The following is a 72,089-nucleotide window of genomic DNA, read 5'->3' as shown; positions in this document are numbered from 1 at the left end:
GACGTTTGTATTGTGAGCAATGAAACGTAAACAGTACTATACTGTTATACGTCCCCGCTCCATTGACTCCATTGATGTACAGAAGATTTTTTTTTTCTAAGTGCCGTTCCGGCAGCCTTAGCGATCGTTCTCCCGTCCAAACTGCCAACTTTAGTTGGCGGGAGAAATCGGCCATAACATCTCAATTTCGTAGTGCCGATCAGCCCCGATAAGCTGTTTTTTTTTGTTGAATCCAGCCGATTTAAAAAAGTGGCGATCAGTGGCGAAAACAGGCTTATCGGCAGCCGACTGGCCATAACAAAATAATCGGCTCCGAAACCTGGCGAAATCAAGCACTTATCGGCGCTTACTGAATCTCAAACCCAATTTTGGCTATAAAATGGTGATAATTCCCTTATCAACGCTTACTGCATGAGGCCCATAGTGAGTTTTGTAGGATGATCTTTGACTCTAAAATGGTTTGCATACAATCTCCAGATAGTCAGTTTCCCAGGGCTATGAATCACAACGACTGTACACAGTACAATATAGACAGTGGATTCTAATTGCCCCTGGTTAGATACTCATATAAAGATTGATTCCTCTATAAATAGTTATAAATACAACTACTGTATCTTTGGTATAGTGTGTTAATAACATTGCAATCAGACTTTGCAATAGTAATCAGCATCGTGTGATAACTTGAGTGAGGGTATGAATCAAAAAGCGCATATACAGTACATAGTAGGTACATAGCGTATGATTCTGATTCCCCCACTTATAGAAATTAAAGCTTAGAAAAGCCACAAATCTTCAATGGTGCTAAAAGTGATGTAGAGTTTAGACACAAAGAATGCATTGGTGTAAAGATGATAGTGCTGTGTGATCATAGTTTAATAACGAGTCAGATTTAGTAAGGTGAAACATAGTCACAAACATTCGTCCAAATTTATTATAATGTTGACTTTTTGAGCAGTCAACGTCCGTATGTAGCAATTACATCTGCAAAATGTTTGTATTTAATTGCATTAGCACACAAAAATGTGAAATTTTAGGGACTGACCTTCAGTCTGCAACAACTGAGCCTAGCAAAACAAAGCTCTGCAGCCAGTAGTCATTCAAGGGATTGCTGTTCTGTATAAGCTCTAACATTTCCATGATGACGTGAGGTGTTAGATGGTACATCTGGAGTACCTTATCATCTGGGATGACAAATACATTATCTTTAGTCCTGTAAATTCTTTCCCTTCTTCTTCTGGTGTATTCTAAAGATTGGGAAGCATTGCCAGAGCGGCCCTGAAGCTGAAAATAATGTGCATTAGTTCCGGAGATCTCAAGAAAATCAGGGGTGAGTAAACTTTTTAAGTCGAGCCCCCCTTTTCATCCGTGATATTAATCGGACCCCCCTACCTGATGTAATCCAAATCACATGAAAAAAAAATGTTATTAAATCGGTATACAATATAAATGTTTACAGTATACAAATACGTAAAAATACTTGCATATTTAAACATCTTTAAAACAGCAAAACATGAAAAATGTTATATGGGTTTTTTAAATAAATCAGTGTAGTAGTATAAGATAATACTGACTGCAATTTTTGTATCTCTCACTCCCCCCTTCTCTCTCTCACCCCCTCCTCTCTCATCCCCATTTCTCCTCTCTCATCCCACTCATCCTCTCACCCTCCTCTCTCTCACACACCTTTCTCCTCTCTCATCCACCCCCTCATTATCTCTCAACCCCCACCTCCTAGTCATCTCTCATCCTTCCTCATCTCTCATCTCTTATTCCCCCTCTTCATCTCAATACTGACTGCAATTTTATTCTCTCTCACCCCTCCTACTCTCTCTCACCCACCCACCTCCTCCTCCTTTCTCTCTCACCCTACACCCTCTTACCAACTCTCCTCCTTTCTCTCACCCACCATCCACATCTCTCTCACCCACCATTTTCATCTCTCTCCCACTCACTACCATAATCACTCTCACCCACCCTCCTCATCTCTCTGACGCAACCTCCTCATTATCTCTCTCATTCCCACCCCCTCATCACCTCTCTTGCATCACCCCCTCATCATCTCTAATCCCCCTTATCCTCCTCATCATCTCTGATCCCCCCCACCCTCCTCCTCATCTCTCACCCCCCCTCCTCATCTCGCACTCCCTCTCCTTATCTCCTCCTCATCCTCTCTCCTCATTATAACAGGTGATCACCACAAAGGACAGGACCATGAGGCTGAGGTGGGGATGTTAGTAACCACCGACCTGCAACCGAGTACCCAAGTCCGGAGTGCAGAGTGAAGGTCGTGTAGCCGGGTCAGGGTAGGAGATATTAGAATGGTTGTAGTACTAGCCATGGTCTAGGGTTGGAGAAATCGGATAGTCGTAGTGCAGAGCCGGGGTTCAGGGGTAGAGATGGTAGGTCCAAATGCGAGTCGAAGTCAGGGATCAGGAAGGTGGAGGTCCAGGTACAAGCCGAAGTCAAACAGGAGCAAGGAAGGCAAGGGTTAAACAAGGCAACAGCAAGGCAGCAGGGTTCTTGGGGCAAGCACTTTTTCACATAAACAGGTTAATGCTCAGCCAATTTGCAGCATGGTTGACTGAGCATTTAAGGAACAGGTAGCCAATAGCTGGTTAGTACAAGGCTGCAGGGTAATGAATGAGACATATTCCCCCACTGACCTGCCCCCTCAGACATATTCATCCACTGAAAGGCAGGGGTGGAGAGAAGAGCAGGTGTGGAATAATTATTGAGAGCCAGACTTCTCAGTACCATGCGGTGCCCGCGCGTAGCTTGCGTGCGATGCGCATCCCCCGTGACGTCACGGGGGCAGAGCCTGAGTGTGGTGCGCGTTGTGTTCCCCAGCCTGGTAGTGCGATATGTGTCATGTGTCTTGTTGCGGAGCGTGCTACAGGAGTGGAGCATGGGCACGGTGTATGCGGTGTCCACCAAGCTGGCAGCGCGACCTGCGTCACCCGTCTCGTCACAAGACGCATCACGGGGGTGGGTTCAAAGCCCAATCCTCCCCTCATTGCCACCTCATCCCATCTCCTCATCAATCCCTAATTTCCTCCTCAGCTTCGCATTTCCTCCTCATCCCCCCTCCTCATCATCCCCTAATTTCGTCTTCATCCCCTCTCCTCATCATCCCCTCATTTCCTCCTCAACTCTCATCCCCTTTCCTCATCTCTCATCCCCACTCCTCACCCCATCCTGCTCTCGACTCGTCCTCCTCTAACCCCCTTAATACCTAGATTCGGTGGAGGACATCAGGAGAGGAGCAGGGCATTGGCAGAGGCAGGTGCTGGGAGAAGATGACAACGGCCCACAAGAGTGTAGCAGGGCGGCAGAGGACGACGGCCGGGAGGAGCACGCTGTAGCAGCCGCCAGGCAGACGCCAGGAGTTGTAAAGACTTTCGGGTCGGACTGCTGGAGCAAACTCCAACTCCTCTGCCACCCTGCTCCGCTCTGGCATGCCTCCATGATCTTCTCCTGCCACCCACTTCTTGTAAGGAATCCACACCTGAGTTTACTGGTTTCCTTGCCTTGCAGACCTGGGCAGTCCTGGAACACTCCTCCTGGTATCTACAGCAACTGTGCAAGCTATTTACTGCAGCTCCAGCCTGTGCTCTCTCATTGGAAGAATGCTATTACACTCCCCCTTCTGAGATTGGCCTGCTGGCCTTTAAATACTGCATTCCCCACAATGCTTCTCTGCCGAGCATAATCCTTCTTGGATGTTCACTGTGTTTGCCACAGCTACCTGTTTGGTCGCCTTATTCCTGTTTCCATGGTTCTATGTTCATGTTCCTAGTTCCTGGTTCCTGTCCTGGTTCCTGTGCTGTAGCGTTGGTGTTCCTAGAGGCCTGCTGCCTTTCCCATAGCAGAGGCTTGCCTTCTGAGTCCTGAGGTCTGCTGCTCTCTCTTCTCGCAGAGGCCCGTTCTGGACTCCTGCGCTGAAGCATTGGTTTACCAGTGCTGCCTGGCGGTGTGCCCACTCCGGTCAGCCTTCTCCTTCCTGAAACCGGCGCCATGGGCCGTGGATGCCACTCGCGCAAACCCCGTTCCCGACCTGCAGCAATTGCGCTGAAGCAGGAAGACCTGCTTGATTTCCTGTTGCTGATTCCGTGCTTGGACTACGTTTACCCTGGTGTCTCCAATCCTGACCCTGGCTCGTCCACTGACTACGCTGCTCTCTCCAGTCCCGACCCTGGCTCGTTTGACTATGCATTTTGCATTCCGGATCAGCCTGCGTGGTCTAAGGTCGGTGCTTGTATAACCCCACCTCAGCCACGCGGTCTGACCCTGGTTTGTGGCGAGCACAACCGTGACACTTCTGCTGCTGCTGCACTGCTCCCACAAATTGGTGCCCTCCTTAAAAAATCTTGCGCCCCCCAGTTTGCACACACCTAATATAAATGAAAAGGGGTGTTAGATAGGGGGCATTGCTGTTTTAAAGAAATTAGGAATTGACATACTTATGCTTCATCCATTGAGTAGTTAGTATTTTTTGCCTATTTTTGGCCAACTGTATGTCGGGGTTGTAACAGGGAACTATCCCTTTTTAAATAAAAACCTCTAGAGGTCTGAGAAATCCAGCAGAGCTGGTTAAAATCATCTAGCCAATTATCAAGCTAGTCAGAAATTTAGGGCATGTACTGTTTATTTAGTCTCCAAAGTGGAGTAGACTTTCTTTTTGCATGCTTTGCCTTGTTATAGGGAGAATCTGAATAAAGCAATGTTTTAATTTCCCCAAAACTGTCTCCTGGTGTGTCCTTCTGCGCATGCCTCTTACAGAGGTCTTATCTTTATGAGAAGGAATCCACCATTTAGCGCTTGCACAAAGAGCTTGCATTACTAGGCTACTGTCCTTAGCCGACACTATTCGGTTCAGAGGGTTAATCTCACATAGGACTAAACATAATCAATGGTTCTAATATATGCTTAATAGTTTAAAACAGGCAAGTGTAGGAATTTTTAAACCATCTCTGTGTTCAAAATTGAAAGAGTTATATGGCTCCTGGAGGAGTGTAGATGCATTGTAGGTTATATAACATAACATGGAGGAATAATTGGGTTACAACGTAGATAGTATATACAGTACTGTAGGAATATACCGTTTATAAAGGAATATTATGCAATTGTTCAATTCACAGAGGTCCGATCTGATCCTTTACTACAACAGGTTTTGATCCATTGGTTTGATCTATATAATAAGGCTTTCTGCTGAGCACATACCATGTACTTAGTGGAACCAATAAAGAATCTTTTAGGGTCTTATCTCCAGCAAGGGCCCTGGTTTAGAGAGTTACATTAGTAGATTTCTATTGTGAGCGAGGGAGGTTTCCGCTGAGAACTATGAATCCCATACCCTCTGGAGTTTATTGATATTATCATTGATGAATGCAGTCATCTTTTCGAATACCATAGTTTGATTAATTCTATTTTTAATTGCCATCATTACTGGAGCTGCAATATGGTGTCTGGTTGCTAAAAAAAAACTTGTGTCATAAAGTTTTGAGGACGCTTATTAAGTAAAGCTAATGCTGAGCTTGGAGGAATTGTAGTCTGTAGTAGGTTTTATAATGAAAAGAAGATGTCCCTCTCTTTGGTACCGGAGAGTCCTGCCACCTTCGTCGCCATGTCCCCCTCGGCACATTCTGATTGATCACATGATCTTAACATCTTTTCTGACATTTGCAAATCCCGGTTGATTGCAATTTATCCCTAGAAAACGAGCATAAAGGGAACATTATAAGGGTCACTGAAATGCTGGCCCTCACGACTTAAACTGCACATCCATAGGGCATTAACAGGGTTAACAGAAGGACATGTGGGAAACACTATGGAGACCAAAGCTTCATACCAGTAAGAGTAAAAGTAGCCAACTTCTTCTACCAAGCTGCAGATAAAGGTACAGTACAATAAAGGTTGTTGTTCTAGATGCCAAGGCTCTACATTTTGTTTAAAATGTAACTCCATATAAAGGAAACATCTATTGTTCAACAAAGAAGTGGTCAAAAATATAAATAAATAAATGAACAGCTATCAGTTTTTGTTTTTACAGCACTGTGGTGTGTTATGGAATGAAACAGCTGGGAATAATTTTATACTCTCTCTGCTAAATCTATGTATGTCTATTCATATTTGTATACCTCCCTAATGAAGGAGCCCTGAGAGGTTCTTAAACGTTGCATTTTTTTTCACTAACTCTACTTCAAATGTGCTGTATCTTTTCTCCAAACGAGTGGATGTGGGTGAAGTAGGGTTTTATTTTTCTCCTAGCATGTGTGCACTCTGTCGTATATTTTTTATTTAACAAGGTGTAATTTTTCCCTTTTCTGGATAAACAAGGACTGAAGATGATGATGATCATCATGATGATGTATACATACACACATGTGTGTATGTATGTGTATGTATGTATCATCAGAAATATATATATATATATATATATATATATATATATATATATATATTGTGACAAACGCCGCTCTTTTGTAGCGCTGACGTCTGTCTGGGATCTTCCCGACACAGTCTTCTAGGGTTAATTATATAAATAACAGGATCATACAAAGCATTACCTTGCTTAACTCAGGCTTCTGCCTGCTTTATTTTCATCCCAGAAAGGAACTGCAGCTTTAACATGTGTAGGCAGGAGGCACTCAGCTATTAACCTTCAGCGGTTTACTCATATCAGTGTTATAATATTTCACACACTGATACTTTAAGAAACAGAAATAAATCATATAAACAAAATCCTATCCCATTCAGGGATCTAACTACACAGCAGAATCAGCCTCTTTAACTTCTGCTGGGCCAACTAACCTGGTTCCCCAGCTTAAAACAATGCCCTCTCATTTAGGATCACTAGATATAGCATTCAGTCTTTAGACACAGTAATAAACATTTGTTTGTATTATTGAAGGGGGCATCTTCCCCGAACTGGATGCAGGGGAGCAGCAATATCCCCAGCCTCCATGCTCTAAGAAGAGAGACTGAAAAGCAACCCTCTCTGCTCTAAATACCTGTTCTAGTGATTAGGAGAGCAGGTGAGGGAGAACTAGACACATTGTAAACTGTGGTCTGGATTTTCCATCCACCAGCCTGAGTAAATGTGAAGCTGTGGAACGGATTATTTTGCACTATTCCTGCACTTTCTGACCTAAAACCAGGCAGAAAGCTGCCTAATATCTTTGGACTATGTCACAATATATATATATATATAAAATGTATAGTTTGACAGCGCCTGGATGTGTACCAGCCTCACAGCAGACTCTTGATGGCACACAGATCGTCAAAAATAGTTAATACAGATGACCTGTATGAATTACAATTATACAAAATATATAATAGGAACTTGGATTGTGGTTGATTGTAATTGGTGAGTGTGAAAGTATGAAAAAATAAAATAAAAAAATATATGAAAAACATAAAAAAAATTGAAAAAATACAAAAAAGTATAAAAATCAATAAAAACCCAAAAATAATAAAAAATATTATGTGTAAAAATGATAAAAATTGTGATCCTTAACATTAATGATGGGTATTCTTTGTAAGGAAATTTGGAACGTCCGGGCTGCCTCTTCTTTGAGGTCAGCAACCTCCCAGCGATTCAAGTAAAGAAAAAAGAGAAAAAGCGCCCGATCCATGTGTAAAATCCAAATACAAAGTTTTAATAAAAAATGACAAGACAAATGCACACTCACAATTTGTCAATGCAATAAAAGCATTGTATGGGTAAACCCATGCGCCAACATGTATCTGCTCGCCGACCGCTTGCTTCGTTACGTCAGACCTCAATGCTGCCGGTGTATCACGAAGTATCGTCCCTCCAGCAATTCAGATGAACAGCCTGTGGTTCCTAGCAGGTTGTGTTGGTTATTTCGTGTGGCTCAGGGAATGTCTTCCCCTTACTGGCAAAAGACGTATGAGTTAGTCCATACATCCATGACGTAACGAAGCAAGCAGTCGGCGAGCAGATACATGTTGGCGCATGGGTTTAACCATACTGTACAATGCTTTTATTGCATTGACAAATTGTGAGTGTACATTTGTCATTTTTTAATAAAACTTTGTATTTGGATTTTACACATGGATCGGGCGCTTTTTCTCTTTTTTCTCTAATATATATATATATATATATATATATATAAATATATATATATATATATATATACACATAGTAATGTCTCCATCACAAAGTAGGATCTTATATCTTATGTCCCAGATTAAGGAAGGAAACATAATATTTATATATATAAGGTTTATTTACAGGGTTAAATACTACACTTATTTACTAATAATACACTAACAGGCCCACCGTCAAAGTCAAAACAAATCATAAAATACAGTAAATGCCTACTCTTACGAGACTAACTACACATTCAGCTTCAACCCTGACTAACTGGATTGCCAGCTAAGCTGGTTCCCACCCCAAAACAGCTACTATTATAGCTAAACGTATACAGGGGCCTATGCAGAAACCGGCGAGAAGCCCTATCTCGTCAGTTTTTTGGCAAATATGCCTACAGAAATTCAGTAAATGACGAAAAACTGGCGAGATGAGGAAAATCCGCAGGTTTTTGTTTCCGGAAAAAAAAACTCGCTTCGTGGGTGGCGAGAAGCAATATCTCGCCAGTTTTAAAACCCGCTGTATTCTAGTAGCCCCGATCAGCATCTCGGCGCTGATCGGCGCTATAAAATGGAGAGATTTTCTCCAAATCGCTCCACCAACAGAAGTTGGCAAAAAGCTGGTGCTGAGCGGCGATAAGGGACATATAAAAAAAAAACAGGCCCTTTTCTTGCCTCGGATTGATGCAAGGGGGCTCCAGAGCTGATACCCAGTAATACCAGCACCGAAGCCCCCCCTCCCCCCATGTATCCGAAGTAGGAATAATGCATTAACAGCCCAATTCATTACCTTAGCGGCCAACTGCTAAGGCAATGACGGGGTTAACCATCCATTACCATGCTTTGGGTGGGGAGCGGCAGTGGATTAAGGGGGTATTTGGAATTTGGGGGTGTGTTTATGGCTTCCGGGGAGGTTGCGGGTCAACTAAACCCCTTCATTACCATAGCAGTTAATACCGCAACGTCATGAAGGAGTTAAGCCCTCCAGCGACCCATCCGCAACCCATAAACAACCACTGTTGGGGCGATTACACACTGCACCCATCCCTGCTAACCACAATATATATATATATATAAATAAATATATATAAATAAATAATACACCAGTAACCCCTTAAGTTCCCTAACATTTTTGGCATGCACAGCAATGACACTATAGGCTGGTGATGGCCCTCGGGTGTTCCCGCAGGGGTCCCCGCTTGGCTGCAATATCAAGTCTGTACACCCAAAATATAAGTAAAACACACATAAATACTTTGAAATAAATAAGCATAAAAAGAGCCAATGTTATGTCCCCTAACCCCTTAATTACCGTAGCAGTTATTAACCGCTACCGTCATTAAGGGGTTAACCCATCCTCACCCACCACTCTGAAGGCCTAAGCACAACCCCCACTACCCACCCCTGTGAGGCATAACCACCATCACCCCCAACACAATGGGAGGCCTACCCTCCGTCCCTTGAGGACAATACCCCCTACCCCAATAGCCACATTCAAAATTATACACACACCCGCAATAAACATATCAATTATTAATAAACTATACATAACCCACCCACACCATATAGCAAATATATTGTGGTGTTACTTAACCCCTTAATAACAATAACGGTTAATAAGCGCTAAAGTTATTAATGGGTTAAGCCACCCTGCACCCATTCATTTGTAGAGTGGCTTCATCATTCTCTTTATATATGTGAAAAACAACCCTTTAATAAACATGTATGTATATAGCTCCATAGGGATATATATACATACATGGGCATGAAATGGACATTCAAAAATTAAATCAGACTTGTGAGAAAAAAACTAAACAAAAAGTTACAACTTAAATAAAATACATGTCTTTACTTTACTTACCATTAGATGACCAATGACCGATTTCCGGGGGAACCGCTATGTCTGCAACTAATCCAAAGACAGGAACCAGGAACCCATAAAATAATAAACCTTTGTAATCCAATGTGGTGTCTTCTTTCTTGTCTTTATAATCCATACCGTCTGTGGTCTTCTTTTCTGTGTCTTCTTCACCGTCTGCGGGGTCTTCGGGGTCTTCTGGCTTCTTCTTCTGTGACGCACGTCCATCTTCTTCAGAGGGGAGGTCCTCTCCCCACAGCGTCAAGCTGGAAAATGAGACGACATAGGCTTTTATAGGCCTATGACGTCACATTTTGCATCAAATGGTTCTCACGGTCCTGATTGGTCCGTGAAAAGCATGTGATTTTGGATAAGGATAACACATACACTGGCGACACAGTTTATTACACTGCGGCCAGATCCGCAAGCCGGGAGATTTCCCGGCTTGCTAGTGGCCGCCCCTCGGCGTGCCGCGCGTCATAGACGCGCGGTCACGCGTCTTCGGGAGCGTGCGCCCCCTGCACGCGCGTCCAGGGGCTCCCCGAGGGAGCCCTGGTGTCCCGCGATCGCGGGACAGCGGCAGGGGGTTCCGGGGGACCCGGCGGACCCGGCAGCGGTAGGGAGAGCGCCCCGATCGGAGGGCGCTCTTCCGCTGCTTCGGCGCGCGCCCGTCACTCTCGGGCGCGCGCCAGGCTACTGCTGCGGCACAGAACGGGCAAATGCTCGAATAAACTGTGCCGCAGCAGTATGATGATGTCATTTAAAGGAAATGAAGCCAGCCAATCAGAATGGCTGTGCTTCATTTCCCTTTAACATGACGTCAACAAAGCCAACATGGTGCCGTTACATGGGACTACAGCCAATGAGATCGTTGATTTCGTTTCTGAAGGGGCAGTGCCTTAGCAAATGGTTGTTAAAATAGAATACAAGAAAATTGGTATTTCAAAGTTGTTTTTTTTAAAACAGAAAATGCTAAAAGTATTTTTTCTTACTACAGAACTGATTTATTAAAAAACACACATACAGGATATTGACTGAACTGCATATTTTATTGTGTGTTGGTAATTTATTATTGTCTACTTGCTTTGTTTATATTGAATGTTTACTTTCAATCGTGTATTTGTTTTTGACCATTGATTGCTATTGTGTACATGATGGAAATATTATTTGCATCATGTACAAATTGTTCAATTGTATGTATTATTGCAATTTACTTTTTACTGGTTTGGATAGGTGCTTGCTGTATTCTCTTATGAGATGTGTTTTAATTTTAATTTGGCTTTATTTGTAATTTGTCAGTGATATTGTCAATTACAGATCGGATGTGTTAAATTGCTACATGCATATCCTTTCCCATTTCTTTGTAGATTGCTTAATCATACTTATATTTTACATATATTTATAAAGATATATTTAAAATATTATATATATAAAGAGAGTGATGAAGCCACTCTACAAATGAATGGGGTTAAGTAACACCACAATATATTTGCTATATGGTGTGGGTGGGTTATGTATAGTTTATTAATAATTGTCATGTTTATTGCGGGTGTTTGTATTGTTTTGAATGTGGGTATTGGGAGTAGGGGGTATTGTCCTCAAGGGACGGAGGGTAGGCCTCCCGGTGTGTTGGGGTGATGGTGGTTATGCCTCACGGGGGTGGGTAGGGGGGTGTATTTATGTTAAAGTATTTATGTGTTTTTTAATTGTTTTTTTGGGGCACAGACTTGATACTGCAGGCAAGCGGGGACCCCTGCGGGAACACCCGAGGGCCACCGGCAGCCTATAGTACCATTCCTGTGCCTAAAAAAATAACTATGGGTTATGTATAGAAGGGGGGGTTTAGGGGTTGTTGGGGGCACAGAGGCTGATTGTGTTGTGTATTGCAATGTTTATTGGGGGCAATTGTCCCCACTAAACATGCAACTGTAACTTAACCCCTTCATTGCCTTAACGGATAGCCGCTAAGGTAATGAAGCAGCATTACAGTATTTGTATTCATAGTGTACATGTGCAGAGGGTCTCCGTACATGAACCGTGTTGGTTTTATGTCCGGGGACCCCCTGCTTCCCGAGATATAGGCACCTTTATGGGGTGCCAGTATCTCCTATGAATGGAAATGTCCTGCGTCACGTGATCGGGCTATCTCCATGCATAGCAGATACCGGCACCTCATAACGGGGCCTGTATCTCATGAGGCAAGGGGGCCCCGGACATAAAACCAACGCGGTTCATCTCCGGAGACCCATGCACATCTACAATATTAATCCAATTGTTATGTAAACATTTTTTAATTGCCGGCGAGATTTGTGCAAATAGAGGCGGATCTCGCTCTCTGCTGACAGATCTCGCCAGGGAGCCCTTCTCGCCAGGGCTCGCCATCTCTCTGCCAGATTCCTCTCACAGATATGCGCACCTTCCTGCATACTGCGAGGGGAATCTGCCAAAAACATGGCGAGTTCTAAGTCTGGCGAATTGCCATTCTCGCAGTTTACTGCATAGGCCCCACAGTCTCTGCACACAGCCATATAGTGTTTCTCATCTGTTATGCCAAGGTCATAGAGTAGATGTCCCCGCTTCAGCACGGTCTCACATTCTTCATTCCTAGGGGAGGTCAGCCCCACTAGAGCTCAGAGAATCTCTCTGTAAGTCCAATGTTAAGGACAGGACATCCCTGCTTCAGCACAGCCTTGTGTCCATCCTTTCTAGGGGAGCTCAGCCCACGATAGTTCAGAGAATCTCTCTTCTTTAAGTCCAATGTTAAGGACAGGACATCCCTGCTTCAGCATGGTCTCGCGTTCCTCCTTCTTCTTCCTTGGATTAACAATCCAGGCAGTCCCAGCAGGCTCTGCGGACACTGCCCAGCGAGCCTAGGGGACTGTGACAGCTTCCAAAGCTGGGAGAACTCTTCTCTGTCCCCCTTCTCTGTGAACAGCACTCTCTCTCTGTGTGTAATAACTTCCTGACTTTTAACACTCCAAGTGCAATCAGGAGTTCAGCCTGCTCAATTAGTTTGCAGCTGCGGTTGGCTTCTCTAGGCAGATTAACTCTCTGTATGCTGGAAAGTCTGATAGCAGCCCTATTCCAGCACCTAGAGAGAATTATTGTATCACGATATATATATATATATATATATATATATATATATATATATATATATATATATATATATATAAATATATATATTTATATATATATCACACTTTCCCCCACCCCCTGGAAGATGTGTGACTACGGTATATGTGTGTGATACCTGTGATAACCTTGAGGGCCCAGGCATGGACCTCATGTCTTGAGGGTACTAGCATGATGACGAATATGAGGGATCTTAATTTGGCTGCAAAGTAGGGCACCCCAGTTCTAAGATCTCAGCAACGCCTCCAAATGTAGCGCACTTTCCTCAACCCCCTGGAAGATGTGTGGCTACGGTATATGTGTGCGATGCTATACCTGTGGTGTACAGGAGATCTGAGTCTCCGCTATTGGGAACCTGGGGTATACCTGAGTGTTCGTACGGTAGCGCCTCCACCTGTAATGGGATTCTACTATATGGAATGACCCGATTACAGGACAATAAAGAATGCACACGTAAAGAATACCAGTGTATGATGTACAGCACTGATGTAGTACAGCCTACCCACCAGGCCTCGCACAGCCATACCTCCCAAAGTACCTAGGGGACCTTGGGCACCCAACCAACCCGATGTCCACAAGGTCAATTCCCCCAACCCAATGAATGGTACAGCACTGCCCACTAATGTGTAAGAGTGAGTTGTGCACTTTGTTGGGTACCTACCGGGTGTGTCCACACCCAGGCGCTCTGATGCTGTATTGATGATGGGATCCACGGATCCGTTGCCGTAACCCGCAAAGCCTCCGCCTCTACGTGGGTGGGACCCACAGAGATTGTACCACCATTGATAGTCTCTGCAATAGATGGGTGTCTGGTCCCAGAACACCTGAGGCCAGGATGCAGCCGCGTCCTGGCTGTGTCCCTCACTATTATACTACAGGGGCAGTGTCCCTATCTATGGGCCTATCCCTGCAGCAACCACAAGCTGAGGGGAGTCGGGGCCTAACAGGGGGTATCTGGCCTAGTGCAGAAGCCACAGACCCCTGCACACACAACCTACCCCTTCCTTGTCCCAGCTCCGACTAGTGTGGTCTGCAGCGCGCAAATAGTATCAATCTCAGAGCAGGGGAATCGGGCAGCCCTATTGGCTTAGCTGCAGCACCTGACCGGTAGCCCCTTTGCATTCTGGGAGCTTTAGTTTCTCTGCAAAGTATCTGCTAGCCCTATAGGCTGTTGCGCACCACGTGGTCCTGTCTCTAAGGCTCATGTGAACTGTAGTCCCGCTTAGAGCCTCCTCTATTGGCCGCCGTTTAGCGCGCTATACTGCGCATGCCCAAGCCTTGCGCATGCACGAATAGTAACAAAATGGTGGCACCTTGCAAAGGGAGCTGCCTGCGACGCGATCGTCATTTCGGCAGCCACCTAACTTCACTGACATAGGGCCTCCTGCAGTAAGCGCCGAAAAAAATTATCGGCAGGGCTTTGAACTCGCCATGTTTTTGCAGAGTTCCAGAAAGGCCCGAATACCAGTGAGAGCAACATTTGCAAACATGGCGAGTTGCTGGATCCGCCTCTCTCTGCGATAATCCCAAAACGGGGCCTGTATCTCATGAAGTAAGGGGTCTCCGGACCTCAAACCAACGCGGTTCTGCTCCGCAGACCCCCTGCACATCTTCACTAGTATCAAAACACACATATAATAAACAATTATTAATTACCGTAGCAGCTATCCGCTATGGTAATGAAGCTGCAATAATGTAATTTTTAGTAATACTGTGCGGGAGCAGGGGGTCTCCTGAGCTGAACCGCATTGATTTCAGCCTCGGGGATCCCCTGCTTACCAAGTTATAGGCCCAGATATGGGTGCCGGTATCTCCTCCATTGTTTACATGTCACAAGCAACGTGGACGCAATAAAAATGCCGGCGACACTGGCATCCGATGCCCCATACCAGGGCTTGTAACTCAGGAAGCAGGGGTCCCTGAGCCAGAAATCAAAGCGGTTCAGCTCATGAGACCCCCTGCTCCCGCACACTATTAAAAAATACATTAGAGCAGCTTCATTCCCTAAGCGGATATTCGCTAAGGCAATGAAGGGGTTAAGGCACAATAGCATATTTATTGGAGACAATTGCCCCCAATAAACATTGCAATATACAACACACCCACCCCCTGTGCCCCCAACAACCCCTATACCCCCCTAACATACGTAACATATCTTACATTTTTGTGGATGCACAAGAATTATACTATTGGCCAATGGTGGCCCTCGGGTGGTCCCTCGGGTGTCCGTGGGTCCCCGCTTGCCTGTAGTACCAATTCTGTGCCCCAAGAAATAAATAAAAAATACATAAATACTTTAAATAAATCCCCCCTCACTCATAACACATACAGTAGAATAATGGGCAAAATTACTATTATCCAGATATGGATAATAATGCATTTGCCCATTTAAAATACAATAAGCAGCATAAATAAAGTAAATACATCTTGCACTCACCCCTTCCAAGCTGCCACGATGAAGGCCTCCCTGATCCTAATCCCATCCATGCCCTCCAGTTATGCAAACAATACACAAGAATAAAAAGGGACAATCTAATGTCCCCTAACACCTTAATTAACCTTAACGGTTAGTAACCGCTATAGTAATTAAGTAGTTAACCCATCCTCCCCCACTACCCAACCGGGAGGCCTAACCACCCTCCCCCACTACCCACCAGGAAAGCCTAACCACCCTCCCCCACTACCCACCCGGGAGGCCTAACCACCCTCCCTTGGGGACAATACCCCCTTTCCCACCCCCACTACCCACAAAAAAAACACTACACAGAACAGCCCCACTACCCACCTCCTAGGCCCCACAATAAACATTACCATATTTATTAAACAATAAATTTGCCCACCCACCCTGCCCCCCCATAAAAACCTGACTTATTATTTTACATACAGGCTTAATACCCCAGGCCAACGGAAGTCCCCGGTTGTCCTGATGGGTGTCTGCAGGCCCCACATTGCACCCCGGGGGGTGCCCACGGGTGTCTGGGGGCCCCCAGGTGGACCCCGCAGGTCACTGCGGGCCCCAATGGGTTCCATGGGTGGTGCTGTTGGTGTCTAGGGGTCCTTGGATCATCTCACAGGTGTCTGGGGGCCCTAAGGTGGTTCCCATAGAGATCTGGGGGCCCTTGAGTGGTTCCCATGGGGGTCTGGGGCCCTTGGGTCGTTCCCACAGGGGTCTGGGGCCCTCGGGTGGTTCCAATGGATCCATGGGGCCCCCACAGCTGTGGGGCCCCTGGTTCTTCCCCACAGGTGTCCCCCATGGGTCCGAAGGTGGTACCCATGGGTGTCCGGGGGTCCTCGGGTGGTACCCATGGGCGTCCAGGGGTCCTCAGGTGGTCTCCATAGTTCCTCAATCCTGTATGGAAAAAAATAAAGCATGGCATACATTTAAATCAATATAGCCCCCCACACCACCACCACCAAAACACATGCAGTACAGTAATGTGCAAACTAACTATTATCCAGATATGGATAATAGATTATTTGCCCATTATTAAACACATTACCAGTCCTCTTCAGGATCCTGCAAGGTCCCGGTCCTCCGTTGCCAGAAAAATACATAGCAAAAAAAAACATTTTAATGTCCCCTAGCCCCTTAATCACCTTAGCGGTTAATAACCGCGAAAGTAATTAAGCAGTTAACCCACCCTCTGCCACTACCCTCCCAGGAGACCTAACCTTCCTCCCCAGGCAATAACACTCACCCTTCACCCCTTCATTTGTACAGTGGGTAGATCATGCCCATATATAATATATATAATATGGGCATGATTACCATTATACAAAGAAATGGGTAAGGATTACAAAAACATGCCCAAATAAAAACATCACATAGCAACATCAAACACAGCACATATCAAAATAAAAAAATCACAGCCAAATAAAACCCAGCACATCTCAAAATAAAACACAGCACATAGCCAATTAAATAAATATCAAATGCCACTCAAACAATTAAATGGTACAGTACAGTGGTTACATGATGCAAATAATGTGTGCATCATGTAACACTATGCCAGTCAATGCTCAAATTAAAAGAAACAATTACAAACAAGATCCAATGCCATCCAAACAATAATAAAATAAAAACAAAGCAAGAAGTAAACAGAAATAAATTACCAACAATCAATTAATCCAATCCAAAATAAATGCCACAATTCACTATTAAAACACCAAAACCAAACCATTATGAAATAAATGAAAGTTCAAAGTAATCACCATCAGCCAAAATCTAACTACCAAAAAGAAGCCACTATTAAAAAGCAAGCCCCCCCTGAAATAAGCTATTGAAAACACCACACAAAATTACATCTTACTAAAGAAAAAGAAAAATTACATTGCACAAACATTTAGAAACAAATAATATATATATATATATATATATATATATATATATATATATATATATATATATATATATATATAATACATTTAAAATACATCAGCCAAACAAGCATTTTCAAAAACAACCATCTATTGTCCTTGTATGTATGTATATCCATAGAGACATACATAAACACAGGGGCAATAAACGGGAATAAAAAAAATCAATCACATTAAAAAATATATTAAAAACCTGTAAAAGTAAAATAACAAACATTTAATCTTTTTACTTACCTTTAGATGACCTCACCCTCTGAATCCAGGGGACACCGCATGCTCTCGAACCAATCCACGGAACAGGAACCAGGTTTAAAAAAAAAAAACAAATCTTTATCTTCTTTCTTTTTCTTCTGAAAATTTGTAATCCAAATCGTCAGTCTTCTGGGGTCTTCGAGGTCATCATCTGTCTCTTCCTCTTCATCATTATCTTCTTACGGCACGCCCTTGTCCTCTTCTTGCTGCAGGAGCTCTTCCTCCTCAGCTTCTTGCTCTAAAATGAGGCATCATAGGCTTTTATAGGCCTATGACCTTACATTTCCATCAAATGGTTCCCATGGCCCTGATTGGGCAGTGAAAACCATGTGATTTTTTTTTATTACGTCATTTAAAGGGAATGATGCAAGCCAATCAGAATGGCTGTGCTTCATTTCCCTTTAAGATGACATCATCAAAAGCAAGATGGCCACCGTCACATGTTACTTGAGCCAATCAGTTTGTGGGAACTATATCCCCAATCTGACTGGCTGTAGTAGACCATGTGATAGAGGTTTGGGGAGAAAGGATGTGACGTCATCCAAAGGGAGTCACATGGTCTACTACAGCCAATCAGATTGGGGATGTAGTTCCCACGATCTGATTGGCTCAAGTACCATGTGGTACCATGTGAAGGCTGCCATCTTGCTTTTGATGACGTCGTCTTAAAGGGAAATTAATCACATCCATTCTTATTGGCTGGGATCATTCCCTTTAAATGACGTCATTAAAAAAATCACATGGTTTTCACTGCCCAATCAGGGCCGTGGGAACCATTTGATGGAAATGTAATGTCATAGACCTATAAAAGCCTATGACGCCTCATTTTTGAGCAAGAAGCCAAGGAGGAAGGACCTCCTGCAGCAAGAAGAGGTCAAGGGCATGCTGGAAGAAGATACAGATGAAGAAAAAGAGACAGATGAAGACCCCGAAGACCCCAGAAGACTGACGATTCGGATTACAAATTTACAGAAGAAGGAAAAGAAAGAAGATAAAGACATGTTTTTTTTTTTTTTTTTAAACCTGGTTCCTGTTGCGTGGATTGGTTCAAGAGCATGCGGTGTCCCCGGGATTCGGAGGGTGAGGTCATCTAAAGGTAAGTAAAAAAATTAAATGTATGTTATTTTACTTTTACAGGGTTTTTTTTTTATGTGATTGGTTTTCTTTTATGCCCATTGATTGCCCCTGTATTTATGTATGTCCCTATGGATATACATACATACAGGGACAATCAATGGTTGTTTTTTATTTTTATTTTTAATGTAATTGAATTATTTTGTATGTCCATTTTTTGACCCTGTATTTATGTATGTTCCTATGGATATAGCTGCTAAGGTAATGAAGAGGGCTGTAAATGCATTTTTTCCTGCATCTGATTCATGCCGGTGGTCTCCGGTGCTGATATTTATGGGTATAGGCTCCGGAGACTCCCGGCATAATCCGATGCAGGAAAAGGGCCTGATTTTTTCTGTCCCCTATCTCGCCGCTCATCGCCGCTTCTCCCCACCTTCTTGCCAACTTTTTGTGGTGGGACGATTTTGAGAGGAACTCTGAATTCTAGAGCGGCGAACAGCTGCAAAAAGCTGGTCGAGTCTACTGAATTGAACAAGTTGGAAAAGCTGGTGATGAGTGCTGAAAAGTGGCTTTTCGCCACGCGTCTGCTGGAAAAAAAAATTCAGCAAAAAAAAATGCAGAGTTTTGCTCTTATCGGCAGCTTCTCAGGGCTTAGTGAATCGCAGTAGGAATTTGTTGCGAGAAGCTGGCGAAAAATGGCTTTTCGGCGCTTACTGCATGAGGCCCATAGTCAGAACCTGCGTCCTGCCTCCGCTGCATAGCGCACCCGCGCCGGGAGGTAAGGGGCTTATGGGGGACCAGGGGGACCCAGGATATATATATATATATATATATATATATATTTCAACTGTAAATATTACTGTATGCTCATTTGCATGTCTTAGACAGGTCTGCAACCCTGTCTTTCCCCATTATCGCCCAGCACACAGCGTTTCCACAGCAGCAAGGGATTCTGGGAAATGACATGCAAATGAGCACACAGTGCCACCTTTTGCCTCAAGCTCGTATTACACAAGCTGTGTTTAAAACAGTATGCATTGGCTTGAAGATTTGCTTGTGTAATACGAGCTTGAGTCAAAAGGTGGCACTGTGTGCTCATTTGCATGTCATTTCCCAGAATCCCTTGCTGCAGTGGAAACGCTGTGTGCTGGGCGATAATGGGGAAAGACAGGATTGCAGACCTGCCTAAGACATGCAAATGAGCATATCGTAATATTTACAGTTGCAATATGCTTTACTGTGGAGGGTTTTTGTCACTTTTTTTTACCCACCATAACCTTAATAATTGTGGTACACATACACATACACATACACATACACATACACATACACATACACATACACATACACATACACATACACATACACATACACATACACATACACATACACATACACAGTGCAGAATAAATGAGTTCTTCAGTATTAGGTGATACCTTTTTTATTGGACTAACAATTTATGTCATAGGACAAGCTTTCGAGAGCTCTCCTCTCTTCTTCAGGTCAGCAATGCTGATATACAAAGGATTCGATGGCTAAAACAGTGTAGAGAAACAAAAACAAACAAAAAAAAACAACAGATATGTACTGTAGATAAGGTAGGGTGTTAAAAGTGTTTGAAGCCAGGGGACGTGCGTGACAAGGGAAATTGGGGAGTGGGAGGGATGGGGAGGGATGCTGGGGGGGGAGAGAAAGTGTTGATAAGAATGGAGGCAAGCAGGATAATTACAAACAGTTTTGATAGGGTGTGAGAAAACCCATGTACGCATTAAGTCCTTTGGTTTTTGTGTCAAAGAGTCTTATCATTCTGAGTTCAAATGTTTTCCGTTCTTGGCTGCGTTTAAACATTCCATTGAGGATTTTGATTTTTAAATCATTTATGGAATGATCTGGTTGGGAGAAGTGATGTCCCATAAAAAAGGTATCACCTAATACTGAAGAATTCATTTATTCTGCACTATCGCAACTAGACAAACACGGCTATTTTCTGCGATGATGATGATGATGATGATGATGATGATGATGATGATGATATATACATACATGCACACACACATACATATATATACATCATGATCTTCATCCCTTGTCAATCTTTGTATGTATATATATATATAAAATATATATATATGTATATGTATTTAATTGTTTTTTTGTTTGATTTTTGTCTTATAAGGGACTGCACCTTTAAATCAGCCATGTCTGAGTTAGTGACCAGCATGAGATGTAAAAAAATCAAATTACAGGTTTCAATAGCCCAAACTAATGCAAAATCTTGCATCAATTATCAAATGTATTCTGCTTCATACTGTACATTTCTCTCACAGTGGGTTATTCATTAAACTGCGACAGTGTCGTATGGGGAACTATGTATGACACAGAAACCCCCATTGATTTCAGTGGGGGTTTCCGTGCAATAGTGCCCCGACTGGCACTAATGCAGACTCCAATTTAATGAATAACCCCCAGTGTTAACTTACTGCTAAAATACACTTTCGGGTCCTGCTAAACAGACCTCATTATGTCATTGGTGTTCACGTTTGTTTAAATAACCCTGATTTATATATCTCATGTGCACTTGGAAACAGGCACTGCTGTTTGTCTAAGGCAAAGATGTTTTCATGTTAGACATACAGCATGCTTTTCAATATTGTGACTACCTATTTTCAGACTCTAATAAACGTATGTACTCAGCATTACAAATGGCATTTTGGCGCAAAAGTGATGCGTGGAAATCTAAAATGTCATTGTTTTCCCATTTGTAGTAATCTTATTTTTCTCAATGTGCGCATAAAGTGTCAAAATGGTTTGTCAAATATTTTCTGTAGTTGTTAATTATACTAAAACTAATTGCACCACCAAAAAAGAAGAAAGTGCGTCAAAAACCTCCACCAAGTTGAACTGGGTGTACACCAATAAAAAATCTGTTGATGCGCCAAATAATTTTTGCTACAGTAGATATCAACCAAAAGTTTATTTGACTCAACGCCGATGTTTCATTATAAAGGTGAACAAAATGTATTTTTTTCACAGGATGGCTATTATATATGATTGCAGTAATAATTTAGATTTACTAACATTAGTTCCAATAAAAAAAAAATACTGTTTCAATTGCTTTAATTTTAAATGTACCAATCAAGTATTCACCATGATATAATGCATCAAAAATAGTTTCAAACAAATGAATAATGCATTAAATGTATGATGTCACACAAGGACCTTCATTAATATGCAGCTTCGCCAACAGGGCAGTCCTGGGCCCAGTCAGCCAAGGGACCCGGACCCCCTGCTGGCGGGTTTATGTACTGATGCAGCGGCCGTTATTCGAACACTTCACGCATCATGTACATCGGAATCCCGATTTGAAACCGCGGGATGAATTCCAGCCTCCCCGCACAAAGTTGCGAGCGTGGCGAGTGCAGAAAAACGAATTGGAATATTCTGGCTTTGAAAAACATGAAATTGACACAGTAGCACAGTAGCACAGTACTGTACACATTACAATGCATCCATTTTATTGCAAACGAAGAAACAGAATCCATGAAATTCAAACAAATCATCCGCGATAAGCGCGGGTGCCTGGGGCGATTGGCCGCGTTCATGCTGCATGGGGAACAGCAGAGAACTCAAAATCGGCGCTGAGATGTGTTCGAATAACGGCCGCTGCATCAGTATGAATGTATGTATATCTTTATTTATATAGCGCCATTAATATACATAGCTATTTACAGCAGTAAAACACATGACATAATAATATAAATAACAAATAATACAAATAATGGGAAGAAGCACTTCAAATGTACCATGTTTGGTCCACCTCCGTTCTGGTGACCATTACCTCTGTAGGGCCCGGCCCCCCTTTCATGGGCCTATCCTTTGCCCCCGCCCCCCTTTTCTGGCCACCAGCTTCAGCCTTTCTTTCACGGTTCTGCTGGGCCCTCCCCTTTGCCGACGGCCACACCACGACCTTCATGCATAACAAACACAATTTATGAAGGTCTGTACTACTTTTAAGCACTAACATTTGGAAACAATAAAAATTCAAATATGGTCTTAGTACACAGGCTGCTCCCTAACTGTTCTGTAACAAATTAGAAATGCAGAGATGATAGGATTAAGAGCTCATGTTTAGACTGTAACATCTTGGAAAATGGACACAGATTGTAATTTTCTGTTACTTCTACAAGCTGTAAACATTGAACACTTAGTGATTTTAATTATTATTAATGAAGGGATCTATTTACTAAAGTCACCCAACTGAAAAACTGGGACACAACCAGTCCACACACAGTACCAGATATTCTGCCCGGGCTTTGCAGCTCTGGAGGCTTTAGTAAATAACCCTTATGTGTATTAACACAAAGACGAGTGTGTATTGATGCACTGCCCCATTTATAAATGCACAGTTCCGTCACTTGTAAGAGGCAGATTCTTACATCTAGTGAAATTGGTACACACACACACCCACACACACATATAGTATGTAGTGTGATTAAATATAGTATTATAATATAGTAGTGTTTTAGATCCTTTCTAAATTCATTATTAGTTGTTTTAAAGCAATGATGGTTTTAATATAGTGTTTTTAGATTTTTTTTAAATCCAAAGATTTTAATTCATATTATTAGACATAGTATCCCATTGAGTCATAAACCTGGTTGGTCCCTCCTATTAGAATGAGCCAATTTATTGCTCATTTATTGCTCAATTTATTGCTCATTTATTGCTCCGCTCCCCCGCTGACTGTAGCGGCGCCGGGGGGGGGGGGGGGAGGAAAAAGCGCGGGAGACGATGAGCGCCGCATACTGCGGCTGTGATGAGTTGAATTGCAGGGTGCTGTTCGGGGAGGAAGCGGCGGAGCCTCCGGGACCGGCGGGTAAGAGACCGGAAGATGTGCTGCTAACATTGTGAGCCCCACCCCCCGAGTTATACATGCTGATAATGTATGTAACACCCCCCCCCACCCCTAAGTAAGTGTGTGTGTGTGTGTGTGTTGGACCTTTGGCCCGTCACTCCGCCTCAGGCTAATGAGAGATGTGCGGGGGCGGGCGGGCCAAGGGAGCCATCTCATTGGCCTGAGGCGGAGTGACGGGCCAAAGCTCCAATGCGATTGCCGCTAGGGACAGAGGACACGCAGACAGGCATACAGTGCTTTCAGAAATATATAGTAGATATATATATATAGAGAGAGAGAGATGCAGCGGCTGTTATTTTACGGCATCACGTCGCCATTTTTGTGTGCGCTGCTGTACTCCATGTCGGCATAAACACGGTCAATCGTCCCAGGCACGTGCGTTTATCGCGGTTGCTTTGTTTGAATTTTATGGATTGTGTGCAATTATATGCAATGAAATGAATGAATTGTAATGTGTACAGTACTGTGCTACTGTGTCAATTTCAGGTGTTTATAAGCTAGAACAGTAAAATGCCATTTTATGCACTCACCTGCATTCACGTGTTAAGGCGGTACGGTTGGAAGTAATCCCGCGCCATCACATGGGTATTCCGAGGTATAAACAGCGTGATTTCGTAAAAGTATGGCCGCTGCATCTGTATATTTAGTTAGAAAAAAGGTTACAAATCCTGATGCACATTTTAACAATCCTCTTGCCTATAGGTGGGTATGTGACTTATGTGTTACAGTACTGTATGTTTGGTTCAATTGTTGGTAAAAAATATCACATTAAAAAAAGTAATTTGACCTGTTTAGTTCAAAACGTTCTAAAAAAATTATTTCTGTTTCTTGACTATTATTCCACATACCGGGGTTCAGTTTATCTGACAGTACATGGCCACATCTTCCACAATGGGTGGGAATAAAACAATTAGATTATATATTGTGCTTGCTTTAAGTGTTTACAAATAATGTCACATCCAACAAAAGTGATCTAAACTGTTATAGTCAAGACGATTAAAAAATATATATATGTATACAAGGTGTACAGTATATACAGCTAAACCCCGTTATAGAGCGATCCGTTACAATGCAAATCCCCTTATAACGCAATGGGAGTGTGGCTCCCAATAATATGCAGAACCATGATGCAGATCTCCTACCATGCCATTTTCTAGCCTCTCCTATGCCCTGCTGGGGTGACCAGGGCTTGTCATGTCCCACGTGACAGGGAACAAACTGCCTGCGCCCACCCCCAACCCCACCCCTCCTCCTCGGCTTTCATCAAATGATGTAAAATCTCCTCCCCCTCACACACACACTCTCTCCCCCCCCCCCCCCCACACACACACAGAGGCACGCACACACACACACACACACAGAGGCAAACACACACACAGAGGCAAACACACACACACTCACAGACATACTCTGTCTGTTTAAGGGAGCTGGCTCTTATTTCCCTCTCTCTCCCTGCCAGCCGGAAGCTGAAGGCAGAAGCAGAGAGAGAGAGCTGCCAGATGCTGCTGATGCCGGGTCAGTCCTGCATGGGGGTGCTGCTGCTCCGCCGGGTCTGGGACAGCTGGGGAGTTACACCAGCTCTCCCCCTGCGGCGGCCATGGAACCCCTGAGGGGTGCAATTTTCACAAAATTTAATTCTGTAACACGATCTACATGTAACGTAATGAGATTCTTTGGACCCCAAGCACCGTGCAATAACGGGGTTGATATATATATATATATATGAGGAAACGGGGGAAACAACGGCGCAAATGACTGTTAACTGTATAATAAATTTGAGCATAAGTAGAATGGTTTGCCAATGATTCTGAAATAAAATGAAGAGAAACAAAATATAGTGAAGTACGTTTAGTTAAAATATATGCGCAAAAGTAGATCGCTACTTACAAAGTAGCAGATGTAAACAAGCATGATATATATATATATAAATACATAGTACAAAGACTTCAATCTGATAATACCTCCATTATATATATATATATATATAAAATAAAAAGATCACTTGTGAGCACATTCACATGTCTTAGACAGGTCTGCAACCCTGCCTTTCACCATTATCACCTAGCATACAGTGCTTCCACTGCGGCAAGGGGTTCTGGGAAATTACATGTGTAGTCCTGTGTAATTTTGGGGTTACATGCTTCTCTCCTCCTGTGCAGTAAACCCTATTAAGAGGGCAGGTTTGCCAGGAGTAATCATGAGGTTTGCCCTCATCCCCTGTGAGGTGTAATATGTAGCAAAGGAAGTGACAGCATGCTCTGTGTCCACTTACTGTACAGTGACACAGGGGTGGTGCCTCCTGGAGCTATATAATACGCATCACTTCCTAAAGTTAGTGGTTGAGTCTGTGCAGTTCAAGTGTCAGTCTGTCAAGGGTTGCAGAGTGTGACAATCTGACCCCGCACTGTGCCAGGGCTCTGGCACAGATTGTGGCCCTCCCTTAGGGGAGAGGATACAGGTTATTCCCCTTTCCCTATTAGAGAGTCAGGAAAGAGCAAGGACAGCTTCTAGGGCCGTGACTAGGAGTGGTGTCCAGAAACTTCCTTGAGGTGGGCAACCTTAAAAAGTGCGGCTAGAGACCGGCCGCTATGATGGGAAGTCTGCCAACCAAGATGCTAATAAAGATTGCCTTGATTAAAAGAACCTTCTCGTCTGAGCCTGGAGTCATTCAGGGAGAAGCTGCACCCAGGGGTTCTCTTCCAGAGACTCTCCCCTGCTGTCGTGGGGACCTGGAAGAGATGGAGGCGCTGTACCAACTGTGAGTACGATCTCAGCACTATCTCACGAGCCAGTCCTGGTGAATTCCCTTATACCATCAAGCGGGAGACTCAGGAGTCCTGTAAGCCAGCAGGTGCACCACACTACATAACATGTAATATGGGACAGTATCCTCACATAGGGGCCAATATGAGATTGGGTGCGGGTACAACCGTTACATTTTTGGAGGCGCTGCTGAGATCATCAGGACAGGCTTTAGCTAGGCGAACTGAGAAAAAGGATATGTATGCTACCAGTAATATGCTGCAAACTGGAAGGGAGCCTAGGGGTAGTCAGGGGTAGATGGCTACTCGCAAAGCACACCCTAGGGCCTGGAATGGAGTTAAGTAGATCTGGAGGCAGGGCTATTGCTGTGTCCTAGTCACCATCAAGCGGGAGACTCAGGAGTCATGTAAGCCAGCAGGTGCACCACACTACATGACATGTAATATGGGACAGTATCCTCACATAGGGGCCAATATGAGATTGGGTAGGGGTACAACCGTTACACATGCAAATGAGCACTCCGTGTCTGTGAGGGGTTTCACTGGCTTTGCCTCTAATACCATGTTGTGCTTAAACGCTGTGTGAACAGTGAGCATTAGCTTATAAGGGTTCCATGTAAAACGAATTTCAGGCAAAACGTGACATGGTGTGCTCGTTTGCATGTCTTTCCCAAAATCCCTTGCCACAGTGGAAGCACTGTATGCTAGGTGATAATGGTGAAAGGCAGGGTTGCAGACCTGGCTAAGGCAAAGAAAATACAGACATTTTTCATTATAACATAAACAGTGTCCCAACTCAATCCTTCATCTGGGTTACCCATAAGGTGATACTCAGGGGCAATATTATTGGAATAGCAGCAGCTAGGAAAAAGATGAGACATGCAAAAATTGATTCACTAAGCGTGGAGATAGAAACCCAAGAGTCAGCGCACAAACTTAACGCTTCGAAAAGAATTCTAAAAGACTTAACGGCCCTAGGGAAGAACTAAATACTTGCTTATCCAAGGCAGCAGAAAAGGCTATCACGTGAACTAAACAAACATTCTTTGAGAAGGCTAACAAGCCGGGCTCTATATTTGCCTACAGTCTCAGACATAAACAACTCAAGGAAACAAAAAGAGAAAAGGGGGAGCACAGGTTGAGGGGTAAATTGGAATAACAGATTGAGTTCAGGTACAGTATATTAGTCCCTGAAACAATTGACGTGGGGATCTTGAAGTGTATAATACCATAAACACTTACACGGCCTTGTGCAAATGCTGTCGCATCAAGGTTTCTTTTAGTCTTCTTCGTTCATCTTGTATCTCTTTTCTTCTTTCTCAGTCAGTGTTCTTCTACTTCTGGCTCCTTGATGTGGTATCCTCCTCGGAATAACTGAATAAATGAATATTAAGAGGTGATAAATGACAATAACAGAGCTTTAACTCCAAAGGTACATAAAAAGCAGAAAAGACTGCAATCACTCACACGGACATGTGTGAGTGTAATCTTGGGGGAGGTATCTTTCTCCTCTGCATACACAAAAGTATTTAAAATGAAAACACTTTAGTACACTAAATAAACATTGGGAATGGGAAGTGAAAATAATAACAAAATACTATTACTTACACGGCCAAGTGTGTGCACACACTTGGATTGGTATCTTGATATTCTTCCTGCGAACTCCAATGTGTGATCCAGAATATACTAGGAAGTTCCTACCGCAGGAAAATATGGACAAGGACAAAACTCTTACACTGAGTGAAAGGCCAAGGTCTTTATTACAAAAAAATGCTAAATAAAACAATAAAAAGTGCTTAAAATTTTAAAGTAATAGGCACTACAAAAGGGTAACAGCCAGTCCTTAAGGAAGATAGTACAGGGCGCGTGGTGCACAGCTAACTGTGTCCGCGTCTGGATACAGTGCTGTGCCTCTGTTGTCCCACTTCGGACGGTGGCCGTGCAGGTTCAAAAGACTAAGGGGTTTCGAGCAACGCGTTTTGCCCTTTTTGGGCTTTCTCAGGCTACGTAGATAGGAAGGATTTGGCTCATAGTGATATATATACTCGGACTGACCAATCCCCTACACCCCACAATCATCTACCATCTGGTTTGTAACTCGAGCTGCTACAAATCAAATAAAAGCTCCCACAAGAGAGAGATGCAGCTCTTCACAATCGTGCATAATTAGCCCCCTATTTCCGTCATATATGATGGTTAAAAAGTTTAAAATTCTTAAAAGAAGTGATTGATCGTGATACATAATAAGATGTGTAATCAAACACATTTAAAATTAAAATTAAAATCCTAACGTCCTAAATGTGTGTATTCCTAACAATTTAATGTGTGATAAACAAAAGTAAAGATTCTATAATTCCATGACATAGTGATGAATATTGTTATTAGTATTAAAATGTGTAGCGTAAGTGATAGATGGTTATACAAAAATAAATCTAAATAAGTGTAAACACTAATAATTATAATAAACCATTTATGATAAATGTGAATCAGGATGAGAATTAGTGTTAACATAGCATAGTGTTATAGTGACTACTAACTAACTTCAAAAAATGCATATAAAAGATCTTAAAATACAAGTTCATGCAAATGAATTTAGTGCAAACATTTTTTTATATACTCATAGAATGGTACATACAGTATAAGATAAATACATATCATAAAAAACCTTAAAATTGTTTAAAATGCAATAACGATAGCCTATGAATATTGGGTATATAATAAGAACTATATTAAAATGGTTGGTGTGATCTGGAAAAAAACATAAAAATAAATATCAATAACACTCATCAAATAATCGCTAAAAGTGTGTCCTAAAGTGGAAACAAATCCCTTGATGCAAAGGTAACATAATCCATAACGGACATGGCATCTCTCACATCCCATGTCTTGGTTTGGGTGAGTGTTGGAGGGGTGGTGAAGCGTATCGGTAGTTAGATAAAGGCTCCCAGGTCTATATCAATATTTAGACTTTTTGGAGTCAAAGTTTTTAATCTATATATCCAATACGTTTCACGTTGGCAGAGTTTTTTGAGTCTGTCCCCACCCCTCCAATGTGAATCAACTCTCTCTATTTCCTTAAAAATGAGGCCTTCCGGATTTCCCTCGTGGAACAGACTGAAGTGTCTAGAAACATTATGTGTCATCACCTGCTTGCATATATTGCTCATGTGCTCCAACACGCAGACCCTCAGAGGTCTTGAGGTACGACCTACGTATTGAAGACGACATGGGCATGCAAGCAGGTAGACAACAAATTCCGTTCTGCATGTAATCAATTGTTTAATTTTAAAATTTTCCTTAGTAGTAAAAGAACCAAATTCTGTCTTGTCTCCCTTTGATGCCTGTTTGCAAGGCTTTACAGCCAAAACAACCAAAGAAGCCAACTGGAGGCGGTAACCAATGTTGGACGTTTGTTGCAATTTCTTTCTTAAACGTACTTGGTGCCAATTTTGATTTGATACTGGGTGCCTTTCTAAAGATCACTTTAGGCACAGGGGGGATAGGTCCCTTCAGAATAGGGTCCATCTGGACTATATGCCAATGCTTTTTTATAATTTCCTTAATCCTCGTAGCATCTGTACTGTAATTCGTAATAAATGATGTTGTAAAACTGGTGTCTTTGCTTTTCATTGTTGGTTTTAATAACAGGTCTCTTGGGATCAATTTCGTTTTTTCGAATGCTGCGTCCAGTAATCTAGATTGATAACCTCTTTCCAAGAATCTCCCCTGTAATGTTTGGGCCTGTTCTTGGAATGTTTCTATATCCGTGCAATTCCTCTTAATTCTGCGTAGTTGGCCATAAGGGATATTGCTAAACCACTTAGGATGGTGGCAACTTGAGGTGAGAAGATAGTTATTGGCGTCTGTGGGTTTAAAAAAAGTCTTTGTTTTTATTATTTTATTCTCTACATAAATGGTGAGATCTAAAAAAATAATTGTGTCTCTACTGTTCTGATGTAAACTCCAGGTTGACTTCATTGTCATTGATGTATTGGATAAACTTTCCCAAGTCTCCCTCGCTCCCCTTCCATAGGAACAGTACATCATCTATGTAGCGACGACAGGAGAAAAGGTTTTCGCCAAACGGATGGTTGGACCAGATGGTATTGTCCTCCCAATCCGCCATAAAGATGTTAGCAAACTGGGCGCAAACCTTGTCCCCATAGCAGTGCCACACAGCTGAAGGAAGATGTCACCATTAAACCAGAAGGCGTTATGTCGTAAAATAAAACCTATACTGTCTGGATAAAAGTACATTGCTCCTCCAGAATATCAGTATCTCTTAAAATCGCTCTTTCTATTGCTCCTACGCAATTTTACGACATAACGCCTTCTGGTTTAATGGTGACACCGATACACTTCACCACCCCTCCAACACTCACCCATTACCAAGACATGGGATGTGAGAGATGCCATATCCGTTATGGATTATGTTACCTTTGCATCAAGGGATTTGTTTCCACTTTAGGAAACACTTTTAGCGATTATTTGATGAGTGATATTGATATTTATTTTTTATATTTTTTTCCAGATCACACCAACCATTTTAATAAAGTTCTTATTATATACCCAATATTCATAGGCTATCGTTATTGCATTTTAAACAATTTTAAGGTTTTTTATGATATGTATTTATCTTATGAGTATATAAAAAAATGTTTGCACTAAATTCATTTGCATGAACTTGTATTTTAAGATCTTTTATATAAATGTTTTGAAGTTAGTTAGTAGTCACTATAACACTATGTTATGTTAACACTAATTCTCATCCTGATTCACATTTATCATAAATGGTTTATTATAATTATTAGTGTTTACACTTATTTAGATTTATTTTTGTATAACCATCTATCACTTACACTACACATTACATGTTATTGGATTTTAATACTAATAACAATACTCATCACTATGTCATGGAATTATAGAATCTTTACTTTTGTGTATTACACATTAAATTGTTAGGAATACACACGTTTAGGACGTTAGGATTTTAATTTTAATTTTAAATGTGTTTGATTACACCTCTTATTATGTATCACGATCAATCACTTCTTTTAAGAATTTTAAACTTTTTAACCATCATATATGACGAAAATAGGGGGCTAATTATGCACAATTGTGAAGAGCTGCATCTCTCTCTTGTGGGAGCTTTTATTTGATTTGTAGCAGCTCGAGTTACAAACAAGATGGTAGATGATTGTGGGGTGTAGGGAATTGGTCAGTCCGAGTATATATATCACTATGAGCCAAATCCTTCCTATCTACGAAGCCTGAGGAAGCCCAAAAAGGGCAAAACGCGTTGCTCGAAACCCCTTAGTCTTTTGAACCTGCATGGCCACAGTCCGGAGTGGGACAACAGAGGCACAGCACTGTATCCGGACGCGGACACAGTTAGCTGCGCACCACGCACCCTTAAAGAGCGGGGGGATCCTCCGGCGCCTGATTCCACTTGTGACTCCGGGAAACATGTAATACAAATGGAGAAAGGGACCACAATCAGGAGTAGTTAGAGTACAATAACAAATATATAGGTTTCTACTAGGAACACACTTACATAGGGATAATGAATCTTCCGTAGGGATAAGGAGGACCTCTGGGTGATACCTCACCACCACGGTCCCTGTACTATCTTCCTTAAGGACTGGCTGTTACCCTTTTATAGTGACTATTACTTTATAGTTGTAACCACTTTTTATTGTTTTATTTAGCGTTTTTTTGTAATAAAGACCTTGGCCTTTCACTCAGTGTAAGAGTTTTATCCTTGTCCATATTTTCCTGCGGTAGGAACTTCCTAGTATATTCTGGATCACACATTGGAGTTCGCAGGAAGAATATCAAGATACCAATCCAAGTGTGTGCTCACACTTGGCCGTTTGAGTAATAGTATTTTATTATTTTCACTTCCCATTCCCAATGTTTATTTAGTGTACTAAAGTGTTTTCATTTGAAATACTTTTTGTGTATGCAGAGGAGAATTATACCTCCCCCAAGATTACACTCACACATGTTCGTGTGAGTGATTGCAGTATTTTCTGCTTTTTATGTACCTTTGGAGTTAAAGCTCTGTTATTGTCATTTATCACCTCTTAATATTCATCTACTCATTTATTCCGAGGGGGATACCGCATCAAGGAGCCAGAAGTAGAAGAACACTAACTGAGAAAGAAGAAAAGAGATACAAGAAGAACGAAGAAGACTAAAAAAAACCTTGATGCGACAGCATTTGCACAAGGCCGTGTAAGTGTTTATGGTATTATACACTTCAAGATCCCCACGTCAATTGTTTCAGGGACTAATATACCTGAACTCAGTCTGTTATTCCAATTTACCCCTCAACCTGTGCTCCCCCTTTTCTCTTTTTGTTTCCTACACCGCTAAGGATCCTGGATAGATCCTTTTGGGGTCTGAGTCACAGGAAGAAACCACGAAGCAGAGGGGAACCTTATGAATTTTATAAGGTTTTAAATTCACATTTCTATTTCCCCTATTAGATTTAGAGGTAGCGCCCGGGTATTCCTTTCTACTATAAACAACTCAAGCTCCATATGATCTACACCAAATCGGGGTGTTTGACCTCAAACCCATTGCCAATTGCAAAAATATTCCACAACTACTATAACATTTTGTTATGATGACAGAAAAACAGTTAAAATAAGAACTATAACAAGGAGCTCGATAGCTATCTGTTCAATTTGTGCCTCCCCACCCTGTCCAAGTAAGAACAAGAGAACCTGAACAAACTTCATTACTCCAAAGGAGATAGCAGAGGTGATCAAGTCCTTTAAACCAAATAAGGCTCTGGAATCAGATGAGTTCTCAAAGTCATACTTCAAGAAATTTTCTCACCTTATACCTCATTTGCAAAACCTGTTCAACTGTATGCTAGATGGGGCAGAGTTTGCTAACAATATGTTACAAACACATACTGTATATGTCTCATTCCTAAAACAGGAAAATATCCTGCATGTTGCTCCAATTATAAATTTAAATCTCTTATTAATGTAGATCTACAAAACTTCTCTAAGGTGCTACAAACCGACTGAACAAGGTCAAACCTAGACTGGTCAATTCCGGCCAAGTGGGAATTATCCCGGGCAGACAGGCAACAAAAAATACAAGAAGGGCAATTGACCTCATAGCCCATGCAAAAAAAAACAAACATCCCATCCCATACTTTCCTTTGACGCTGAAAAGGCATTTGACAGACTGGACTCGAACTACATGAACGGAATCTTGAAACAATCTGGACTTAGGGGAAAGTTCCTCTGCTCCATTAAGCCCTATACACCTCCCTGTTAGTCAGAGTACTGTGTTCAGTAACAGTCACAGGCGTCTTCCCAATCAGAGGAGGTACAAGACAAGGGTGCTCCCTATCTCCTCTGTTGTTTTCCCTATCCCTAGCACAACTGACATGCCACATCCGAGCCAATCCTAATATTTACGGTATTACAATATGTGACAAACTTAAAAGATCTCACTTTTTGCTGATAATGCACTTCTAACAATCTCCAAACCATTTACATAATTAAGAAATCTATTTCAAGAGCTCAGGGCTTTTAGAAAGTGCTCGGGTTTCAAAATAAGCAACAACAAGTCCAATATATTCAAAACCAGACATCAAATTAATCTCCATTAACTTTGATTTTAAGTGGGGTAGAGAAGCTCCGAAATAGCTTGGCACACTCCTGACAGACGATTATATCTCTCTATACCAGGCAAATTTCCAGGGCCTAATTAAAAATGTAAAAGGTTATTGTGTGAAATCAAAGCGGTAACAATTAATCTTCTTTCAAGAATCCTCTAATTCTTCCACACCCTCCAATCCAGGTACCGCTGAGTGCCATACAAAACCTACATTCCCACATAAAAACTTTTATATGGAATAAAAAAAAACCCAGTGTGAACAAAGCACAATTCTATGTCAATCCCGATTAAATGGAGGTTTAGCACTTGAATGCCTTTTTTCCTACTATAAAGCTGCACAATTCAGCCAAATCCTAGCCTTGCACTCCGTTACAACTTCATGACCGAGGTGGGATACCCTGTTACCAATCGCCACAAGTGACGAATTAGCCATGAAAGTGTGGTGAATTTGAGTTTGTGAGCTCCCACAGCAAAATACATTTTTCCTGATGGCGTGTGCTGGTTTCCGCTTACTGAATGATATAATGGACAATTCCAAAATCCTCCCTTTTGTCACTCTTATGGATTCTCGCTGACTCCCTAGGAGCAAACGTTTGCCTCAATGCCCCAACACAAAAAGAAAAAAAGAACATTTCGACTTTTTACTTCTCAACCTTCCTTACTTTCCCGGAACAAAATGTTACCTTTACATCACTATGGGAGGCAAATCTTAATCAAGTCTTAGATCCAGAGACCTGCGGTGACATTTTTGAGGCGGCTGCCACAAGCTGTACACAAATCAAACAAAATGCATACAATGTACTGCACAGTTACAATTACAATTATTCTAACATATGCTTTTCATTGAGCTCCGACTTTGTGGGGGCGATCTGTAGCTCTGACAAACACTCTACACTGTACTGTACAAATGGTATTTAACCCCAGTACATCTGTCAAGAATATTCCCAGGCCCCCCCCCCCTTCTGTCCCAAGGGTTGCAGCCAGCAGACCACACTCATTTATACAGGTGGTCATGTCCTAGGGTGGCAGAGCTATGGAAAAGAGTACATAGACTATCGAAGAGGATCCTGGGCTTTTCTTTTCCTTTTGATCCCTGGTCATGTCTCCTGAACAAACCTTTTGAAGATATCAGCAGACACCCTAACACATTGATAGACTACTGTATATAATAATGGCAGGGAGAGGCTCCTTAGCCACATTATGAATGAGTCCAAACCTGCCATCTCTTATACAGATTAATAAAATAATATGATATTTCTTTAAAATGGAGAAACTAGGAGACTTCCGGTGATGTCACCGTGAATGGAAGGGTAGGAAAAGAGCTCCCGACACCCTCCCCATAAAGATACCAGAATAGCACCCCAGGCGGCGCAATTCCCCACAAAAAGTGCCCAGCACCCCTCCTAAAGTAGCCAGGCATGACGCGGAAGCAAAAACAAAAACGCAGAACCCCGTTTCAAATTTTTTCCAGCCGACGCAACGCCTGATGGAGCCGGCCTCGGAATCACAAGAGGGCACTGAGGAGCACGAGCACGCCGCGGAGGCCGCGATGCTCACCCAAACAATCCCAGCCCAGCAGGAGCTCAACCCAGCATTTTTTGAGGCTCTTCTCCTCAAAATGCGGAGGGGATTCGTGGAAGACCTCGAGAAGGTCCTACGGGACATAAGGTCAGACCTCAGCACACTAACCGCGTGAACAGAAGCAGTGGAAGCGCAAATCTCCACGATCGCGGACACCCACTCTAACCTAGAGGACGACATGACCAGAATGGGACATGAGATTTCTGCCCTCAAGAACACTATAGAGGACCACGAGAACAGGGATCGTAGGCAGAACCTGCGATTCAGGGGGATCCCTGAAGCAGTCTCACCTGAATCCCTCCAATCGTACCTCAGAAAAATGTTCCTGAAACTTGTCCCTGACCTCACTGAACACGAACTACAGCTGGATAGGGCACACAGGGCCCTCGGTCCCAAATCGCCTGACCCTAACCGCCCCAGAGATGTGATAGTGAAATATCACGTGTACACGGCAAAAGAAAAAACTCCGCGGCTGCGAGGAAAGCGGGGGATGTCAAAATGGACGACTGCACGATCCAGATATTCAGTGACTTATCCCGGTCAACAGTCCTGAAGCGATTGGGGATGAAGCCTCTCACAGCCCTCCTCAGGGACCGCGGAATCTCCTACCGCTGGGGCTTCCCCTTTAAACTTATTGTCCCGAGGAACGGTCGATTTTACACCATCTCCGACCCGGAGGATATCAATGACTTCCTCAAAGCTATCGGCATCTCCCCCCCAAGAGAGGAAGAAAGAGAGGAGCGTCCCCCCCGAGCAGCATGACCCGAACCTGCCGAGACACCCAGAGCCTCAGAAAGGCTCGCTAGCCAAAAGACTGAGCCGCAAGTCCTGCAATACAGCTCCCGGCCGGCCCGGATGCCTCTATGTTCCTGCCAAGCTCCATCCCTGACTGACACCCAACCCCACACACACTATCTCTCCCTAACAGTACCCCCTAACCCGCTCAAATGAAGGGCCACCAGGGGTAACCCCCTTCCCCCTTTCTCCCACCCTCTCCCTCTCTCCCCCCCTCCCCCCCCTGACCCTTGCCTCTCCCCCACGCCCCCTCTCCCACGCTCCCCCCTCCCCCCCTCACCCACCCATCTCCTAACTCTCCCCCCCCTCCTCCCACCCCCCTCCTCCTCCCACCCCCCCCTCCCACCCCTCTCCCTACCTCTCTCCTTCCGTCCCCCTCTGCATCGACACCCATCACGAACCAGCGGACGCCCGACCTCCATCGCAGACCAGAGGTCCTTGTGGAATGACGGTCGGAAGACAGCGCCGAAGATCCCTCCATCTGCTAGACCTGTACAGGATGAGCCGAGGGCCGCCGCCCGCTACGTCGCCACCACCGACGGTCCCACTTCCCCGGCGAGGAGGGGGGCCTTAAAGGGCCAAAACCGCGGAGCTGTCCCAACGAGGAACGACCCCCCCCCCTCCCTCCCCGACCTCACGACCCCCAAAGAAGAGGACTCCGCAGCTCCAGGAGTACTACAAAGGCAGAAACACAAGCCCAACAAACTTTCCGCGGACGTTTGTCCCCCCCCCCCCGTTGCAAGACGTGGAACTCAGGTCGTATAACTACAGCTGTTCTCCCCCCCTCCTTTCCCCCTCCTTCCCCCCTCCACACTACCCCCTTGATAGAGATTTAGAAAGCAAAGAAAGAAGCAGAAAAGTAATGTTATTTAAGGTGTTGCTTACTAATGTGCCAATCCACAGCCCAATAGGTTGTACAGTATATCTAATGGATGAGAAACAAGCCTCATTAGAATGTTGCAGAAATAACGCCACCCGCCCACAAACGCCCTCCCCCTCCCCCCCCCCTCCATTCTAGAGTGTATGAAGGACGTGGAAAACGAATATGGGTCACTACACGGAAAACCACAGTCTAACATGTTGTACAATTATTCTGTAATAGCTGAGAACCGTTATGAAACTGATACAGAAGCGCCACCCCACTCCTCCCCCCCCCCTCCTCCCCAGAATATCCCCCCCCCCAGGCGTTCCCCACGCTTATCGTCAATAGACGCTATACAGCAATGAAGATGTAGCAAATGAACGTTGTTCAAAGTATTGATACTCCATACGCAAAACAGCAGCTCAATAGGTTATTTAAATAACTGATGGGAGATAGGAACGGCTAGGTGGTTGCTGAAGGAACGCCACTCTCACATGAACGCCCCAACCCCCCCCCCCTCCAAGTTATCCCGCAGTTGGGAACATCAGTTGCTCTCTTGAGCTCAATCCCCTCCCCCCCCCAGTTAAGCTAAACAGGGAGGGTGTCGGACCTCCCAACCTGATAGTGCCCCATGATTGGCGCTCCGGAAGGATCTCCAGGGGATCTAATCCCCATTTCCTTAACACAACGGTGCCAAAGGAAAATACAATCGGGCTCCCCGAAAGCCCACTTCTTTCTCTCCTTATGTGTGTCTCCCCCCCCCCTACCTCGCCCACCCAATTCCCCTCCACCCTACCCCTCTCTGACTCCCCGCATCAGCATGGACTGTAAAGCAGATAACAAATCCATCAGCCCTACCCCTAGCAGGGAATCAGCCCCCCCCGTCATGGGAAAATTGCGGGGCCCAGACCATCCAACCCTGGGAGAAAACCACCTCCATAATGTTGTCAATTAAACTTACCTCCCTCAACGTTAAGGGCCTCAACTCAGTCAAGAAACGTAAACTAGCGCTACAGGAACTCAAAAAAACCAAGAGCGACATTATCTGTATTCAAGAGACCCATTTTAATTCTAATGACCCCCCCAACTCGTTCAAACAGGCCTTCCCCCAGGCTTTCTACGCTTCCTCCCCCGTTAAGAAAAGGGGAGTCACCATTTTGATAAAAAACAATGTCCCATTTGCCCCCACTAATATATCCCGAGACCCAGAGGGACGCTATCTACTCATACAGGGATCCCTATCAGGAAACCCCATTTCCATAATCAATATTTACGCCCCCAACGAAAATCAGGTACAATTTATTCAGGATCTCTTGGAATCCCTGGACCAATCTATACTCGCCTCATTACTAGTAGTCGGGGACTTCAAAATGGTTCTGTCGCCAGAGCAGGACAAATCTAGTTTGCCCTCCGCTCAACACACAGCCCAGACCCAGCAAAAGGCGAAAAGGTTCAGAGAGATCTTACAGAACTTTTCCCTCATGGATATTTGGAGGGCCCAGCACGTAGGCCAGAGGGACTACACGTTCTTCTCGGCCCCACATCAATCCTACTCGAGGATCGACTATTTGCTAGGCACCACAAATGTTCTCCAGGCGGCCTCCCACTTCAACATAGTCCCGATTACATGGTCTGATCACGCCCCGGTCGATTTAACCCTCTCTCTTCCTTTTGTAAAGAACTCCTCCTATAATTGGAAACTAAATTACTCCCTCCTTAACGACCCACAAATTGTAGAAACAATCCAGCACAAATTAACCTCATTCTTTGAATTAAACAAAGGGTCGGTCTCCGCAGCATCAACGCTGTGGGAAGCCCACAAAGCAATAATCAGAGGCGACCTAATCTCCCTAGCATCCTTTAAGAAAAAATCTAAACTAAAAGCACAAAAGGCGCTAACTGACAAAATAATTACCCTCGAACAACAACACAAAAAGGCCCCCTCCAAAAGGTTACTCAGAACGCTTGACAAAACAAGAACTGAGCTAAAACAATCCCAATTAGAAGAGGTGGAGAGAGCGCTTAAATGGACCAATCAGAGGTTTTATGATAGGGGCAATAAGGCCGACAAACTCCTAGCGTCAAAACTAAGAGGCATAAAAGCAAGAGCCCAAATCACAAGAATCCGCACTAAAGGCGGCCACACTACTTATGTGCTAAAAGAAATCGCCCAAGAATTTGCAAACTACTACACGGAGCTTTACAATTTCCACCCCCCCAACCAAGACCCAGTAGCTGTAGAATCTGCCTCGCAATTTTTGGCGAAATGCAATCTGCCCTCTCTTACTGACGAAGAACTCAAAGTCCTGAACCATAAAATCACTCAGGAGGAACTGGCGCAAGCCATAAGCACCCTTAAGATAGCCAAAACTCCTGGCCCTGACGGCTTTTCAAACGCTTATTATAAAAAATTTAGATTGTCTCTTTCCCCCTTTCTACTTGATATGTTCAACTCCTTCCTAGAAGGAGACCCGATCCCGGGCACAATTTCTGCTGCCAACTTAGCTATTATTCATAAGGAAGGGAGGGACCCGCTGCAATGCGGTAACTACAGACCAATCTCCCTGCTTAACACAGACCTGAAACTCTTCAGCAAGATCCTCGCAAACAGGTTAAACCCTATTCTCCCCAGACTAATTCATATAGACCAAGTGGGTTTCGTGTCAGGAAGACAGGCCTCTGACAACACCCATAAAATTATCAATATCATCAACCACGTGCATCTCAATAAACTCCAGGCCAGATTCTTAGTCTAGACGCCGAGAAGGCCTTTGACCGGATCAAATGGTCCTTCCTTGATCAAACAATGATTAAATTCGGTTTCTCAGGCCCATTACTCAAGGGTGTCCGAGCACTATACCAGAACCCCACTGCGTATTTAAAACTACCAGGAGGACAATCCAGCCCGATCCACATAAGAAACGGAACCAGGCAGGGTTGCCCCCTATCCCCACTGCTTTTCGCAATCTCAATAGAACCACTAGCAGCCCAAATCAGAGCTGACCCAGATATCACAGGCATAAACATAGCCGACAAACACTATAAAATATCCCTTTTCGCGGACGACGTCATTCTGACCTTAGCTGACCCACATATCTCCCTCCCCAATCTGCAGAAACTGCTAGATCAATTTAGTCAGGTCTCAGATTATAAGATAAATATGGACAAATCCGAAGCACTGAGTATATTCCTCCCCGAGCCCACATGGAGACTTCTCCAATCAAACTACAAATAAAAATGGAACTCCACCCACATAAAATACTTAGGGATAAAAATTACTAGAATGTACTCCTCGCTGTACAAAACTAACTACCCCCCTCTATTTAGCCAAATTAAGAGAGACCTAGAAGCTTGGAACACATACCAGATTTCCTGGTTTGGCAGAATCGTCACCGCTAAAATGAATATCCTTCCCCGCCTGTTGTATTATTTCCAAACCCTCCCAGTTCCAATCTCCCTAGCCGAATTAAGAAATATACAAACGCAAATTCTGCGTTTCATATGGAAACAACGCAAACCTAGAGTCCCGAGGTCAGTGCTCATGGCCGCAAAGACAAGAGGTGGACTGGGGGTGCCTGACGTGATCAGATACTACCACGCGGCCCAACTCAGGCAGGCAGTGGTTTGGAACAACCCTCCGAGCTCGGCCTGGTGACTGGAAATAGAGGCTCGTCACGCGTCCCCTGTCCCCCTCCCAGTACTACTATGGTCCCCAGAGCACAAGGAAAAACCTCCTCAGAAACTTGAGCTCGGAGCAATGAAATGCACGTGGTCTATTTGGTCCAAAAATAGAGGGAAATACGGCCTAACTTCACCCCCCTCCCAACTCACCCCCATACTTGGGAACCCTGAATTCCCTCCTGGGTGCTCCCAAGCTCAGATCGGTCTATTCCAGGACCTAGACATTAACATGGTTGCGGATCTGCTAGAGAATGATGAAGCTCTGTCCTTCCAGGAGCTCAAAAATAAATTATCAGCCCCCCATCTCCCCATATTCGCATTTCTACAGATAAGGCATTTCCTTAGAGCTCTATCCCCGACCTCAAAATTCCCCCCCCTGACCAAATTTGAGTCCCTCTGTCAAGTAAGAGAGTATCAGAAAGGGCTAATCACAGCAATCTAAAGCATAATAGAGAACTCTCTCCCCCCACCCACCCATACTTATATGCAAAAATGGTGCATAGACCTCGGCATACCACTAGACCTTGAGGACTGGGAGGACATCTGGGACATAGCCCCCAAAACTTCAATTTGCTCCGTTACAAAAGAAAACATATACAAAATACTATTTCAATGGTACCTGACCCCGAGTAGATTGAGCCAGATCTTCCCCGGCGCAATTGACCTGTGCTGGAGAGGATGTGGACAAAAGGGCGACATGGCTCACATTTGGTGGACATGTCCTGAGATCCAGCAGTTCTGGACTAGAATTCAAAGACTCCTGGATGAAACCCTGGGCCTGGAGGTTCCCCTGGACCCCCTGACATACGTGCTGGGCAAACCAATAGAGGATCTCCCAGCCCCCGCGGTCAGGCTGACTTCCGCTATACTTACGGCGGCGAGATGCTCGGTGGCGGCAGCCTGGAAGCAACTAAAAGCGCCCTCAAGGAGGACTGTAGTGAATAGAATAAATACAGTAATGACTATGGAAAAATTAACGGCCATGCTAAAACAAAAAATGCCACAATTCTATAACACATGGGAGCCCTGGATTAGCCCAGGAACCCTTCCCCCCGATTAGGTCCTAACGAATAGCCTACCAACTAAAGAGGCGGAAAGAGAGGAGTGCAACGCCACTACCCCACCCCCTCCCCCCCATCTTCCCCCTCTTCTGTCGTCCCCATCTATCGCCCCGCCCTGAGTTCCCCCTTCTTTTCATACTAAAAAAACGAGAAAACGATTTATTGAGACCCCTGACTCGCCTCACAGTCAAGTTCCGCTACCCTCATTCCTAAATGTATCATATTGATTGTAACCTCTGTCTGTAATTTTTATATGTGTCTCCAATAAAGGAAAAAAGATTTAAAAAAAAATAATGGAGAAACTAATGGGTATCCATAGGGACCCAAGCTTAAAGTTTCAGAAGCTGTGGCCCTGGTTCATTTAAGAAAGTCTTCAACCACAAGGTCATTCACCTCTCAACCAAGCCAATGTGTTCCTCTAAGATAACCAAAGATTCCATCCCATGGAATGTCTTCCCACAGTCCTGCAAAGGTAGAAACCATAGCCTTAAACTTGACTGCACAATTACAAAACCAAACATTAAAAAACTTCAGAAATTTAAAAAGGGTTCATTGTATAAACTGTATGTATTTATTGTGTGAGAATTTGACCCAATGTATAACTGATAAGGTACCAAAATCAAAGATGCACACAAAATATTTAGTATGTGTGTTTCTCGAGAGTGTTGCTGTTATCCCCCCTCCCTTTTTTTCCCTACTGTACCCCCACCACCACCACCCTTCCCCCCTCAACTTTTGAGAAATTCAATAAAAATTATGTGTTAAAAAAAAATCTGACTCCAAGGGATGATTAATAAAATTCCTACCCTGACCCAGCCACATGACTACCACTCTTCACTCCGGACATGGCTGCTCAGTTGTTGGTCAGTGGCTATCAATATCCCCAACTCAGCCTCGTGGTCCCACCTTGTTTGTGGTGAGCACTCGTTACACCAGCCAGGTATGGACAAGCACCAGATTACACGGTAGCAACACTATCTCACATAGGATGGGGGAAAGGGTGCTACATATGTATCATGTACAGTAAGTCATCCCTAACTCCTCCTTTGTACACACAGAATATGATACATCACATTATAATCTGTGCACCATGTAACTCCTCCCTAACTCCTCCTATTTTACACACAGAAAATATTATATCTCATTATAAACTATGTATCTTCTATTTTACACACATAATATGATAAATCTCATTATAATCTGTGCATCATGTAACTGCTCTCTCACTCCACCTATTTTACACACAGAATATGTTCATCTCATTATAACCTGTTCATCATGTAACTCCTCCATAACTCCTCCTATTGTACCCGCAGAATTTGCAGCTCATTGATTTAAATTGGCACGTTATGGGAGAAAACTGCTTAGTGAATATGGTCCTATATTGCAGGGCTGCTGCAGAATGAGATCGTTCTTGACCACCTTGATTCTCCATTCATTGACACAGCCACATTCTTAACTCTCAAATAGTATTAAGCCTTACAGCCTGAATGCGCTACAATGTGCTTTAAAATTTTAGCCCCACAGTACATAGCCATTAATATTTATGTCTTATATAGCACTGAAATGGTGAACGAAAAATTGTGAACTAGCGCTAAAGTGTAAAACACAGTGTGATAATATAATAATGACTTCTAATAAAGGTTGGCTGCCCGGTGATACTGCCAGTACTAACAGAAAAACACAAAAATATAGAAAAAACCTGGCGCCAAATTGTCAGTGGAATGTCCTGTACTCCTCAAGGGATCCGCACACTTGCTCAACAGACCATGCAAAGAGAAAAACACAAACAAACAAAAATCATAGCGCAACACTGTAGGGTGAGCAGTACTGCACTAATACACACAGACAATTAAGAGTCCTAGCGACAATTAAAAACTATTTATTAAAAGGAACTATGCCAAGTCAGGCATTGGCAAATACAAAGAACCGCAGGTCATCTGGGATACAAAAATTGGAGCCCTACTTACAGACAGCAAGGCTTTAACTCGCATTGGTAGGAATAAGTCCTAAATACAGATGGTGTCCCTGCCGGGTGATGCCTCTGCTCCGTTGCGACTTGAGCTCCAAACCGTCCCTGCGATGGTAGCCGGAACAGCTCCGGCCGTGGAGGCTGGTGTGCGGGGTCCGCAGCTCTGCACCGCGTGTAGACACACGCCTCACTTCCTCCTCCGGCACAAACGGGAAATCATTGCGCGCCCGCGCGCGATAGTATCCGTGGCCTTAAAGGGACAGCTGGCTAGCTGAAGGGAAAGCAGGGCTCCAATGCCAAATGACCATAAACGTCCAAAACCAGACCAACAGTGGCAATGCCACTAGCCTGGTCATTTGGCATTGGAGCCCTGCTTTCCCTTCAGCTAGCCAGCTGTAACCTTTAAGGCCACGGATACTATCGCGCGCGGGCGCGCAATGATTTCCCGTTTGTGCCGGAGGAGGAAGTGAGGCGTGTGTCTACACGCGGTGCAGAGCTGCGGACCCCGCACACCAGCCTCCACGGCCGGAGCTGTTCCGGCTACCATCGCAGGGACGGTTTGGAGCTCAAGTCGCAACGGAGCAGAGGCATCACCCGGCAGGGACACCATCTGTATTTAGGACTTATTCCTACCAATGCGAGTTAAAGCCTTGCTGTCTGTAAGTAGGGCTCCAATTTTTGTATCCCAGATGACTTGCGGTTCTTTGTATTTGCCAATGCCTGACTTGGCATAGTTCCTTTTAATAAATAGTTTTTAATTGTCGCTAGGACTCTTAATTGTCTGTGTGTATTAGTGCAGTACTGCTCACCCTACAGTGTTGCGCTATGATTTTTGTTTGTTTGTGTTTTTCTCTTTGCATGGTCTGTCGAGCAAGTGTGCGGATCCCTTGAGGAGTACAGGACATTCCACTGACAATTTGGCGCCAGGTTTTTTCTATATTTTTATATAGCACTGAAAAACATTTTACTTTCAGAAAACGTATAATTTTATTAGGCATAGTTAAATAAATATAGCAATTATAGACATAGATCTGTGATTAGTGCAACAAAAGCAGCAATTCATTTTTTCAGTATTATCTGGGGACCAACATCCATTTAATTTCACTTTAGTTTTGGAGCACTGATCGATGTCTATAATTGCTGTATTTATTTAACTATGCCTAATAAAATTATAAGTTTTATTACCTACTAATATTTCGCCATTTTTTTTTCTGGAGTGCACCATCAAGGGAATTCTCTGTTCTACAGTATGTACACTAGTACTTTTGTTGATACTCTTCATATATCCCAGGTAGCACACAACTTCTCATACAGCTTTTTAAGGCTGCGTCCATAGTCGGAACGACGTCAGGTGCTGTGCAAACAAAAGGCCATACCTCAATGAGGATGGCCATAGATCGTGCGACCACGCTCGCGATTTCTTCGCAGACAAAATTATTTGATTTTGACGCGCGACGGCTGGGTCACATGAGTGGGTCAGTCAATGAGGATGAACCGCTCACGGGACGTCAAGGGCACGCCTCTGACATGCCTCCAACACACCTCACCATTGCACATGTCATAGGCGCTTCTCATACAGGTGTCCGTCGTGCGCGCCTACTATAAATCGAGATCAAAGTGAGCGAGGTTTCTCTCTATCTGGGTCCTATTCTAGAAGGTTTGATAATCAACTCATCGAGATTTTTGAGCAGTTCTTGCAAAATGTGGCAAATTTACTATTCAGAAAGCATCGATGAGTTACCAAACTCGTACGGGAAGTGCATATTCCGAAGAGTTCACACTTCTGGCCAAACACATCAAGTGGGAGCTTCAAAAATCAAAATAGTGCCATTTTGATAAAAAAAAAACCTATTCTAGTAGCCTTGAGAATCTCATCGAGGCTCTGGAATAGCAAGTTTATCAAGGATCTCATCTAACCACCCCAAGGGTGGCGTTATGGATCTGAGAGCAGGACTTAGAAAAATAATGCATCGGATTGAAGCCAGGAGTCTCCAGAACTTATATATACATACAGTAAATACCAGCTCCGGAGACCCCTGGCTTCAATCCTATGCAATAAAAATACATTTGCATGCAGCTTCATTACCTTAGTGGCTAACCGCTAAGGCAATAAAGGGGCTAACTACCAGTGCCTGGTTTATAGTGAGTAGCGGTGGTTGGTGAAGGTGGTGTTTGGCCCATAGTCAGTGTTTAGGCCTTGCGGGGGGAGGGGGGTTGGTGGGAGGAGGAGTTAACACCTTTATTAGCTTAGTGGTAGTAATGAAGGGGTTAATGCCTCCCGCTACCCACCCAGTAAGCGTCATGGGCCAAATTTCACTGTAACCCACCCTGCTATAAACAATAAGACACAATACAAGCCAATAAACCCATTCATTGCCAGTGTTGTTACCTATGCCCTCAATGGGAGCAAAGATAACCCTAATGGGAATGAATGGGCACCCACTCTACCCCGAACAACCATTACATTACAGTAATTGTCAAAATTACTGTTATCCAGATATGGATAATAGCTCATTTGCCCATTAAACATATAACATTATTCAGTCAGCATAAAGTAAATAAAACTTCTACTTACCCCTGCCAGGATGAAGGCCGACCTCATCATCGTCCTCCCGTCCATGTCCTCTGTGGCAGCAACAGTACAATCAAAAAAGAAACAAATGGCCCCTAACCCTTTAATCAACTTAGCTGTTAGTAACCGCTATAGTGATTAAGGGGTTAACCCCCCTCTCCTGCTAACCACCCGGGAGGCCTAACCACCCTCCCCAGGGCAACTCCCCGCATCTAACCATTGATTGGCACAGTGGGACATTATGCCCATATTATACTGCACCGACACACTTTATTCGAGCAAATACCCAGTATGTACCTGGCAGATACCTGGAATGCGCCGCTCCTCACCTCTGACAAGCCCCGTTGCGTTTGCCTTCCCAGCCTGGATTCATGCCTGGCTGACGGGCGGCTGATCTGTTAAATGATAATGATTAGGATTTAATAGGCTGCAATGCTTCGCGTGTCTACCAGATGGCATAAATTCATGAATTGTAATGCAGTATATATATATATACTGTGCAGTATTGCAGCCAGCGGGAATAAAATGCTTCAATCCCTGCCTGGAAAATACCTCAATGCACTCGGGCAGAAAACAGTCACAAACCTCAATACACCCGGGTATACCCGAATTCGTGGGACTAGCCGAGCTCGAATAAAGTGTGTCGCCAGTGTATGGGCATGATTAGCCACTATGGCAGTCAATGGGCAACCTAAAACAATATACAGCACCAAAAAGACACAACAATAAAAAAAAACAAGGACATAAACAACACAACAATAAAAAAAACAAGCACCTAAACAACACAACAATTAAATAAACCAATCACCTAAACAACACAACAATTAAATCAAAAGAAGCCCTACAAATACATAACAATTAAATTAAAACAAGAAACAACAATACAAAACATAATAATTAAAAAACAAGCATTTGCCAAAAAATTATTTACCTGTCACTTTATTTATCTATAGCCCAAAATGGGCATAGATAAACACAATGGCAGTCATGGGCAACCAAAAAAAACTCAATTAGAGAATACTAGAATCAAAAAACAGAATAAAAAAAACAAGAATCCAAAAAATAGAACAAAAAAACAAGAAAACAAAAAACGCATTGAATAAAAATACAATTAAGGTTTTTCTTACTTTTGACATCTTCACCACCCGATTCCGAATCAATCAGCAAAGCAGGAACCTCTTGACACTCTACGCAATGATCCTCAGCAGCCGGTAAGCCCATCTTCTTCTTTAACTTCATCTTCTTCTTTATTCTACTGCTGCGGCCAAGTTTATTCGAGAATTTGCCCGTTCTTGGCCGCAGCAGTAGCCTGGCGCGCGCCCGAGAGTGACGGGCGCGCGCCGAAGCAGCGGAAGAGCGCCCTCCGATCGGGGCGCTCTCCCTACCGCTGCCGGGTCCGCCGGGTCCCCCGGAACCCCCTGCCGCTGTCCCTCGGGGAGCCCCTGGACGCGCGTGCAGGGGGCGCACGCTCCCGAAGACGCGTGACCGCGCGTCTATGACGCGCGGCACGCCGAGGGGCGGTCACTAGCAAGCCGGGAAATCTCCCGGCTTGCGGTACCGGCCACACTCTAATAAAGTGTGTCGGTAGTGTATCTTCTTTGTTCATATACATCTTGATCTGTCTTTTGTAGTCCACTGTAATCCATAGGGCGAATGTTGTCCCATCGGCTTCTTAAGATAAAATCACATCCTTAAAACAAAATGGCTGCCATCACATGGTACTACAACAAATCGGATTGTGAGATATACTATGTGAGGCATCACATGGTACATCCCCAATCCGATTGGTTGAAGTACCATGTGACATATTCCACTTTTTTAAAAAGGATGTGACATCATTTTTAAGGGATGATGTCACATCCTTTTTAAAAAAAAATGGCTGCCATCACATGGTACTGCAACAAATCGGATTGTGAGATATACTATGTGAGGCATCACATGGTACATCCCCAATCCAATTGGTTGAAGTACCATGTGACATGTTCCACTTTTTTAAAAGGATGTGACATAATTTTTAAGGGATGATGTCACATCCTTTTAAAAAAAAATGGCTGCCATCACATGGTACTGGAACAAATCAGATTTTGAGATATACCGTGTGGAGTATACCCATTGTGGGGTGCCGGTATCCCCCTGCAATGTTTAAATATCCCGCGTCACGTGACTGGGACATTTAAATGCATAGGAGATACCGGCACCCCATACCGGCGCTTGTATCTCAGGAAGCAGGGGTCCCTGGACCTGAAATTAATGCGGTTCAGCTCCGGAGACCCCCAGGTTCCGCACACTAGTATTCAAATTTAAAAAAAACCCACTGTAATCGCCTGTGAGAGCTGTGCAGGTAGAGGCGTTTCTCTCTGTGCAGCTCAGATTGCGAGAAGATCGCAGGGGAGTACATAGAAAAAAGCTGAGATCACACTGCTGCTACGCCGAGCAGTATTGGCATTTTCCTACTTCACGACGGTTTCAAATTCTTTCTGAATACCATGATAACACAAATGACAAACTGTTCGATGGGAACATGTAAAACCGCCCGAGATGGCAGCAAAGTTATCAAACTACTAGAATAGGTCCCTCTGTCTTACTTTAGGAAAATCCTGTTTTGTAAAACTTCTGTTCTAAAACTGCAGTCTAATTTAGTTTTTAAGTCAAATATTTTTTAACTTTCCTTTATTAAAAGTTACTAGTTAAAAACAAACTTTTTGGGAGCAATTAAAAAAAGATTAAAAATTAAGAGCAATAAAATTAGACATTATATTAACAACACAATTATAAAATAAAATTTGCAGATGAAAGTCTTAAAAATAAGAAAATAAAGTTAAGAAAACAAATTGTATAAAAGCTATTGAGAAACACATTTTTTTTTAGAGAGAGAAAGAACATTTGCTAAAGCTAGTAATGGGAGTAAATCAGGCTCACCAACATCAAAGGCAGTCTTAACACCTCTTCTTTATACTATCTTTCAGTTACTTAATAATTTGGCTGAATCAGTTTCTGACCCATAGCCAAAAAGTTAGATATTTTTGTGTTTCACTAGAGAAAAGATAACACCCCTATCCTACAATATCACATATTTTCAGTCTTCTAGCTGCAGAATTTAGAATGCAATAACGATTTTTACAGTGCACTTTTTTTAAGGGAATTGTTCATATAGGGGCATCTATTTCAATTCTCAGTGTGAGTTTTCCTATGGAAGAAAATGTGCTGTGAGAACATTCTGTTTTCACGAAACAGTGTAGCATGTCCCAAGAGTGCACTAATAAGATGCTAATATGGATAGTCATTTCCTGTTTTTTTTTTAAACATACATTAAAAGGCGAGGATACATTTTCTTTGTAAGGTAGTAAAATCCGCCAGATTCCTTCCACACTGGCATCTTCCTAGATACAGACGCAAACATGTTACTACTAACTTTGACATTTACCAATTGTCTCCGATAACCAGAACAATCATGTTTTTTTATATCAAAGCGTTTTCCTTTATTAAAGGTAACAACAATTATACTTCTTCTTTTAACCTCTTTAAAGCCAGATGTTTAAATAACACAAACAAAATAGAAATATAGAGAAGAAGATTACAGATAAATTATCCCATTTTCATACTGGATGATGCTTTGGATGGCTAAGAACACTAACTTTATTTTTGTGCATTTAGCTATTTTTCCTTCTGCTTAGTGCTTGATCCACGCGCTGCACTACACTATCAGAAAAGATACACTTACTCATTCACCCTCCTTCCATGTTCAGTGCATTACCTGACTTCCTCAAATGATATAATTATCATGACAAACCATTTTCTTAGTACAAACAGCTTTTATTATTGCTTTTCTACCATGATCAAATAATTATCAAATAAAAAACAAAAGACAAAGGATATTTAAAAAACATTCACATTATGAGACCCACAATATCCCCATATAGTTGTACTCCAAAAGAATGCCTCCCCGTGTACTGTATAGAATGTTGCTATACAATTGAACTTTTATTAGTATATGCTAAAATATTTACAAAAGATAGCAGATGAGGCGTATGCACGACGGCGAAGTGGATGGCAGCTTAGTGTATGAGCTCCATCCCTCACGGCCCTAATTAAGCATATTAACCGGCCCTAATTAAGCATATTAACTGCGTATAAAAAAGTGAACCAAAGCAATAAACAAGCATCCAAAAACTAAGAGATGGCAACAAGGGCAAAATCGAGGTGATCCAACTTCCGTTTTAACGATTACTTTAATAAAGGGGATTTGGCGCGAGCAGGAGGCTCGAGGGCTCCAACCCCACGGGAGGGATCGGATTCAGTAGGGGATAGATTGGAGGAGCAAGGGGACAAAAAAGATCAACAGCTGGTCACAAGGAGCAACTTAAAAGAATTCTGTGGCAAAATAAAAGCATTTTTCCATCGAGAAATGGCAGAGTTAAGATGAGATGTCAACAGCATAGGAGACAGAACAGATGCTATTGAAAATGCCTGGTTTTACCATCATCAGAGCACTACAGAAGAATGAAAAAACGACGGCCATATAAAGTCATTGATAAATTGCAGTACCTGTCTTACAAACAAGAGGACAAAAGAATAGGGACAGGCGGAATAATATTCTTTAAGAGGGATGCCAGAGGAAATAACTGACCCCGAGGATTATGTCTTAAAATGGCTGATGCACGTGTTCCCAGATAAGCCTGAATTAGACCTACACTTGGATCGATGCTGCTCTTAGATCCAGACCTCATCCAGGAGACCCCCCACGGGATATAATAATACAATTCTACTTCTTTTGTGTAAAGGAACTTCATGCCAACTAACAAGGGCCACCAGTAATGTGGAATTTGAAGGAGTCAAATTAATGGTCTTCCAGGATTTGTTCCCAACCACCCTATCTAAAAGAAGAAGTCTCCTGCCAGTGACAAAATCCTTAAAAGATAAGGGGATCAGATATTGTTGGGTTTTCCGTTCAGGTTCCTTTACTAAAAACTGGTGCTGCCATCACCCTGAGACGCCCTGAGGACAGTTAGACCTTCTTGCAAAAAGTAGGCCTAAATACAGATTCAACTAATCTGCAGGTTGAAGAGGCATCCTCCTCCGAACCAGCTTGGAGAAAAATGAAGACAGCCGCGCGAAATCGGAATGATAAGCCCCTTAATTGATACCAATTAAGATCAATTACGGTCTTAAAAGGGTCTTACCACATGCTGTCCGTTTTGTTCATATTCTGCCAAAACAGTTGCACCACTTCAACATAACATCCAGACACGGTGGCCATCTTGGATTCCAACAGCTCCGGAAGCGGTGGCCACTGAGAGAGGAAGGAGGTGAGACCCGGCGCTGGATCATCTAAACACAAATTTCGCTAAGGTGGTCCCATGGAGGGGATCACCTCCTCGGCCACCACATAGGAAGGGGGCATTAAGCTTCACTGCATGGGGTGGAGGGTGGGGGGGGGGAGAATGGGCTAAGTGATGATGCTCGCAGTTCTGCAGTCCAATGCAGGAGTCAGCCGCACAGAGGCAGACCATCAAAGATGTTTTCAGCTAAAGTGTTTTCTGATTTTTTGAGGAGCAGTATGATCCACTGAGTGCAACTGGGGATAAGCAAATGAGTTAGGGGATAAAGATCACACTCTCCACAAAGGCAATGTAAAGTGGGCTTAGTTAGAAAATCAGAATTTAGTTCTTAGACTACAGCAAGTTAGACAGAAGATTTTGCTCCAATAAAAATACTTAAGAAAAAAAATGAGTCTGTTTTGGGAATCCAAATATTTAATTGTCTGGGGAACTCGATGAGAGATCATTAAGGCCAATAAACAAAGCTGATTGAGGACATCAAGTTTTTTTTAGGCCTTCTTATTGAGCTAATTAAGCTTCGAGGTTCAATGACTGGGGTCAGTCTCAATATAAACATGATATGTGCAGGACAATTCACTGACTGGTAGCATACATTGAGTCCCCTGAGACACTGGGATTAAACATGGTACATTTTCACTCTGGACTCAGTTACTGGTTCATTTAATACTGTTATTCACATTGCCGATTGATGTTATATAGATGTACTGTATATAATATGCACTGCCGGAGGTGGGCTCACCCTGGCCGTTGACCTGTGCCTCATGATGAGTGATCTGGATGTTTCCTAGGCACTCAATCAAGTCCTTTGGGAAACAGGGGACCGAGTGCGCTCGGTTCACTGGAGACCACTTTTTGGTGCTCCTGTTACCAGTCATGTGCCAAGGGCAAGAGAACCAAGTTCGTCGGCAACAAATCTTGGTTCTCCAAATTTGTTCCCTTCTTCCCCTCCCTCCCCCTCTATTCTCACCTCCCTAGAGGACTGGTCCATTCTCTCCTAGGTTTCATGGCAGGATCGATCTTGAGCCCTGGAAAGAACTTCTTAAGGTAAATAAAAACTTGCACAACACAGAGTACACTACTCAGTAAAAGCTAGCTACCCAACTGAATTAAGATGGTAATAATCATAATTTCGCACAACATTAAGGGACTACTGTAAATATTCCAGGGAAAAGATGAGTGGCAATAGCTGAATAAAATAGGAGGCAAGCTGACATAGTTTTACTCCAAGAAATTTTTTTTAGTAATAAAAGTTCCCCAAAACATTTTGATAAACATTACAGACAACTGTATTTATCTTCCTCGACCAAAAAGAAACGGGGCATTGCAATACTCTTCCATAATAGATATTCATTCAAATTAGATTCAGTAAAAAAAGACAAGGTGGGTAGATATTGAACACTCACAGGTTCAATTGACGGCCAATTTATAACCCTAGCCTCCATATATGCCCCTTGCGAACACAACCCTTCCTTTTTCACCTAAGACTTTAGCAGCCTAAACAAAGTAACGAAAGTGCAGTTGATAGTAGCTGGCGATTTCAATACGGTCCTGAACCCCAAACGTGACAGGTCTGGCCCCCTTCGAATGAATAACAAAGACAATCCAGCCACCTTGAGAATAGATTTAAGAGAAAATTATCTCATAGATATTTGGAGGAAGCTCCACCCCTTTGATAGGGACTATACCTTCTTTTCACACCCCCACTCAACCTACAACAGAATCGATTTCTTCTTTGTATCGAGCAGACTGGCCCCAAAGATCTCCCATACTGGGATCCATGATATTTCATGTTCAGATAACGCACCAATAGAGTTACAGTGCATCCAATTAAGCCTAGACAGACCTGGAGCAAATTGGAAACTTAATTAATGTCTAGTGAAATAGACTAATTCTTTAGACTAGACAAAGGGACGGTAGATTCTCATTCGACTCTCTGGGAAGCACACAAAGCAACACAAAGAGGTACTTTGATCAGTATTTCAGTCAGAAAAAGAGAGAAAGGAATGCGAAAATGATGCGGCTACAGACCAAACTGAATGACTTCTTGAAAAAAAAAGAAACAAGATAACAGTCCAGCCACCCTTAAACAAATCAAAGAAGTCAACATTTATCTGAACCTACTCTTAACCTCCCAGACTGATAACTCTCTAAATTGGACAAGAAGGCAATTGTTGAGAATGCGAACAGGCCAGATGCCATGCTAGAAAATAAATTAAGAAACAAACTCCCAAACTATAATATTCAGGACATAAGACTAAAATCAGGAGCCCTCACAGCAAACCCAAAATTTATAGTAGAAGAATTTAAAAAATATTATGAAGACTTATATAATGGAGAAAAAGTGGCACACAACCCTTACATGAAAAGAGCTCTGTGGGATTTTCTAGCAAGCTCAAACCTACCAAGATGGAATGATTTGGAAAAGGAAATACTGGGGATGGACTTTACTAAGGAAGAAGGAAATTGTTCAGTCCGCGCTCCTGCTCTTTAAGGATGTGGAATGTTGATTCCTCTCTGTTCTTTTGCTGCTCCTGTAATTCAAGGTGTCTTCCCCCACCTCCAAGATGGATCCCAACGGAAAACTCCGACGGTGATACCAAATACCCAAGAAAAAAAAGGAAACACAAGAGCGCACCAAGATAAGAGAAATTACGTGTATTACCAATAATAAAAGATAGTAACCACTTACATGGAGTAAAACTTTAATAATCCCCGATCTCGACGATAACTTCTTTGGTGGAGCATCACATTAGGTGTACAGGGGCAATGTCAGTCCTCAGAAATCAGTCCCGCGCGCTGGGGCTGTCTCCGTAGCGCTGTCAGACCTCCACGAGTGTAAGCGTAGCTGAAAGCGTAGCGCGCATGCGCAGGAAAACAAGCCCTCTATAGCTGTCCTTGGGATGCCTGTCCATTTCGGTGATCGTAGTCGTGGTCGGAATAGATACACTTGTGTGTATACTGGCTATCAAGAAAGTATGGGCCAGCAACACAATTCGCGACGCGTTTCGTATACAAAAGTATACTTCATCAGGCGTGAAACTGGGGCACCTGTCTGGGGTCCTTTATATGTCTGTCAAAATTCGTCATTGGTTAATCCCAATGACTATACAGCCAATCAGGCTGGTAACTGAGAGGGGTGGATTGTATTTAGAATACTCCCCTCTCATGTTTGATTCCATAATGTTATTATGGGCTTGATAAATATAATAGAATGATTCAGTGGCACTTGTAAGATTGAGAGGGTAATCGTTCTTAAAAACAAGAATGCCACAGAATAAAAAAGACATATAAAGTCACATAAACAGGTATCCCCTATAATCAAGTGTAATGGATAAAAAATACATATATAATAATATGAAGAGCATATATAACATTGTGCAAACACATTAAAGACAAATATAACACATTAAAAACATATAAAAACAAATATTATGGTACATATGTTACATAAAAAAAGGGGAAAAGAGGGATGGGGGAATAAGAAGTGGGAGAAAGGGAAGGAGGGGGGAAAAAGACCAATGGTAATAAGGGAAGGGAAAAAACTAGGAATATAATAAAAAAACCCAGAGAAAAACAGAACTTAAAAATGAACAACTGGCAGACTCAAAGAATAACATTGATGTATTCACCTCAAAAAGGGAGTCAGTTCTACATAATCATTTAACCCCCCAGGATAATTTGTTTGGAGGGTGAAAATCCAAAACTGCTCCCTCTTTGCAATTTGCAGATCTTTATCACCAGCTCTAATATTTGTAGCTATGTGTTCGATACCCATATATTTAACCCCTATTGTACTGCACTGGTGAACATCTTTAAAATGGGACAACAAATGTGTAAGTGGTTTACCTGAAGCCAATAGTTTAGGAATGTTAACAATATTTCCAATCACACGTATTTTAAGATGGCGTTTGGTGCGACCTACATATTGTAGTCCACATCCACGTTGTAAGATGTATATAACATATGTTGTTAAGCAATCAATATAATGTTTGATCTCATATTTAAAGTCTGTCAGTTTGGATTTAAAATTATCTTGTGTTAACATTCTCGGACAGATTTTACACCTATTGCATCTATGGTTACCTTTTAAACCCAATATATCTCTAAGGTCCTTCTTTTTAATGGGAACACTACCTTTAAGGAGGCTCGGGGCCAAAATGGTTTTTAGATTATTGGATTTTGTAAAGACAATGGGTGGTCTTTTAGGTAAAAATTTGGCCAAAATGGGATCCATATGTAAGATATACCAATATTTATTGGGGATATGTTTAATCTTACTATGTGAGCTATTAAATTTAGTTACAAAATATGGTGTCTTTTGCTCATTTTTAAGGTTTGATTCATTGAGCTCTACAATATGTGGTGCAGTGATTGGTGAAATTGAGTTGCTAACAACAGTATTTTCCAATGGTTGAATAGATATATTCAAATTTCCATTGGTGGCGACAATTTGATTTTTAGTTCGCTTACTGTTTGGAAGTTGAATCAATTTATCCCTGTTGGTATTTAGCGCCCTTTTATACGCTCTATTAATAATAATATTATCATAGCCCTTTTGTAGAAAACGTTCAAAGAGTATCTGAGATTGTACTTTGAACGTTTCTAGATCAGCACAATTACGCCTAATGCGCAGAAACTGACTATATGGAATATTATTAATGCATCTCCTTTTGTGTCCACTTGCTGGGTGTAGAAAGGAGTTTACATTCGTGCTTTTAAAATGGGTTTAAGTGTATAATTTATTGTTAGCAATGTATATTTCTAAATCCAAAAAATTAATATTAGTTGGATTTAACTCACTGGTGAAAATAAGATTGAACTGATTGTCATTTAACTTGGCAACAAAGCTGTCAAATGAGATGCTGTCACCGTCCCAAATTACAATCACATCATCGATGTATCTCCGCCAAATAATCAACTGCGGCGGAGATACATCGGCACCCCATATGCGTGACGATTCCCACAATCCCATGTATAAATTTGCGAAAGATGGTGCCAAACGTGTCCCCATAGCGGTGCCACACAATTGTAAATAAAAATCGTGTTCAAAAAGAAAATAATTGTGTTTCTAAGGAAGAAATAATTCAAGTGATCAAACACCTGAAATCATCGAAAGCCCAGGGCCCAGATAGTTTTTCTGGGCTTTACTATAAAAAATACATGAAATTACTAGCTCCATAATTGCTCCGAATGTTCAACGCAGTGCTGGCAGGGGCCTCTTTCCCGGAACACATGCTCCAGGTGTCTATATCCCTAATCTATAAACAAGGAAAATATCCCCTTGATTGTAAGAACTATAAACTCTTATAAACACAGATGTCAAAATCTACTCTAAATTAATTGCCAACAGATTAAGTCAAATCCTACCTAGACTAATACACCCAGATCACGTTGGATTTATAAAGGATCGACACACAGCTGACAATACTGATGACTCACTGATCTGATACAAATAACCAATTCAAAACAAGTATAGGTTATCGTGCTAAGTGTAGATGCAGAAAAGGCTTTTGATAGGATTGACTGGGCATATCTAAAAGCCACGCTGGGAGCATTTGGTTTTGTAGAAAGATAACAACCGCAATTTGTCATTATACACAGGCCCAGCTGCTAGGGTCTTACACCAGGACTTCCCCTCAAATCCCTTTAAGATTAAAAGTGGCACTAGGCAGGGATGTTCCCTTTTGCCTCTCCTCTTTGCCCTGTGTATGGAGCCACTGGCGACCCAAATCCGTTGCAGCCCAGATATTTCAGGACTCGAATTCAACAACCAAACACATAAAATCACTCTCTATGCAGACAATGTCTTTCTTGTCCTGTCCAAAACCCTCACCTCACTACCAAATCTATTCAATTTGCTAGGGAAATTTAACAATATCTCAGGTTTCCAAATTAATCTATCCAAGTCAGAAGCGTTAAATTTAAATTGACCAAAACAACCGAAAAACTCAAAGCGCTCAATTTGTACAGAGGCGGCACATTTTATTTGAGTGCGGCTAGCTCCGCAAGCCTGGGGATGCCCTGGCATGCTAGCCGCACTCCCTCGGCGTGCCGCGCGTCATCGACACGCGGTCACGCGTCATCGGGTGCCTGCGCCCGCTGCACACGCGTCCAGGGCTCACCGAGGGAGCCCTGGTGTCCCGCGATGTGGGGGACGGCGGCAGGGGGTTCCGGGGGACCCGGCGGACCCGGCAGCGGGAGGGAGAAAGCCCCGATCGGAGGGCGCTCCTCCGTGTCTTCGGCGTGCGCCCGGCACCCTCTGGCGCGCGCCAGGTTACTGCTGCGGCCGAGAACGGGCAAATGCTCGAATAAACTCAGCCGCAGCAGTACTTTAATTGGCAACACAAAGCTCTCAAATATTTGGGAGTATATGTCACCAATGATTATAAATCTATTTACATGGCAAATTTCCCTAAACAAATTCAGTCCTTAAGAGAGGATATTAGACATTGGTCCAAAACAATATATCGTGGATTGGAAAGATATATAGTGTAAAAATGAACCTCCTCCCATATACATTCCAAACCCTACCGGTGCCACTGAGACTGAAGGAAATACTCTCACTTCATTCTGCAATCTCCAAGTGCATATGGGGAGGTAAAAAAGTGAGAGTAAGAAAACAGACCCTTCTGAAACAAACTATAGAAGGCGACTGGCGGTACCTTGCCTGATATCGAACTATAAAGTGGCTCAATTATGCCAAATCTCTCAATGCAGACTAACCCAGAATTGAAAAGATGGGTAGCATTAGAGAGTGAAGTTTGCTCTCCATTGGAGTTAAACAATCTAATTGGGAATCCAAAAATAGTGTGGAAAGCTATAAAATCGCCGTTATCCTCTATGGCCAATTCATTGTCAATCAGGGAGGCATCCAAATTTAAACGTGGTATAAATACAAAAATACACTGATGACCCCATAATGGGAAAATCTAAATTTTGCTCCTTGTGTGTGTAACGGGTAATCCCCCCCCCCCAATCGCAGATTATACTGTGGGTGCGGAGAAACATATATTGTTACCAGGTGTGTGGTGCGTTACCTGTTGGCTCACAGGAGGGCTGAGCTTCCGCCACGGGGAACCTGGGGCAATTATATACTAGGGGTAACCACTTAGTCGATACAGCGCCTCCACCTGCGATGGCTCCCACCATAGGGGGAGTGGTTCCTCGCAGGACACATACAAATAACCAATACTCACACACAGTGATATATCTAATAACTAATACCATTTACTGGGAACAGCATATAACACAATACCATGCAACATATCATGACAGGTGTCCCTCTCTCGAGGGGACACTTACTACAGCGTCGCGCAGGACGCTTCCCCAACACCAGGTGATCCCACCCAGTGTCCAAAGAATCCCACCCAATGTCCCGCCCTCTTACAGAGAGAGGCAATGGGTGACTGCGCAGTCATTATTACACTAAGGGCCCGTTGGTGCACGTATGACCGTATAGTACCTGCCGAGCACTCCGGTGCTCGGATCAGCAACACTTCACAAAGGTTGTCGTAGGATGACTCCATCTGATCCTCAACCGGACTCCTTGCACGAGGACCGCCAGGAGCGATCCCACCCTGGAAATAGTCTCTGTGGACCCCAACTTGGGTCCGAACCTCTTAGCAGGAACCGCAGCGTCCGCTGTGTCCCTATCTAATCTACCCTACTGTGACAGGATCCCTAACATAGGGCCTGTCCCTGTAGCATTACAAACTGGGGGGGGGGGAGATAACCTATCTGGGACCTAAGGGGTTAATAACCTACTCCTTTCCCCTTACTCTTCCCGGTTCTACTCTACCCCTGCAACTAACCTTCGCAGTCCTGGATAACTAATCACTAGCACTCGCAGCACTAGCCGTAACGCGTTGCAATCTACTGGGTGTGTACAGCAACTTAGCTGCACGCTAACACTATGCCTTCTTGTCAGGCCTCACAGCACTGTCAGACGTGATCCTGACAAGACAGCACACTCTCGCAGTAAGGGCAGCGTCCCTATCTTGGGCCTCCCTCAGCACTTACCCACTAACCTAGTGGGGAGTTGGGGCCTACCTGGGGTGTGGGTACCTATATGGGTGCAGGATCTGCACTCGCTCCCCGCACCCTTCCTTCCCTCACAGCTTCCTGACTCCAACTGACAAACCTGAGTGACAGGGTCCCTAACCTAGGGCTGTCCCTGTCAACACTCACTCTAAGGGTACTCAGAGCTATCTCGGGCCCTGGGGGTGCTGGCCTAGTACAAGGAGTCCCTGACTCCTGTACCCTACCTCCTTCCCTGGGCTGCTCCTTGCTCTGACTGCCTAGCATGGGCTCAGCGCGCGAATTGTATCCACTTGCCTGCCTGAAGATCCTAAGCCCTATTGGCTCCCTGGCATCACGTGGGGCACGCAGAGGCTCCTGGGATCTGTAGTCCCTGCTCAGATCCTTCCCTAATAGGCTAGGGCTTCACAGGCTTTTCTGGCTCTCTTCTGCGCATGCGCGATCTATCTGGGGCTGCCTCACTGTTTCCCTGCCTAGTCTTACGCTCGCGCGACTCTTCCCTGGCTCTGGGGTCCTTCCTGCGCATGCGCGATCACTGCGCATGCGCAAGTCCCTCTCTAATGGCAGAGCCCTCCCCGCCCGGCTCCGAGAGTGCCAGGATCCCTGTGACGCGCGTGCGGCCTTGGCAACCGGCCCCACGCGTCCCCGGCAACCCCCGAGCCGGGACCTGACCGCCCTCACCTCTGCGATCGCCGGGTGGAGCCGCCATTGGACTCGGCGGCCCCCGCGATTGGCAACCAGGTGAGGGGGGTGCTGACAGGCTGGGGAGACCTGGCTACATCCTCTCCCTGGTGAAAAACCCAACGCCCTCGCTTGGGGAACGACATAACCTGGTATACAGTTATACAATGAAAATGTAGTGCATATGTACAACTTATCACTGGTGACTTTAAACATCAGGTTACAATGCACTCCACATACAATACCCAAAGCGAGCTGAGACCATTTTTGGGGTGCCCCTTACTGATCATGTGGGGTACCTCACTTATGCGTCTGTGAGCCTCCCCTAGAAAAATCTCTTGAAGAACACACTCTGGAGTGACAGTCACCGGTTCCGTACTCATTCCTCCCTCTGGTGGACGGAAGAGTACAATGTCTTTTAACCAGGCCTTTACCCGGTCATCCGCGGCATGGATGCGGTAGACCAGGAGGCCAGGACCTTTTCCGCGGTCCACTACGGGGTGAATGAAGCGCTCCTCTTTGGGCTTAAAGGAGGCGATTTTTACTTCAATACTCGTAACACAGTCCTTTTCCCTAAGAGCTTGCGAGACTTCCACTGGGAAGCGAGAAATGAACAATGTCTCTTTTCTCAAAGTCTCTGTTTCACCCTGCAGGGGGTAAGGGGTAGATACCTTACCACTGCAGTGATTCCCGGTGGCCAACAGGTCCTCGGGGACGCTGTCAGTTCCCACCTCAGCTGTCTTGGGGCCTGTCCACAACACTTCTGGGACAGTCCACTCACTGTCTTGAAACTCGGGAGCGTTGGATCCCAGTCCTGGGACCATTTGGGTTGGAGGGCACAGGCTCTCACCTAGATCAGGAACTGTAACTCTGGCCTTTGTCACGGCCACCTCCATCGGAGCCTGTGGGGAGCAAAGAGGTTCCTTACCACTCTGCTGGCTTGCAATGGGTTTCTCTTCTTCTGGAACACTGTCAGGTATCCTCTGTGCTCCACCGGACACCACGAAGGAGCTGGCTGTTCTCTTCACCTGAACGGTAAGCGACAGGTACTGGTCCACTCGCACTATTGGACAGCTATCTTCTAAGGGAGACACCTCCACCAAGACGCGATGCCAAGAGGAGCCATTCGCCCTGGTGGCCATACTTAAGGAGCTACCGTGCTCCGCGGTCACCTGGAGGCTCACACCCAACACCCCTGGGGCAGTCAACTCACTCTTGTCTTCGTTAGGTACTGGTCCCAAGCCTAGGACCGAGGGTACCATTGGATTAGGCCAGACTGGCCGTTGTAGGGCCCATGGGCCCACAGCAGGATCCGCAACATCTGGATACACCTCCTCTAGGGCCCACGGGCCCACAGCAGGCTCTGTATCCTCCGAGATAGTTGGTTCAATGATTTCACTAGAGTGGTCCGCCGGCAGGCGCATCACCACGAGTGATTGGTCGCTGGACTCACTAAAAGAAGGTGGGGGTATATACACCTTACCCTGTGATTCCTCTGTCTCCTCTGTATCACCACTGGGGTGGTTCGCCGGTAGGTGCATCGCCACCGATGGGACTTCAACCTCTTCCCCTGAGGATATCACGATAGGATCCTCCGCCAAGGAGTCACCGGGGTCTTCTGCGATACAGCCAGTGGTTGTTGGTACGAAGCTGGCGTGCTCCGGTACCTCAACTGCGGTCACGCTCTTCTCCGCCAATGGTTCGCTTGGTTCCTTAGCTGGCTGGGTAGGTGGTTCCTGCTCTACCACTAGAACATTCCCTTTGAGAGGACCTGGAACTGGTTCTTTATCTCCAGCTTCACTAGTGCGGTCCGCCGGCTGGCGCATCACCACAGCTGGTTGTTGGTCGCTGGAATCACTAAGAGGGGATGGGGGTAGAGACACCTTACCCTGGGATTCTGGACTCTGTGGTTCCATCTGTGGAACAGTGGTTAGGGCACACGGGCCACCATAGTTGAAGTAAACTGGTAAGCCGCATCGTTCTCTGCGGGTTCCGTAGCACACAGCAGCACTGGTTTTAGGAACTGTGCCCCGCAGCAGACACACTTGGGACCCCAGGTCTGTTTGCCACCTGGGAAGTCACATTGATTAGAAACACATCTTATACACCCCTCATCTTCCACCACTGCCACTCGGTATTCTATTGATAGCCTAAAATGGTTAAAGTCCATACCACAAGATAGATTCAAGTCCTTTTGTAGGCACGGGCACACAAGAAAGGATATTTTCCCTCCTTTTGACCGCCATGCTCCATATAAATGAGGGTGTGTTTCTCTGCATTCTGTACTGTCTTTAATGGGAACAGCAGTTGCTGCTTGCTGTTCACTGTGCTTGCTCCCCCTGGTGGAATGTAAAGGAGGGGCATGCTCTATCATGGATTGGTTCTGGTTCTGCACTGAGTCACTCACATTGCGGGGGCGGAGCTCTAGTTTTCCCGCCAGTCCTGGGCAGATTTTTGCAACACAAGTTAGTGCAGGCTTGCAGTCAGCAACACATGGGCTCCCCTGCTTTGGCGGGAGATGCCATTTAAAGTGTGACTCACTGGATGAGGGAGCCTCCATTTTGATCACAGTTCTGTTAATCTCACTAGGGCTCTCTGCGTATGTAAGAGGGTAGCCTTCTGGTGGGGCTTCTGGGAAATGTAAAATCAGAGGGGCATTTTCCCGGCATATTTCCTGATCCGCTACTAGCCATAGTCTACTACACTGGTCAGTGGGGTCGTACCGGTGCTCTATCCTCTTACACCTTTGGTCTAGGCCCAGGAGTCCCTTTAAAGCCTCACAAATTTCCTTCAACTTCACCGCACTAGTGGGAACATTCCCTATTATTACCACATGTCGCGGGGATACTTTTGTCCTCTTGGCCCGTTCGTGGGCCTCATGGCTTGCGGGCCCAAACATGGCGAAAAATATGAATTGGACAATTTGGAAAAAATGGAAACAGGGCACCCCAGATCTATCTCAGCAGCGCCTCCAAATGTAACGGGTATTCCCGCACCCCAATCGCAGATTATACTGTGGGTGCGGAGAAACATATCTTGTTACCAGGTGTGTGGTGCATTACCTGTTGGCTCACAGGAGGGCTGAGCTTCCGCCACGGGGAACCTGGGGCAATTATATACTAGGGGTAACCACTTACTCGATACAGTGCCTCCACCTGCGATGGCTCCCACCATAGGGGGAGTGGTTCCTCGCAGGACACATACAAATAACCAATACTCACACACAGTGATATATCTAATAACTACTAGCATTTACTGGGAATAGCATATAACACAATACCATGCAACATATCATGACAGGTGTCCCTCTCTCTCGAGGGGACACTTACTACAGCGTCGCGCAGGACGCTTCCCCAACACCAGGTGATCCCACCCAGTGTCCAAAGAATCCCACCCAATGTCCCGCACTCTTACAGAGAGATGCAATGGGTGACTGCGCAGTCACTATTACACTAAGGGCCCGTTGGTGCACGTATGACCGTATAGTACCTGCCGAGCACTCCGGTGCTCGGATCAGCAACACTTCGCAAAGGTTCAGTTGTATGATGACTCCATCTGATCCTCAACCGGACTCCTTGCACGAGGACCACCAGTAGCGATCCCACCCTGGAAATAGTCTCTGTGGACCCCAACTTGGGTCCGAACCTCTTAGCAGGAACCGCAGCGTTTGCTGTGTCCCTATCTAATCTACCCTACTGTGACAGGATCCCTAACATAGGGCCTGTCCCTGTAGCACTACAAACTGGGGGGGGGAGATAACCTATCTGGGACCTAAGGGGTTAATAACCTACTCCTTTCCCCTTACTCTTCCCGGTTCTACTCTACCCCTGCAACTAACCTTCGCAGTCCTGGATAACTAATCACTAGCACTCGCAGCACTAGCCGTAACGCGTTGCAATCTACTGGGTGTGTACAGCAACTTAGCTGCACGCTAACACTATACCTTCTTGTCAGGCCTCACAGCACTGTCAGCCGTGATCCTGACAAGACAGCACACTCTCGCAGTAAGGGCAGCGTCCCTATCTTGGGCCTCCCTCAGCACTTACCCACTAACCTAGTGTGGAGTTGGGGCCTACCTGGGGTGTGGGTACCTATATGGGTGCAGGATCTGCACTCGCTCCCCGCACCCTTCCTTCCCTCACAGCTTCCTGACTCCAACTGACAAACCTGAGTGACAGGGTCCCTAACCTAGGGCTGTCCCTGGCAACACTCACTCTAAGGTTACTCAGAGCTATCTCGGGCCCTGGGGGTGCTGGCCTAGTACAGGGAGTCCCTGACTCCTGTACCCTACCTCCTTCCCTGGGCTGCTCCTTGCTCTGACTGCCTAGCATGGGCTCAGCACGCGAATTGTATCCACTTGCCTGCCTGAAAATCCTAAGCCCTATTGGCTCCCTGGCATCACGTGGGGCACGCAGAGGCTCCTGGGATCTGTAGTCCCTGCTGAGATCCTTCCGTAAGTGGCCCAAGGCTTCGCTGGGTTTCTGGCTCTCTTCTGCGCATGCGCGATCTATCTGGGGCTGCCTCACTGTTTCCCTGCCTAGTCTTCGCTCGCGAGACTCTTCCCTGGCTATGGGGTCCTTCCTGCGCATGCGCGATCACTGCGCATGCGCAAGTCCCTCTCTAATGGCGGCGCCCTCTCCGCCCAGCTCCGAGAGCGCCAGGATCCCCGCCATTGGAATCGGCGGCCCCCGCGATCGGCAACCAGGTGAGGGGGGTGCTGACAGGCTGGGGAGACCTGGCTACATGTGGATAGTGTCAACTTCTCAATATGGGGAAAAAATAGTATACTGAGACTTAGAGATCTGGAGGGTAACAACAAGATTAAATCATTTGAACAAATACAATCTGACAAAAACATCCCTCAATCTGAATTCTATAGATATCTCCCAATCAGGGCTTTTTATAACAAACACAGCCCACACCCCCAATTGACAAGATTTGAAAATCTCTGTCTTATAGAGACTTACACATGCAGACTCACATCACAAATGTAGAGAGAAGTAATTGGTTCTGGCCTAAAGTAACCCATACATTAGGATACATGAAAAAATGGGAAACAGACCTTGGAAAAGTCTTAGAACAGGAAGAATGGACCCGGATGTTTACGGCGGCTGCTAAAAGCTTGATATGCACAACATTAAAGGAGAATGCATATAAGGTACTAATGAGATGGTATCTCACCCCAATTAAATGATCAAATTTTAAACCGGGATATTCCCCATTATGCCCGAGACAATGTGGAGAGTTCGCAGACCTGTTACACATGCTGTGGTCCTGGGACAAAATCAAAGATTGGCTTCTGATGATTTTAGACCTCACAATTCCCCTAGACCCATGGCTCTTTCTTTTGAACAGACTAATACCGGGCCTTGCCAAAGTGGAACATAAACTAGTTGCTCAATTCGCAACAGCAACGAGGTGTGAGATCGCAGCATTATGGATTGAAATTCCTTCAATCCACAAAATTCGGAATTGAATTTTGTTCGTATGCCAGATGGAAAAATTGACACTTTTGGTCAATGACACTGGTGAAAATGTTCTAAAAGTCTGTACGCCATGGGTGGCCCTGCCAGATATACCAGGGGTACAGATGTCCACAACACTGCTTTCTTAGTTCTACATGCATTCTCCTCTGATGACAGTGGGAAGACAGTGTCACCCAGAGTCCCTGAAACCAACAGAGTCGGGACTAAACTTGTCCCACACAGGATCTGAGGACACAACTCTAATTAAAATCAAGGACAACAAGCTTTGACAAAAGTTCACAGGAAAATAAATCCATAGAGGTACAACCCCTCCCCCCACTCCTTCTCCCCCCCTATCCTCCTTACTTTGTATTTTTATTGTTTCTTTTTTCTTTTTGATAGTGATGTTAAATATGATTGACATTGATAATTTCGTAGAAACAATGTATGTATGCTTTCTTCCTGCCTGTTTTACAAAAAAAAAAAAAGATAGCAAAGGGAATAACTAATCCCTGTAATAAAAAAATATTAGTGGCGCATTGACCTCTGAGGGAGTAATATAATATTAAAATGAAAAGTCAGTCAGCACCACTAAAGTAACCATACATAAGCAACAGATAGAAACAGGGCAGGTAGGAGGATCTCCCTAAATCCTCAGAGTGTCCTCACTCAGCAGTACACTATGATGCGGTCAAGCAAAAGACAGAAAATGCAGTTGCTGCAATACTTTGCATCACTTGCCTGTGACCGAGTATAATTTCACTCTTGCTGTGGATGAGCTACAAAACGTACATAAAGGGAAGTACTGAGGTTTGAACGGGCCTGAAGAAGGGAAAAGTGACCCCCTTAGACACTTTGTCCTATGAGCTACCATTAGCTTTATAACTTTATTTCATATACTGCTGCGACACACTTTATTCGAGCAAATACCCGGTATGTACCTGGCAGATACCTGGAATGCGCCGCTCCTCACCTCTGACAAGCCCCGTTGCATTTGCCTTCCCAGCCTGGGTTCATGCCTGGCTGACGGGCGGCTGATCTGTTAAATGATAATGATTAGGATTTAATAGGCTGCAATGCTTCGCGTGTCTACCAGATGGCATAAATTCATGAATTGTAATGCAGTATATATATATATACTGTGCAGTATTGCAGCCAGTGGGAATAAAATGCTTCAATCCCTGCCTGGAAAATAACCCAATGCACTCGGGCAGAAAACAGTCACAAACCTCAATACACCCGGGTATACCCAAATTCGTGGGACTAGCCGAGCTCGAATAAAGTGTGTCGCCAGTGTAGCACTTCTCTCACAATGAGTCTCAAAGTGCTTCAAAATTACAGTATAACATGTGATACGCAGCACACAGGAATTTTTACAGACATACTCCCTGATGAGCTTACAATCTATGTTTTTGATGCCTGGTTCAGGGAGATAAAGTGACTTGCCCAATGTCACAAAGAGCGGACACCGGAAATTGAACCAGGTTCCACTGATTCAAACTCAGGGCCTCATGCAGTAAACAGCGATAAGCCACTTATCGCCCAAAAAGCCTACTGCTATTCAGTAAGCCCTTATAAGTCGGTGATAAGAGAGCTTTTCAGCAATTTTTTTGTGTTGGAAAAAATTGTCAAACGAGTGGTGAGAAGCCACTTAACACCGCTTATCGCCAGCTTGTAAACTTGCGCTATTCTAGTTGCCCCGATTTGCTTATCAAGGCTAAAAGCAACTGTAAAATGGAGATTTCCTCTCCAAATCGTCTTGCCAGGAAAACTTGGCAAGAAGATGGTGAGAAGCTGCCGATAAGCGGTGAGGCGGCACTTAGATAAAAAATGCATTTTTACAGCATCGGATTCATGCCGGAAGACTCCGACGCTATCTCCCAATCAAGGAATTTTGGCATCTCCAGAGGGAATATAGCGGTGGTGGCAGGAACTTCATGCCGATTTGAGTTCCAGGATATTACGGGACAAGTCCCGGTCAACCTAAAGACTTTATTTTACTTCTTATTTCACATAGGAAAGTCTAGTTTTGTAGCCCAGACCCCCAGTATGTGTGTTTTCTTCTGTATTTTGTAATCCACTGTATGTCTGTTTCTATGGAATAAATTACAATTTGTTTTACTATCTTGTTTTGGTCAGAGAATGATCCCAGTAAAAAGGTGTAAATACCTGGTCTCCCGTGACAACCATACAATACAACAACCGCAATACCATAATAATAACACAGGGTGAGTGTCCCCCAAAGTACCTAGGGTGCATGGCACCAATACCCCTGGTGTCCTCCCTAATGAGAGTCAGTCCAACCCACATTTAGGGAGTAGCGCTACCCCTGTGGACCGTTGGTGCATTTTACCTCCCTGGACTCTCCTGTAACCAAGTACCGCTGAATGAGCAAAAAGGATCCGTCTGATCCCACGACATTTGCTGAATCCTCTCTCCCTGGTTCGTATAGGCGTCCACCTCTTGAGGGAGTGCCAGCTGGAAGGTGTCCCCCAATGTCTATAGTTGCCTGTGGTCTGATCCCAAACCACATACTGCACATGCGTAAAGACTCCACTGGGCATGCATGGACCTAAAATGGCAATTGTGCATGTGCAAACGACAAGATGGCAGCCCCCGCTTGCCGGGTAGGCAGCGGAGCTACGCCGCTCTCATACACCGCAGCCGTCCCCCTCCCCAGCACCGGAGGTAAAAAGGGACACAGCTACATCAGCACTGATATTTACTAGTGTTGTGGTTTCTTGTAGAATGGGAATGTCTCCGTCTCTTCTGTTTTGTCCCAGTTGCTTGGGTGTCATCTTCTGAGTGGGAATTTTGGGGCAATGTCTTCCCACATTACCCATTATTTGTTTACATTTCCTGGTGTTTTTTCACCATGTACAATTAGAGCACTGTTTGATGCAACATTACTGTGTGTCTGATTGGTTTGTGTGGAGTGCTGTGGGTATCTAACAGAGGTGTCTGTTCGCAATAAAAATGTATATTAATAATATCAAGCTGTCTATGCCTTATTATAAAAATAAAATAAAACAACAAAAACTTAGTGTATCTATTATGTATCACATATCATCATTAGTTCCAGATAGACTTATTTTCTGTTGTTCGCTGATTTTAGAGATGCTCTGTTATTCCCATAATCATTTATTATCTCTCACTGTCCATGAAATGTCTGTAAACTGAATGCATAACCTCTGTTCATTTAATGTATCCCCATGTACCTTATGTTTCCACTTACCGTTCCTTATAGAATGTAAGCTCCATTACGCAGGGCCTTCCTTACCTACTGTAACAATGCAAGCTTACGTCTGTTGTTTTATTTTTGCGTCCTCCAATGATCATGATGATGATGATGATGATGATAAACATATATTTTATATATTTTAGATACTTAGGTCTTTATTTATTTATTGCACGTATTTTCTTTCATATGCATACTCATTTTTCATATTCTGTATACACCATATACAGACTGGGGGTTCTCCGAAACTGAAATTGATGCAGTTTAGCTCCGGAGACCCCCTGCTTCAATATTGTGTTATGGTTTTAGGCCTACCAGAAAGGTTGTGGGAGGGGATAACCCCTTCATTACCTTGGCGGTAGTAATCGCTATGGTAATGAAAGAGTCAACACATCCCACCAACACACCCCGGGGCAACTACCCCTTTAACCCACCCCCTCTATCTCCAATAAACATTAAAATACAATACAAACACGGATACACCCATTGCTTGCCAGTGTGGTTACCTATGCGCTCAATGGGATCAAAGATAAAACCAATGGCAATGAATGGGCACCCTACTACCCAACCCTCTACCCCCAACAACAGCCCCCCCACTCCCCGCCATCACATACAGTACAGAAATTTTCAAAAACACTATTTTTTACAAAATCCCTATTATCCAAATCTGAATAATAGCGCATTTGCCCATTAAAAAATAAAACATAACCAAGACATTACCCAACCAGCATATACTGTAGTAAATTAAAGTTGTACTTACCCTTGCTAGGATGACGACCATCCTCATCCTCCTCGTCTTCAGTGGGCACCGACAGTAAAATAAAAATCCTAACTACTGTCATGCATCCCTTTTATCACCTTAGCTGTTATTAACCACAATTGTAATTAAGGGGTAAACCCCCATCCTCCTACCCATCGAGGAGGCAACTACCCCACGCCCTCTAACCATTGATTGTCATAGTGGTAAACCATGACCACAATATGGGCATGGATTGCCACAATGGAAATGACTGGGCAAGCTACAAATACAAAAACAAGCACTGAATAAAATACATTACATTTAAATTATAAAAAATATTTGCCAATAAACCAATTGATTGTCATAGTTGTAAACCATGCTCACAATATGGGAATGGAATGCCACAATGGCAAAGTATGGGCAAGCAACAATTTCACGCAATGCAAATTTCACGCAATGCACATCTCTTACAGACAGGTGCAACCCGGTAGGTTTCACGCAGCGGGAGTCCCATCCAGATGCAGGGACCCCCACTTTGTTAATCCTGAAGGGCCATTAAGTCTCCTTACTGGGACTCTGCGAGCACAGATGATGAAAAAACAGTGCTGCAGCAGATTTCCAGACGGCAGCGTGACCAACAATAATACTGCATCAGTATGTAGGCATATATTGGACAATGTATTGTGATGGTGTCAATACATATATTATGTTTAACGCAATGTGTAATTTGTCTTGATATTGTACAATCTTTTGGATATACTGTTGTGTCGTTACTACTGTATATGCTTATTGTCCAACTTATTGTCCAGGCTATTGATGGGTTTGATCAAGGCCTCATCATTTCAAGAAGGTTCTGTGCTGATCGGTTAACAGTGATCACATTTGGCTTATGATATTAATGTACTACTCTTTTTGATATATCTACAGTATTTAGGTTTGAGAATTATTTCTCTATTATGGTTATTTTATTTATACTCCACATGTGATTACTGTTCACACTTCAACCTTCATTTTTGCAATTGTGCTATATATCTTTTGGTTATTTCATGCATTCTTAACATTACATGATTATCTATACCTTATGTTAGATAAATAGTCTTGGGTTTCGATTTAAGACTTTGTATTATTCATTTTTAATTTGGTTACCCTATGTTTGGGTTTAAGATAGGGTTACATTATACCACAAGTGGTATAATAATGCACATTTGCTATAACAATGATTTTGTATAATATATATATTTTCATTTTTTTTTTTCATTGCATATTTGTTTTGATAAGTTAAAAGTAATATTATACATTGTTTTTCATTTATATTGATTTTTCATGGCATAGTGCTTAATTGCATTGTCTCCACTAGTTTTTTTTTGTATGTTTATGTTTCTTATACTGATGAGTTGTTTTTATGTTTTTATGTTTTTATGTTTCTTGTCCGTTCGCGGACTGATTAAAGCTTGTTTTGTTTTTAACAATATGTCAGCTGATACCAATGACCAATGGGATGAATGCCACGTAAGTACGACCTGGTGTCACGAGGGAAACTCCTGTTGTGGGTAGGACCTCAGTGGCCGGAACAGTGGGGAGCAGGCAAGGATTGTTGGGGTCACAAGCTGAAGTCGGTGGAAGGTTGCAAGCAGGAACATCATGGTCACACGCAGAGGTCGAAGGCAGGCGGCAAGCAGGAACGTCGGGGTCACACGCAGAGGTCGGAAGCAGGCAGCAAGCAGGAACGTCGGGGTCATAAGCAGTGTTCAGCAACAGGAAGGCAGGAGCAGGACAGAGGAGCAGGAACTGAGACTAGGGAACATGGACTGAGCCCAGGGAGCAGGTAACAAACAGGGACAAGCCAGATTACCAGCAAGGGCCTTTAATAAAGGTACAGGATTCCAACATGGAACAGAACAGGTACAGGAACAGAAGCTGTGACAGAAGCA

This window comes from Ascaphus truei, chromosome 5, assembly GCF_040206685.1.
Source record: "Ascaphus truei isolate aAscTru1 chromosome 5, aAscTru1.hap1, whole genome shotgun sequence".
NCBI classification, from domain to species: domain Eukaryota; kingdom Metazoa; phylum Chordata; class Amphibia; order Anura; family Ascaphidae; genus Ascaphus; species Ascaphus truei.
This window is presented reverse-complemented; position numbering follows the sequence as displayed.